Here is a 71496-nt window from a genome sequence, read left to right as displayed (position 1 = left end):
ATTTATGTAAACCACTCCATCAAAAAGAACTGCCAGAAAAGTGAATCAAAATGCTGTAAGTTGAAATGCTTTGCAGTGTTGCTCACTAAAGAAGCATCAGACCGCTTGAAACAGCCAAAACGAAGTAGATCAAGAGACCAACCCCCCTGGTGTTGTATGCAGAACCGCCGGTATTAGTTGGTGACTCTAAAGATTTGGGAGAAGAAGCGATTCCATTGTGACTGGGGGCTATATCTGATGCCTTCGTGGTCTCCGGAGCTGGAGCTGGAGCTGGTGCTAGAGACGGATCAACGCTGAAGATTGCTTCCGGCAGTAGGACGCGACCGATCTGGTAAACGGCAACTGGTGCAGTAGAGTAGACGCTGCTAGATATCTTTGGGCTTGACCAAGACGAGACGACATGAATGATCCCAGCAGCCTCGGTGACGTTGAGAGTGTACTGCCCGCCGGCAAACGTGGTGACGGGGTTCATGTTGCTGAGGTTCCTGAAATCCGAGAGCGAGTAGTACTTGGATAATGCATGGTACAGGAGAAGCGTCCTGAGTTGGTCATCGGTGAGGTTGGCCAGGTCTGAGCTTTTCAGCAGTGCGAATGCCGAGTCCTTGGGCACGAAGATGGTGATGCCTTGCTCCGAGTTGTTGGCTTGGTTTTGGAAGGTGTCGATGACGCGGGTTTGAAGAAGATAGTTGAGGAAGGTATGGTAAGGACCAGCGACCGAGAGGAGCTCCGTGAGGTTCACATGGTGTGGCGCAGGTGCTGGTGCAGGTGCTGGGGATGGAGGTAGGATCGGTGCCGGAGGTGTCTGAGCTATTGCAGGAGAAGAAATCATCAAGGCTACTAGCGTAGTAACAAAAGAGATCACTGTGAGCTCCATGATCTGTCCAAAACTGTTCTTCCCGCAATAAGACTTTCCTTGCCCCTGCAATCCGTAGAGCTGATCAAAGTAAGCTTCTCTATGAAAAGATTTCAAACATAAAGATCCCCAGGCATCAAAGAAACAAGTGAAAGGAAGAGAAATGTAATGATAAGCAATTCATGCACCACTGAAGCCAGAAAGAAGTCTGCTAGAATTAACATTAGCAGTAACTGAAATCTCCATTAAACATCAAAAGACGGTAAGGAGAGAGCATGGAGAACTCACCCAACTGTGAGCTTGAGGAGGCACACAACTCAAGGGATGAAGGAAGAGGAAGGCAGCATTTAAAAGGGTGGCAGTAGGTGGGATCACAGCAAATTGGAGAGGGTGAAAGAAGGACGTGAGTTGGCCATTCTTCTATTCTTTTTCTGAAGCTTCAGAGACAGCCCATCTCAGTTGAGAGTCGGAAGCTGACCCGACAACTAATCTCCCTCTTCTTCTTTCTATAAGCTTTCTCCACCTTGCACTCCACCCCAAGTCCTAACACCAACATCATTACTACGAGATGGGGCATTGTCTTAGAGTTTCTCACAAGTCTCACAAGTGGTCATGAGGAGCACAACTCTCTCCTGTATCACCTCTATACATGCTAGTTTGTGCAGAACAGCAAATTGTACAAACAATGATTTATATTGGTTGTAAATAAATGAAGCCAGCTTTGGATAGATATCCGTATCCACCATGTGAATCAGCAGGGAGAAGATGGACTCAAGACATGAGGACCAATCACTCCAATAGCACAACAATTAAGGGAAATTTTTCCTGATCCCCAAATCCTTTTTAATTTGCCTAACTACAAGAAGTGATGGGTTGGACTAAAGGTTTCACACAGGAGGAACCTAATTAGATCTAATATAGAGTCAAATGGTGGTGTCATTCTGTAGTTGCCAGGATGTGCCTGTGAGATTCCACAGACTTAGTCAATATGCATGGATGCGTCTTATATCCAGGTTGGTGTCAGTGAGGTGATTCCACCTTCATTGTTCTTAATAATGTCAATTTTGATCTAACCCAATGTTGGGAAGATAATCCACCTTGGAATGAAGTGTGATCGAAGTTATTGGGTGACTTGGATGAAGGAAAGTCTTTTGAGTTGGAAAACAATTTAATTGTTGGATATCTATTTAGACTAATTCTATAAATCATGCATCAGATAAATATGTCTTTCCGACATATTTAAAATTAGTTGACAAAATAAAAAAGATTTAAAATTTTAAAATATACATAATACCTAAATTACAGAATATTAAGTGTATTAATGAAAAAAATTCCTAAATTTCATGCTGAAAGGCATCTCCATTTGGCACATCAATCTTTCTTGATTGACTGACGCCACATGTCAAGTTTTAATTTACGGTAAAAAAACCATAACAATTATTCTTTGTTAGGCATAGATGCGTAGTTGACCTCTACTATGCTATAGTAACCAGAAGAAGAAAAATGGTTCCCCTCACTCATTCATTTTGGAAGACTGCTAGTTATCTAAATTGTATTATTAAGCGTAGTCTAATTCTAATAACACTTGCATTATGTGAGAGCTTTCATAACCTATCTCGTACATTGATAGAGAACCTTTAAGAGATCTGACACATTACACATGTTTTCCTTTCTCAATCTTATTATTTATTTTTACCCTTTTTTTTCTTCATATATTTCTTCTTTGTTATTGGTGCGATTGAAATAGTTCTCTAAGAGAATCCCCATCAGCGTGGCGTACCATACCAAAAGCTTCTCGATGACTGCATTTTGAAGAACAGGTCTCGTATCCTCGCTTTCAAGAGTGCACTCGAACCGCCGGCCAGGAAGCTGCCCCAATTTGACGAGCCCATTCGGCCGAAGAAAAGCAGCAGAGGCGAATCCCTAAAGAACCTGACGACCCCATTAATATTTCTTCTTTGTTATATTTATTCAAATTTATTATAACAAGTAATGATATTTAATACTTTATGAAACAAAGTAAGTGAACGATTAGGCAACCTCTCATCTTTAGTTTATGATGGATGTGATTCATGTCATCCATCCAGAGTTTTCCATTATAGAACAGATGCAATGTGAAAAATTCACAACAAAATGAGTGTAGGAGGTAACTGATAAACAGATGTGCATGAGAAGTAGTAATATGCGTGGGAGGAAAATATTACTTCATTAAGAGCAAACAAATATAGTACATAATTTGGGAGAATCGAAGGGGGAGAGGGGGAAAACTAGAATCCTTTACTGTTGCTGTTGGTTGAGAATGCACATGCTACGACTGCAAACTCCACTGTACTCAGTTTTGATACTGTTTGAATCAAGGTTAGATGGGTTTCCTACAATGATGTTCTGTTTGACATGGCAAACTGGATTCTAGCAATGAACTCGTCGATGGTCATCATTCCAAGTTCACCTCCAAACCTCGATCTGACAGTAACCATCTGAGTCTCGACTTCTTTTGGCCCAACAACTGCCATGAGAGGCACCTTCTGCTTTTCTGCATTTCGTATGAGCTTCGGTAAGCGCTCGCCGTAGCAAAGCTCAGCTCGGATGCCAATGGAATTTAGCTTTGATACCACCTCCGTGCAGTACTTGACCTGAATAATTCATAATGAAAGTTATGAGCTTAGATGTTTTCACAATAATGTATGTAATAACAGCACCTCAATAGCTACATAGCATAAAAAAGAACCATTTCCCTTGATACTGAGCTATTATTAGGACTGGTTGCAAAACTCATATCACTAGAAAACATGTTATACATGAACATGAAAAATCAAAGTCCTCTATTTGTTTTCATTAGATCCTTGGGTTATATTTCACAAGCAACACATTCTGACATTTAATTAGGTATACAGTACACACATAACAACATCCTGATTGAAGGCTAAATTAGAAATGTATGAGAAGCATATTAGCCGTTTAGCCATTATGTTAAGATTGATATCAATGAGTGCATTGAGATACAAAATGCCTTGATTGTTTCACATGGAAGAAACTGCATGCATGACTGTAAATGTAGCAGCCCCAACACCACACAATTTATTGATCATCAGTGTTCACCAGCTGAAACGCCAACATTGAGCTAGCATTTATTCTGTTTGCAGACATACTACTTTTATGAATATCAATATGCATCTTTTGACTCCAATAACGCTGAGGACTCGATGGAAAAATATCATGATATAAGTAAGTAGCTTCCTTTGTAGAAGTCTCAAATGTATATACAACATTTGTTGGCACTCCCATTAGATGAAAAACAGCAATAATCATACTATATGGTAAAGATGAAAGGAAATCTATTGCAAATGTGTGTGTGTGTGTGTGTGTGTGTACCAAAAGATCCATGAGCGAGTGTGTGTGTGTGTGTGTACCAAAAGATCCATGAGCGAGTGTGTGTGTGTGTGTGTACCAAAAGATCCATGAGCGAGTGTGTGTGTGTGAGCGTGCCAAAAGATCCATGAGCGAGAAATAGAGGAAGAGAAAGAAAGGGAGTGTCAAGAGAGCACCATCGATGTCAACACAAAGAAGAGGAAGATAGGAGGAAATTTTGAACAAGCATATTGTATTTCACATCTAATTTTGATATAGAAAAAGGAGTGTCAAGAGAGCACCATCGATGTCAACACAAAGAAGAGGGAGATGCATATTGTATTTCACATCTAATTTTGATATAAAAAAAGGAGTGTCAAGAGAGCACCATCGATGTCAACACAAAGAAGAGGGAGATAGGAGGAAATTTTGAACAAGCATATTGTATTTCACATCTAATTTTGATATAAAAGGCACCATTGATATCAACACAAAGGAGAGGGAGATATGAACAATGTACATAATTTTGATTAACATAGAACCATGTTGTATTGGGTTGGGTAGCCAGACACTTAAGCAAAATCAAGTTAGGTTTTACAGCCCAAGCCCAATGAAATCCAAAGCCTGCATACTGAGAGTTGACAACAATGTAGAAAAATAACTCCTTTAGGAAAATAAATATCAATCCATTTGGGATCAAAAGCTTAACAACAAAATCATGATAAATGGAGAAGCATACCTCAGTATCAGTCACAGGTAAAACACGAGCTTGGATTGGGGAAATCCACAGTGGAAAGTCACCAGCATAATGTTCTATAAGGACACCAAAAAATCTCTCCAAAGATCCAAGAACAGCTCTGTGGATCATAATAGGGCGTCTTTTCTCGGCATTTGAATCCACATAGGATATGTCAAACCGCTCAGGCAAGTTGAAATCAACCTAAAATAATGTCATACAATGGCCTAGTTAGCCTATATGCACATTCCAAAGCTCATTTTGAATGTCCAACCGAATAGAAGGAATGCTAAACAACTTGCCTGCACTGTTGAGCACTGCCATTTCCTTCCTAGTGCATCTTCAATTTTTAAATCAATTTTTGGACCATAGAAAGCACCACCACCTTCATCAATCAGGTATGCCCAACCTTTGTCATCTAAAGCATCTCTCAAGGCAGCAGTTGCTTTTTCCCATATATCATCAGTGCCCACAAATTTCTCTGGCCGCGTTGAAAGGTTCACCTCGTACTTCTTGAAACCAAATTGAAGCAGTATCTCCTCAGTCAGATCAAGGACACCCCTAATCTCATTTTTTATTTGATCATCCAAACAGAATATGTGTGCATCATCCTACATCATAGTGAAGCCAAACTCAAATCATCAGCATCTTGTGCATTGGTATACAATCATGAATGCTTGGAACTATACTCTCAAGTCTCAAGTAATATTAATGAAACTAAAACTATTTGTTTAACTTTGTTCGGAGTGATCCAAGAACCTTCAGAGAAAGTACAATCAAATATCATTAGGTGATTAATTGAATGTTAAGAACACAGTTTGGTAAGCATCATAATAACTTTCAGAGAGTAGACCTGTTGTATATTTTGTAAATTGAGATATCAGACTAAAGTGAATGCTACAATCTGAAACAATCCAATACTAATATCTCACCAGTAAAAGAGTTAGATTCTTTTACCAAATGTGAATTTATTCAACAATAGCTATAACTAGGAACACAGATAAACAATAATATTAAAATAACACTAACAGTAATGTTTTTCAACTTGATCATTGTAAAGCAAATCCCCATAAGCCATCTACCCATGATAAATAAAGATCATGAATTCATCCAAACCTCTTGAGTCAAGCACTGTGCCTCTTGAGTCAATGCCTCGCAATCATCCACACAACAATTTGTTTTTCAAATCATGAGTCTATTGATTGATGCGACAAAAATCACATCCATTCAACTTCATCTCAAATCTACTATGCGCATTTTACCACAAAGTAACATGTCATCACTGGATGTCTATAGATGACATCAACTATTGAACTCCTTCATTAACAAAGACTCATAATAATCCATCAAGCCAGGCATTATATCATCACTTCCCTAAGGAGTAATAGTTACTGGCATGCATAACATGTGCAATTGCATGATGGAGATATTATGCACATGCCAGATACATGCCTGGAGTTAAATTTGGAATTGCATCTCAGGATGTGACCATGCCCCGTGTTAGTCCCTCACCGACATGGATAACATAGGGACGCATGACTAGAACATGAAATCCATGCATCAAACTCCTAATTCTTACGTCAACCATGTTCATGGCTTTGCCAATTGACATCACTAATACATGAGATCCCAGTCATGCTATAATGGACATGCATTATCCTCGTATGTGTCAGATGAACCAAATGCTAGTAATTTTCTTCAAAAAAAAAAAAAGACAAGAATGACCAGAAAACCCTGGCTTAAACTGATCGATTGTAAAAGTGGAAAAGTGAAAACATGTGAAACACTGGAACATAACCAAGAATACACCAAAGAAGGAGTTGGCACGAAAACATAACAAACTGTGCCACTAGAAAACGTTAAACATGATTAATTGGCCAAGATGCTCTAGAGGCCATCATCCATTTGTACCTGGGTGAACCCTCTCACACGAAATAGTCCATGCAAGCTACCAGACAATTCATATCTGTATACAGTTCCCAACTCTGCCACTCTCATAGGAAGATCTCTATACGAATGCAGCTTCCTCTTGTATACCAATATGTGATAAGGACAATTCATTGGACGAAGCTGATAGAGTTCATCTTCTATATTCATCTGGTCATACATATTTTCCTTGTAAAAGTCCAAGTGACCACTGACTTTCCAAAGATCAGCCTTTGCAACATGGGGAGTGTAGAGTAAGTCATAACCATGTTGCAGATGAATTTTTTTCCACGAGTCTTCAATAATGTGCCTAACCGTTGCACCTTTTGGATGCCAAAATACCAATCCTCCACCTGCATCTTCCTGCAAAAGAATAGAAGGAAGATTAGAATATTCCTCGGGAATTGTAGTTCCAATATACAGGCTGAAAGTTTAGCATAGTATATACAAATTAATATAGAAATGCAAACTTGTTGTACATGCATGGAACATGTGAACAGCAGGCATTGATTGGTCTCAAAGAAACTATAGGGAAGAAGTAATCTCAATGTTAAAACACATATAAATATTTTTGAAACCCTGACAAGAAACCAGTAGAACTTTGTAAGATGAAAAAGTGCAAATGAAGTCTCACAAGTTTTCACATGTTATACTTCCATATATCCCTCTCATCTGATGGAAAGATAGAAGTTGTAGCATGATGACATAAACCAATTCTCAAAGAAGATCCTCAAAACATTTTTACTAAACAATTATGGTCAAGCTGATTATATGGTTGAGATAGTTGAAGTACCTGTATAGAGAATAGATCAAGATCCTGACCAAGACGCCTATGATCACGTCGCTTTGCCTCTTCCTTTAGATGAAGGTAAGCTTTTAGCTGTTCTTCGGTCTCCCATGCTGTTCCATATATCCTTTGCAACATGGGTTTATTTACATCACCTCTCCAATAGGCCCCAGCAACAGATTCAAGTTCAACAGCCTTCTTATCTATATGTCCAGTCGAATCCACATGGGGTCCAGCACAAAGATCCCACCATTCATTTCCTGTATGATAGAAAGATAGGTGAGCAGCAAGTTTTTTCAATAGATGCAGCAGGTTCACTATGTTTCATAAAACGGTTGACCAAGACACTAGAAGAAGAAGCAAACTTACCTATATGATAAATTGTAATAGGTTCTTCCTCTATACTTTCCAATATTTTTAACTTGTATGGTTCATTTACGGCCATAATTCGTGTTTGAGCCTCTTCCCTTGATACCTCTTCTCTTATTAAAGGCAGATTGCGGTTGATGATACGATCCTACAGATGATGCAAGAAATAAATTCTGTACCCTGAAACAATAAGCTAATGAATATTCTTGCAAAACTACAGCTATGTCATGACCTTAATTTAGAAAGCCATTCAAAGCTTTTGAAGATTAAGTCAGGCTTACCATTTCCTTCTTTATTCTCTTCAAATCCTTGTCCGTCAAAGGCTCCATATCAAAGTCATAATAAAAACCATTGTCTATCCATGGACCTATGGTCACTTTAGAGCCAGGGAACAATCTCTGAACAGCCATTGCCATGACATGTGCGCACTGCAAAAAGAGATACTAGCATCATGTAATGGCAATGCTGAATACAAGCAGCAATGTTCAGCATTTTGACCCTTTCTCATTTATAAATATACAGTAAATCTTTACAAATGTTTAATGAATAAGATACGAATATGAATTCCATGTCAACATTTCACTAGTTCTTTGTTTTATTTTCCTTCCTTTAGCAGCTTTGTGAAAACAAGGAAATTGACAAAGTTCATTATAACACAAAGAGAGCACTTAAGTCTGTAAAACGTAATTTTATTTATCAATGGCGATGGATATCAAAATTGATGATGTAGACACACTTCTTCGCACACACAAAATAAATAAATATATAAATATGCAAGATATTTCTTACTGCATTTTTGTATTGGATATTCATGGTTCATCGCATATCATCAATGCTTGATATCTTGTATATGTAAAAACAAATCGTTTGTACCATGCGTTATATGCTGACCGAGGTGCAGAAAGGTCATAAGCAGAATTTTTCTTTTTAATGAGCAAAGCATTTGAAAACAAATTTCATCTTTCTCAGTCACATACTTAAAGACACTGATCCATCTTTCTTTCTTTTTTTTTTTCTTCCCTGATTGGAACAGTCCAAGACTCTCATCCCTTCTTCCCAAAAATTCCATTACTTGCATAATTTTTCATCAAGAAAGCGAGAAAAGATCCAAGACATACAAAAGCCCAAAATACGTACCTAAATGCTTGCTATAGATCTTACCAACGACTGCAAAGCATCAAAATTTAAACGTTAATGGCATATATCTAAAGAAGAAGGATAGTTCGACAGTCAATATAACTAAAAAAATTATCCTTTTTTACCCTCAGTCTGAGAAAGGAAGCAAGAAGGGTTCAGTTAGGAGGAAGAGCAGTACCGTGTGGCGAATCCGGAGTAACTTCTCGGAGGATTCATTGGTGGGGAGAACGATCCTCTGTTCCCTCAAACTCTCCTCCTTGTCCTTGGCGCTTGTTCCCCCATTCTCGGCATCCAGCTTAGGCTTCCCCTCCACAGCACTGGGGGCAGGCGAGGAAGAGGCAGCGAACCTGCGGGGGTCTCGCGTCGGAGACCAGAAGGGGAGGGATGGGGCCCTCCGGGTGGCGGGAGGCGAGGGGAGGCGGCCGTTCAAGAGAGGACGAGGTAGGGTTTGAGGTCTGGGGAGGAGGAGCGACGAGGGTGAGGCTGCCGCCATGGCGTAGGCGAAGCTCATCTTCGCCTCCCCTCTTTCCGCTCCAACGACTTGGCTTGTGTGGACCGATCGTTTCTCTTTCTTTTGTTTCCTTTTAGATAAACTAAAAAAATGAGAGGTATTTTTTGTTCATCTTTAATTATTTTTAAATAATATAATATTATTTTATTTTTATTTTTTTAATTTTGGTTATTATTATTTTCCTCTGAACTCTCAATAGTTTACTTGTGGATGCTCGATGTCCACGAATGGCTAACGGATTGGAAAGTTTGCTCTCCTATCACATCTTAAGTCATTTAAAAATAAAAGGTGATTGGTCTTCCTTTTTTTTTTTTTTTTTTTCCCAGTAAAATCAACATGAGCAACAAGTTCTTTCAAAATTTATCACTATGTCTACGTATTTGGAATTGAAGTTTCGAGACAAAGTGTCGGTTAGTTGGTATGCAATGATATCTTAATCCCTCTTCCTCCGAGCATTTTCGTTTCCACCACCTTCACTTTATCCTCCTCCTGTGTCCCTCTTCCTCCGCTTTCACTTTATCCTCCTCCTGTGCCCTTCTTCCTCTTAATCCCTCTTCCTCCTCCTGTGCCTCCACCCATTGAGCTTTATGATATGGTGGTCTAATTCTCCATCACCTCCGTCTCTAGTCTCTCCTACCTTTTCTCATCACTTTCGTCCGCTATTATAGCCTCCGTTGTTTCCTCTTCCTCGATAAGCTAGTCGGAGAGAGTGAGCGGGTGCAGGAGGGCTACACGAACTAGCTCAATCATTCCTTCCGCTTGCTCTTCGTATTCGTGATGTTATGATTCCCTGAAGAGGTAACTTATAATATGGTACTTATCAGGATCGAAGAGAGTGTTGTTTATGGTGATGGGCAGCGTCGTGATAGCATGCACCCTAGAGCTAACGAGCGACGTATGATAGATCCAATTCATCGTACCTTTTAATAATTATATTATCGAATAGGAATAAGGTTGATATAACATGACAGTAAAATAAATTTGAGAGATTTATGTCGAGCGGGAAATTTCTAAAAAATCAGAAAAATCCATAAATTACAGCATAAAAGTTTGTTACTTCAGCAAATATAATCCTGTTTGTGAACTAGATCTCATTCGATGGAACATGCAGAACAATTTCTGCCTCCAAAAATTATTATCTAAATAGGAATAAAAAAACTTGTGACACCTAATCAAACTAAAACTGAATCAAGTGTTGATTGTACATTCTAGTGCACAATAATTTATTTATGAGTGTAATATCATGGAGTTTATCCAACACACTTTAAAATTTTAGGACGGAAGAAAATATGATATGAATAGTTATTCTACTGATATTTTAACATTTTTCTTAATTTATGGACTTTATAATTCAATTTGACATGTTTTCATCTTAAATTTACAATTGAATGTAACAGAGTTTATTTACTGAGTATAACACATAAAATTACATACATACTTTATTTAAACCATCATGATCGAAGGATAATATGATAGAAATAGTTACTCTATTAATTTTTTTTATTTTGTTATTTTTTTAGTCTAATTTGGTAGAAGATGAACATGTTTGATTCATTTAAGTTGGTTAGAACTTTTTCGGCATTTGCACCCCAAGTAAATTATAAAAAGAGGGGCACCCCTTAATAAGAACTTATTAGGATGGATTTACTTGATAAATTGGTCAATAAATAAATATAATCAAATACTTCTATTAATTTTTAATTAAATATTATATTATTTATTAGGTTCAATGATTAATCCATTAATTTGATATACCTAAATAACTAGTTCAAAATGTTGAGCTCATGTTAATGATATTATTATACTTCATCTCGATCGATACATCGACTCCAATATTTCTTAAATTCGGATTGTAGGACATATCATTTTAATTGTTTAGTTTTCGAACTAATCAAAGATACAAAATAGCTAAGCCTAAATCGATGGTAGGAGAGTCATCAAGATCTAATAAATCGATTTAGATCATCACTCACTTTGTAAGCTTCCTCACTCTAGAATTTGATATGTTTGTCAAAGGATAATATATCCTAAAATTCAATCGTAATATGGTACACGTAAGGTTTACTCTAATAATGTTTTGTTCTACATCATGACATCTTCTCTGCTCCTTTCCATGGGTAGACAATGAATTGCTCACCCTGATGAGTAGACGTGACATTAAGTTGGTGTACTAAGAACTTAGGTCTTATAAGTTATATTTAGGCCACAACGAGGGAAGCCCAAGACATAGCAGACCAAATCAGCCCATCAGCTTCTATTAAGAGAAGAAAGAAGAGAAAGGATAACCCTAATAACCCTCTTTTTATTTCTAGATGAGATCATCTTTATCTAGTCATCCTCTTATACAGTGATCATCTTATGAACACAGGAAGACAAACAGAAGAGAACTTGCAGCTTTTTTTATGATGTTTGATGGATTCAAGTGAATTGCTAGATGTGTGATTTCACGTACACAAAGAACACATCCAAACAAATCGATTCACTTATTTTTCCTCTTCTTGTCACCTTGTGCAGCTCTTCTTATCTTTCGTTTCAGCAGAAGAACATGCTGAAGCCTGACACCTTATTCATTGTCACGATCAGACTTTGAAAAGGAATTCTCTTTTTTTTTTTTTACTTTAGGTATCATGCAATTGACCTCACACCAGACTCCTCTCCTGCACCTTCCTGGTGCCAAAGGCCAGCAGTTCTGGTGAAGAAAGACGAGTCATTCAGAAAAGAAAAGAACTCTGGGTCACACACCATGTCCTTCTGCTCCAATGTCGTTATCAGATGAAATCAGACGATCGTTCTGATGGCTCAGTCACACAGCGTATCGTGTGATATGAACTGTGTCCAAATAGTGGTGGTCTTCTTCCAGCCAAGAAGCTGGATCTGCCTGCTAGTTCATGGACGCCACAGTACTGTGAGAGGTGAATCTTTTGCTTGTGCACTTTATGGTGATCGGATTGAGATGAGTGAGCTGTCATGGACCTCAAAAGGAATAAATGGCTATGAGCAGACGATGAGCTCGCTAGTATCCACTGGAGTTTAGTGGTCAAGCTCCCCAACACAGTATCACTTTTGGGTCATCTCTCACCTTCCACTGTGGTTGGGACTGTCGGGTACATCAGAAAGAGAGATGATGATGCTACGGTCGTGTCTCATGCACGCAGCTCTACCCATGCATTGTGAACTACCAAGTGATGGAATAGTGTTGTTGCTATCAGAGCAGCACAACATAATTTTTGAGAGACAAAGATGTCTACCAGTGTTTGATGATTCATTGAAGCTGGAAAGAGTAAAAACCTGAGCATGTAAGCAAGCCACTTTGGAGGCAGGTGGAAAAAGGCTGGGTCATCATAATTAATTTGTTTCTCCGAGGGTAAGAAGTTTATTTATATAGATATAGTGTTTACTATATAATTCTCATGCAATGTTATTACACCCTTATATAATATATATATATATATATATATATATATATATATATATATATATATCTACTTCAATCAATTTTTACAAGTGGTAAAATATCAAGAGAGTACAATAATATCTTTTCCTCACAAGTGCACAGTGAAAGAGAATATTACTTGCTTAAATCTCAGTCGGATCTACTTGCACAGAGATAATCCAATAATTTCATGAAGCCTTATATCATATATTTAGGATGTATGTGCACTGCAATTTTAGAATTATATAAAAAGGTGAATAGAATCAATATTTCTGTTGTTGGCCTTCGAGAGACCGAATAGTTCAGCCAATAGCTTGTGCAAAAGGATGAGATCTTCTTTGGGTGTGCACAGTACCACTGCAAGTATCGACATGAAAGTAGGATCTGTTAATATCCTACCCAATTCAACCATGGTATCAAATAGAGAGATATCAATATATATATATATATATATATATATATATATATATATATATATATATATATATATATATATATTAGATTTTAACATCTTCTTGAAATGCAAGCCGAATTATGTCTAACATGTGAAACAAATCCAAATATATGGTGCAAATCTGAGGAATAACTATTATTAATTAAATACAAACCTAAATAACAAGGAATGCATGTAAATTTCTGACTCAAGACCTACACACACTTGAATCTCATATTAATAACTGCCTATATTATAACATAATGATTTAGTTCCACATTAAAAGTGATTTAATCTTATAAGGGTCTGTTGGCGTATTATTTTAAATTTTAATTTGGTTTAACATCAAAAATAAATTAAAATTAAGATTGGCCTATAAAGACTTGATAATTTTTTTTAAATAAAAATATATTAAATGAGGTTTCGAATCATCAATAAGAGGATCTGGTAATATGTATTATTATTAATTTATATTTTAGTATCTTAAGTCAATAGTTCAGACTCAATGATATTAATGGATCGATGGTTCAGATTCACTCATTAATAAATCAATTATCCTATTCGATACTTAAAAATTAACATTAAACTATTATTATTAGCGTATGTAGGAATCAAATACTCATGATTTTTATTTTAAATCTAGTCAAAAAATGAATATTCCATAATTCGGCGAGATATCTAACCTATTAACTTGATAGGTTTGGGGGAGGATGTGATCCAAAATGTTTAAGCTCGTATTAATGACAGAACATTCATCAAACCTAAATCTTTTCACAATTCTAACGTGAGAATAAGCTAGGGATGTTGCAAAGAAAGCTTCAAACTAATAAGGTTCAAAAATATAAATAATTACAATAATTTTTAAATATTGAAAATAATTTTGCATCTACTAATAGTAAGATGATTTGCACACATTAAAAGAAGTCTCGATTTTTCTTTAAACCCCTCATGTTAGTTGATGCAAGCCACAACCATGAATTCAATATAAATTGGATCTTTTCCTAGTCAACTTTTGAAATTTATGATAGTCTAATTGAATTATTTATTATCATGGTAGCAAAACAAATTATGAGTCTGCTTCTTTGTATTTCAAGTATTGTTCAATTAATATCTGTGCAATGTTTTTTCTAAATAATTTGCATATGAGTTTAGTTTTAGTGTCAAGTATAATCCAACTCACATGTTAAATTAAACACTTTCTTGATAGCTTAATATTTTTGGATTAATAATCATCCAAACGAATTCTTTTTGTTACCTCAAATAGATGAGCAAACCATCCAAATTCTTTTGCAGCCACAGGAACTGCAACCCTTAAGCTGATGGAGAGCAAATCACAAGTACTTTCTTCATCAGGGAAACCAAAGGGAGACGCACACCTCAGGGGTGTGGGCCTGCAGCCAAAATAAAGCCTAGAAAAATGGATAGCTGATGGCAAAAGCAAAGCAAGGATTGGAAGCTTGCTACTATTCTTTCCCCTATGAAAGCAAGAAGGGATGGAATTGTCGATCCATGCACTTCAACTTTTTTTCTTTTTTTTGCTACTTCAACCGATGTTATTAATTTTGCTCCCAGCAAACATTGTTGTTGTTTGATGAAAAAGTGTACGTCAATAATGTGGTCCGAAGTTGATGAGATGATATGGGTGGGGGAAGGAATCTACCTGGCTGCAGACACATTCCTTTCCACAGACCCACATCTCCATCTCTTTCTATGATGTGCATGAGCCTCTGTCCGCTCCGTTGTTCCTGATAGCTCATGATGCATCCAGCCATGGCAGCTTGGTTCCCCATCCTCTAACAGCAGCACCTGTGACTTGACCCTGAGTTTTGTCTTTGGGCCAGGAGGACTGTGTCCGATGTGTAGAGGATGATCCAGAAATCTGGCTTCTGTCATGGAGCACACAAGCTTTGTCAGTTGTGCAGATCCAGCTGAATGCCATGGATTTTAACTGACGAAGAGAGGAGGATTGTTTTGACGGATCTCTGAGAAGGACACCAATTTCTATGATAAGATATGTATGTATGTATACATACCCATATATAACTTGTACAGAAAGAACCAAAAGTATTTTGATTCTTCAGTTAATCAAACACTAACCTCTTCAGTACTGCCCCTCCTGCCAAAATCATTTGGACAAGAATGAATCACACTCGATCTTTGATCTAATATGCAATCATCTAAGATAGTAGATACTTGCCATGCAATGGATAATAGTATACAAACAAATAGTAGATAATGTTGTGTCGTTTAAACAGACATCAATCATTGTCCCTTCCAATATAACTCATTCCATTTTATATTTCTTGGCTACGACTGCTTTTATCTAATGCTAATCAAGTACTTTATGAGAATGAACCTGAACACATGGCTCAAGCTTGATTGCTCAGCTTTTCAACATATGTATGTATGTGATATTACCCTGGAAAAAAGCCTTCTCTCTTCTCTAGCTCTCACAGTAGAAGACACCAACATAAAGTGTCAGCATTGAATCTTTGACGTATGGCGCAGTGCCCACTTGGTTGTATCAGAAGAAGTATTTGGCTGCTCATACAACACAGGGTACTGTCACTGGAAGAGCCAAATCTGGACTCAACTCTCCAAATCTGGAATATGTTCTCGGAAATAGAGAGAAAGAGAGAGAGAGAGAGAGAGAGAGAGAGGAGTAGGCCATGTCTATGAGTTACAAGGTCGTCAGGTCTGGCTGGCTTTTCTTCACACACATATATGCGTACATTTGTTTGAGCAAATAATTCATTGCCTTTGTGATACCTATAGTACATTGATCTGTAATATTCTCTTTGTTGTGCACCGAGGACGACTCTGAGTTTTTTGAGAAGAAATCACATTCTAAATTGGACAGTTGGGATCAGATCAATAAAGTTTGAGAGAGAGCTGAGACGACAAGGAGGACTCCTCAGAACTGTGGTTCACATAAAGCCATACTACAACATTCCATGTCGTCCGTCTCCTCACCTTGCTGGGCCATCTGGAGATCACATAATGACAGTATCTTCCATGATGGTGCATCTTCAACAACAATGCTTTGAATCTTAGAGATGCCTATGAAGCTTTCTTAAGTGTGATTTTAACCTTTAAATAAGGATTTTTTTTAACAAAAAAGGATTGAATCGGCAAGTTCGGCTAATTAGACCTATATATCTTTATTTCTAAGAACAAAAGCAGTATATTTATCCTTATAAATTTTAATATAATTGATATGATCATTATTTTTTATCAAGACCCCATCTACCATATCAATAAAACAGTAAAAGAAAATATTTACTCGTTCGGTCATTTAATATTTCATAACTCGCAATGGTTACAACAACTACGACGACAACGACAACAACAATAATAATAAATAAATCATTCTTTATAGTCATTTTTCATTGTGGACCTTTTAAGCTCTCGAGCTTATTACGGGTTGATATATATTGTCGACGATACCATTGAATTGGGACACAATCTAGGGATGATATCCCTCTTGCATGAGAATGTATTCAAGTGATTTAATATTGTTAGGAATCGTTACTTCGGTACATCTTACAATATTAAACATTTAGATTCTGCAATTGATCAACCTTTTTTTTCTTTGTCACAAAGATACCTAATTATGTAGTAAATGTATACTTGAGCTATTTGATACACTCATTTAGATAGATTTGTTCAACATTTCAAACACCAATCTTAATAAATATAACATTTAATATGTCTAATTTATAGAAAAGTCATGTGACCAAGGATGTTCCATAATAAATCATGCTCAAACATAAGCCTTTGGTGCATTACTTCTTGATTCGTAAGTTTCTGTATTATGAAGACTTTTTAAAAACATGTAAATGCATATCGGAAGACAAGATTGAGAATTAACAAAAAAAAAATGTAAACTTAAAGTAGTGAATATAATATTTATATAGTTTGACACTCCTTATTTACCTTTAGAAAGAAAATTTTAAATTCTTTATCATATGTGATAGTATATATAATGGATTTTTTTTTTCTTAAGCTAACTCAAAGTTTAAATCAAAAGCCTGTTGAACACCACCTAATATAAATCTTGAGTTAAAGTGTTTTTCTTATGTCCACTTTTACATAAAGGGCAATTTTTAAAAAAAATATTAGAATATTTTTCAATTGGTACCCCTCATTTTATTTTTTTTAAATAGTATTATTAATTAAAAAAATAAAAAAAAATGCCCCTAAAAATTTTTCCACCAAATTTTTTTGCTCCTTTTTCTAGTTTTAAATTATTATATTATTTTTATTTGACTCATTTATAATATTTTTTCAATAGCATTTACAGTGCTTCTATTACGATACTGAAAACACTGTAAGTGATATCATATTGGTTTTGTTTGGTTGTCATTATTCATAGAGTATTGCAATATCATATGTTTAAACTGGTAATTGGTTTAGTTGAGGTTTAAGAGTTCATTTAGATAATTTATGATATAGGTTTTACAGTGTCTTTATTGTGATGGACGAAATACTGTAATAAGCTATTTTTTAATTTCGATTTAAGTTATATGTTCTCAGGATGATTGTATGGGAAAATATCTTTTTTTGAATTTTTTTTCGGATGGTACCCCTCTTCTTATAATTCCCAAATAGTCACCCCTATTTCAAAAATCTCAAAAATACCCCCCAAAATCTATCACGTTTTTTCTTTTGTCTAAATCCAAAAACAAATTTTGCCAACTGTTCAAGGTGTTTTTATTTTGAAAACACTGTATAGTATTTTTATTTCAAAAAAACTATGACATCAATATTTAGTTCAAAAACACCGTACAATGTTTTTGTTTTAAAAACATTATAAAACTTTAACACTAGTTTATAGTATTTTTGTTTTAAAATTACTATAAAAACACTATAACACTAGTTCAAAAATATTATCTAGTATTTTTGTTTTAAAAATAATGTATAATATTTTTAAAGCAAAAATACTATATAATGTTTTTAAACATTATATAATGTTTTGTGGTTAAAAACTAATCGACAAAATATTGTAAATAGTTGGGGAGAATTTTTTTAAAATTTTGGAAGAAAAAAATAGTAACTTTTTGAATAGACATTTTTGGAATATTATATTGGAAAACCACATATAACATCACATGCATAATAAATAATAAAAAATAAAAAATAAAAATTAATTTTTTAAATAATCTTATTTAATTGTCATGCAAAGATGAAGAGCGAAAAACTTAAAACGATAAAATCACATAATTACATCAAGTGGTTGATACATTCTCACATAGGGGGGAGATCATATATCTCCAAATCTACAAATCTCAGTCCATGATGAAGGAGCTATTACAAACTCCTCTCTAGTAGTGATTCACGTAGTGGATGTGGTGACGACGCATCTCCTCGTGAAGCACGTTCTTTCTTCTCATTTGCGCACCACCACACCATGATAACCAAGGAGGGATTGGTGCCTCTTTCTATTCTCTCACATTAGAGAGGGGGTAGTCGGCTCGAGAAAGAGGTAGGGAGGAGATAAAGGAGGTGGCAACACCAAGGGTCTAGCCCAGGACTTTTTAAGCCCTAAGTCCTACATATAGAGAGCTCTCTTAACTTACCCTAATAGATCCTTCCTTTAACTTATGGTTTAATGGATATTGGATCCCCATCCAATAATCATCAGAAGCTCTATTGGGTCTCTCCCAAAGATCCATTAAAACATAGGCTTATCAGATATCTTATATCCGATCATTTATTCGTCGTGTTGTCCATTATATGTGTGTGACCCTCTAGGTCTAATACCGAGCTGGTCCTGAGTTGCACATGTTAGAACTCTTTCTGACTTAATGAATTATTATCCTTATAATAATTCACTCAACTCATCGACTATGTACTAAGCTACTACGTCATAATCCTTAGACCGTACACAGGGATCTAATCCATTGGATATGTCTGCCCTTAGTTATCGTGTATCAATAGTCCATCATCCATCTAATATTCCAAAGATCGTATACTGGGTATGGTGTTGTCAAGCCCGTTTGAAATCTATTCGAGTCTCACTCTAATTAGATTCTCCTAGAGAATTTATTCTCTCTAAATTCGAATCTCATACTTATCGGATTCATCACGATTTAATCGACCTTGGCTAGAGATTTACCTAAGTGAGAGCATATGAGATATTTCTCTTATGATACCGAGAGTAGATGATCCTTTATCGATACCCAATTGTCTTTGTAAGATTGGCTACCACTCTCGATGACTAGTTGTGTTATATTTAGAACTTCTATATCCATAAATCCGATATCAAAAATTGAAGTACTCAAATAAGACATCCTCAGTGTTTCAAGTATAAGGACCAGATATACAACTAAGACTATGAAATCATTGTCTCACTATAAGGTATCATTAACCAACCTGTATTCTATAAGCAGATCATTCAATGAACTCATTCTCCAATGAACACTTGCGCTATATCCTTAGTATCTCAACATAGGCAGCTATGAGACCAGTTGCCTCAATCATATAGACGAATATATAGCACACCGGTCTGTCTGGTTATCTTGATGTCCATCTCAAGTAACCTATGACCGGAAACATTTAGCGATCTGTATTTATAGACACATTAGTCTTATTATCATGATCTCATTATGATCCAATTCTCATTACACAAATCCATTAATATCACAATATATATTTATCACATAATATAAAATAAAAAAAATATAATAATAATAATAAGTAAAAAGATTGTACAACATGTGTTATCTTACGAGACACTTGTAACTAACACATTAGATATAGGAGATGACTATTTGGGAATTATAAAAAGGGAGTACAATGTGGAAAAAAAACTCTAAAAGAGTTTTTTTTTTTTAGACAATTACCATTATTCTTATACTATTATAAATACATATTTGAATTATAATATGATATATCAAATATTTATTATTTTATTTGACTCATTTATAGTGTATTTGTTGTGGTGACCAAAATATTATAACATTTTTGAGGGACGGTTTGAGCATTTTTCAAATTAAGGCAATGTTTGAGAACAACAAAAGGGGTACCAATAAAAAAATGTAAATATTTTATAAGAAATATTTTTCAAACTAAGCGTCTTCCAATTAACTTAGCCTTTAGGTAACTTAAGAATCTAAAATTACTTGCCAATCATTATACATATAACTAGTCATTCGCATCATCTTAGTTAATTTAAAAAAAAACAGATAAATATAATCCAAAATGATAAGAAGGCAGCATGTAACTAATTGGTCTTGATATATCTCTAGAAGTAAAAGAAACTCTTCTCTATTACAATCCTACTCTTAGAATAAAAGAGGGAAGAAATTGATTGTATCAGTGATAGAGTATCAGCTAACTGCGGTAGTTCATAGTATCACTATATTTGATGCATTTAATACAATGATCATAAGAAATATATGAAGTCAGTGAATCATTTTTCTTTTGGAAATTTAATTACTTGTAGAAAAAAAAAGTGTCGAAATAATTCAGCTCCAAAATCGAGCAAAAAACATAAGAACGGCAATAAGTTCCCTTCTATCTTCATCATTCATCCTCAACAATTCTGTTGATCATCCTTTCGAGTATCTTCAGATCCAGAAGATGTATCATTGAAGTTAGTACTCTCAGCCATTGCCTCTTCTGCTCTCACTTATTACATGTAATTCCAATTCAAGTTGTAATTATCTCGCATATAAACTTCAACGAAAGTTGTATTAGATGCAATGGATCGATTTGCCTAACTTGTAGTAATCCCCATGACAACGAAGTGATAGACTCATGGAAGTATCATCTTTGTCTCCCTCCCTCTCTCTCTCTCTCTCTCTCTCTCACTCACTCACGTACACACAGAAAGCCTTTTTTTTCTCTAGTTCACCATCCATAACCTAAAGATCAGGATCATGTCCGAGGTCTTGTCATTCTCATAAATTAGTTCCGCCTTATAATTCCCATTGCTTTGCAATTATAAGGAAGCGTTTGTACGCTCCACATGCATTCAATCGTCTGTACGTGGTGATCACATCTTTAGGTATGGTATGAGGCCAAGATCACATCTTGATTTGGTCCCAAGAAAAGGCGATGTTGATTGAGATAAGTCGAGATATCTGGTCAAGTCCAAGTCATGAGGTGAATGAAAACAACAAGCAAAACATGTGGCCGTGGTAGACAGCAATGTAATGTCTCAGATTAGCCTCACACACTCCTCAAAAGTCTTCTTCTCTTCTTTGTGTTGGTTTGTATGGTTGTTTACATTATGGCACCATTGGTTTATTGAATATTCTTTGTCTTCAATTAGCCCATGCATCTCTCCTATCCATCTCTTTCCTTCCTTCCTTCCTTTTCTCTCTTTTTCTCTCTACTTTCCCTTCTCTTGTAGTTCTTTTCTCTCTCTCTCTCTCTCTCTCTCTCTCTCTCTGCGCCCTTCTTTCTGCCTATAATAGGAAACCCTTGCAAAGACTCAACAGCGGCCTCTCCTCTCTTCTTCCTCCTCTCCTACCATGGCAGATTCCTACACTAAGTTCTTTAAACTCTACAACCACTGCCCTTTCCTTTCCGATCCATCTTCCACACCGACTGCCACTCAATCCTACAGCTTCAGCCCACACTGTTACTCCAACTCATTCCCTAGGCAGCTCCCATCGTCTCCTCTTAAGGAAGCCCTCCCTCTCCTCAGCCTCTGCGCCACGAGGCACCAAGAGGAGGAGGAGGAGGAGGAGGAGGAGGAGGGCACCTCGTGCGATGCCTCCATTGGAGGGGGGAAGAAGAAAGCTGTGCGTGTCGATGATGAAGCTGCAGATGAAGTGGACGCTGTGACTGTGGCTCTTCACATAGGCCTGCCGAGCCCTGGTGCAGTTGATCTGACACCGTCAAGGTTCGCCTCCACCTCGGAAGATAACAGAGAAAAGGAATCAGAAGAAGTTGACGATGTCGTTACCTTAGGCTACGCTTCCGGTAATCATCCCCTGGGGAGGCTCAACAAAGGCCAGTACTGGATTCCCACACCTTCCCAGATCCTAATTGGACCGACCCAGTTCTCTTGCCCCGTCTGCTACAAGACTTTTAATAGATACAATAACATGCAGGTAATCCGTTTCTTCCCCTTTTTCTTGGGCTCCTTCACATGTCTGTTGCTTCTCATCTCAAGCCTTCAAGATGATCAATGTCTTGAAAGGTGTTGTTCTGCATGGTAAAGGTCTGGGGGAGCTATGTAGCACTTGTCTCATCTACTACTGCAGGCCACTGAGACGGATCCTGGGATTCATCCCAGGATCCCTTTTTATGTGATTGGACTTGACATAACGCTATGTTCCTCATACCTTGGTGGCTTTTGGAGCTGATGTATGTACATGAAGAAGCATCGGTATTCGTGCGAATTCTGATGGACCTCTTTCTCTCGAAAAAAGTAGTGAAATTTCTGAAAAGATTTGGCCTCTTCTCAGGGTGCCTCAGATGATCCGTGAAGCAACTCAGGTTCTTCAGCTCGCCCAGTCCCAGTAACTCGAGTACTCCATATGAAGCCTCCCACCTCCCTCTCTCTCTCTCTCTCTCTCTCTCTCTCTCTGTGAAACTCTGGAATTTCTTGTGATCCCTTACTTCTCACGATTTCGAGGGGAACCTTCTCCCAGAGTTTTTTGACTAACAGACCAACTCGCAAGATTTCAGATCTTACAGCAGACCAGAAAGAGAGATGCAGTCTCGTATCAGTATTACTCTTGAATAGAATCTTTATGTCATGAAAGATAATTCTTCCTTGATGCATCAAAGGCTACATTGTATCAAGCATATCTCGAGTATTAGTTACAAATGGCTTCGTTTTCTTATTCCTTGTCATTCTGGACATGATAACCTATTCTTTCCAAGGAGGATGTGACGAACAATTCTTGAGAACATCTGGAGATCTAATGGTTTTGATCTAACTCTTGCTCCATTGTGTTGTGACAATATGTAGATGCACATGTGGGGGCATGGATCGCAGTATAGGAAGGGACCAGAGTCGCTGCGAGGCATCCAACCGACGGCAATGCTGAGGCTCCCATGCTACTGCTGCGCGCCTGGTTGCAGGAACAATATAGACCATCCAAGATCAAAGCCATTGAAGGACTTCAGGACCCTCCAGGCTCACTACAAAAGGAAGCATGGCATCAAACCCTTCATGTGCCGGAAGTGCGGCAAGGCCTTCGCGGTGAAAGGCGACTGGAGAACCCATGAGAAGAACTGTGGTAAACTATGGTACTGCATCTGTGGCTCCGACTTCAAGCACAAGAGATCGCTGAAGGACCACATCAAATCCTTTGGACAAGGGCATGCTGCTTATGGCATCAACTGGTTCGAGAATGAAGACGATCCATCATCAGAGATCGAACATGATTGCCATCAACCAAAAGAGCTAGAGAAGTTGACATGTTAATGAAGCTCGCTCGTGATGCTTTTTCATATCTTCTTTACTTGGTTCGTGATGTCCTAATATTTGATATGGTAATGAAGTCGATAAGAGTCTCGAGTTGCTACAATTTGAGGTACCTATGAACTATCTCATTTCTTTTCCTTGTTCTCACTAGCATGTATGTATGTATGTATGTATGTATGTCCATCTGCTTTGCTTTTATTTCTTGTTCTGATTTAGCTTTCAGTCTTTTCCTGGTCACCCTCTTCTTGCCCTAAAACTCAATGCTCGAGGGAAACAAAGCAATCTGCTCAGGTGTTGAAACCTTTCTGTTCCCGTCAAACACTGTAGATTCTGTTCATTTACCAATGTTTACCGCTCCATTATCTGTTCACCGTTCCTTCGGATTCTACAGTGTAAGCCCATCGTCAGTAGTAAATGCTCTCTTTATCTTATGGATGTTCGTTTCTTCTTCTTCATGCGTTCTGTTAATATGACTCGAGCATACATATGCACAAGAGTCTATTGTTCTCTTAAGATCCTTATGGATGTCTCTATCGCAATGCTCCACGTATAGTTGCCCTGGAGAGGTACAAGAGAAACTCCCATGCTTATTTACTTTCTATCAAGACTGTCAAATGCAAGTACACACCAAATGTGAGTGAGATTTAGAAGTTAAATCTTGTTGATAGATGAACTTCCAATTAATTCATATTATTTACCTCATCTATATGTCATCATGTCACGACTCAATCAAAGTTGAGGAAAACACTGACGTAAACAGATGTTGCCTTGTTGGAGAACATACATTAGTCTTTGACACAGACATGGTGAGTGCCTAAGTGTCACCCATTTTGGCAATAATTGACGTGCCAAAACAGTCCTATTTTTTTTGGGTGTATTTGTATGACATGGGGATGCCTTAATATTATTAGTCATGTCACTACCAATTCATGAATTTAAGGTAGACAACCCTTGTTGTTGACCCTTGGCGTCGGTGATCTTTGCCGAAGTGATAGATCAATCCGATTTAGTTCGAGATTTAGTTCGTTATAATTTGTGACAGTCACATGTCAAGCATTATAGATGAATATTTCCCCTCTCACGTATAGCACATTGATTTCACCTTTCTTTTCTTCCTCAAGTTGTAGATTCCTTTCTCTCCATCTCGACCTTTCAGAAAACACTACTCGCTTCCTTCCCTACTCTTCCTGCGTCAGGAAATGACATAAGCTTCGATAATTCCGCCTGGAATCCGGAGACATTTCATGGATGTTTCAACCCACCTTACTACTTTATCTTTCATGTCATGCCTCCCAAAGCATAAGGCTCAGTTATCTGGAACCGATTCAGCTTTTGGAGTGCATGTATGAGGATGCATTTTTTCCTTGGTATAGTGAGTGGATCTTTTAGAATGGTTAGCCTATCCACCTGCCTAATCACCTCAGGAGAGGAAGAAGGGAAGACGATGCAGTAGTGTGGTACGACAGTCGTACCACAGATATGGAATCACGGCCAGTGCTTTGTTGGTCACTGCGTTGGATGACTGATGGATATCTCTGTTGCAGTCTTGCAGGTATAAATAAATAAATATATATATATATATATATATATATATATATTACATGCAAAAGAGATAGAGAGAGAGAGAGAGAGCAGTGAACCCGAGGCGTACTTCGAGAAGTCATATCAAGCCACAACGAGTCCATCGCCAGCGAGTACTACACTGTAGATGGAACTGAGCCCACAACGTTGAGGTGGGCGCCACGCTTCCCTCGACTTGATCCTTACGCTTCATCCACCAGTCCTTTTCAATGGCCTGTCATAAAATTATTCTCTGCACCCCAATTTGGTCATCTTCTGAAGCCACTAATATGAAATGGATATATATACATATGCGACGCCATGATTACATGAATTGCGCATGCAAAAGGAGTGACAAGATGATAAGTCGTCTTGCACAACTAATATGAAACTAATTAGGTTGAGGTATTACGATAACTTTTTCTAGTCATAGTTAACGTATCTAGGTGTTCTCCTTGGGGAGACTTAATTAGGAAGTCGATCCAACAATGAAAGAGAGAGAGAGAGAGAGAGAGAGAGAGAGAGAGAGGGAAGGCAAATGGAAACAGTTGACAAGATGGACTGGGACATGGGGAGCTACGAGAGGACTGGCCACAGGAGACATGAGAATTTATTCTCTCGCCCTGTCTAGTAGTTGAGGTATTAAAACCCCAAGAGCTTTTGCCATCCCTCTCTGCGACAGGATCTCCATGGCTTGTTCATGCTACTGAAATCTACTGTGCTTAGCCTTGACAAGAAGACACTGGACACCGTCAGAAAGAACATATTTATTCCTTTTCCTGTTCACTTGCAGCAAGTGGAATTACGAGAGGACGACGAGGGACTCGAATGAAGCATGCTGCCAATTTTTCTCTCAGGCATCTATTGTCTTACTTGAATAGCTCATGATATAATCCATTTAAGGGAAACGAGAGAAAGAGGAGAGCTGAGTAGATATTGTATCATTTACTTATGGCTCAGGCATTATATGTTGGGTTTTTTTTTTTTCTTCATATTTTCAGCGAGAAGAGAGGAGAATAATAAAAGGAATTATGAGTACTTCTACTTTATAATATTTTGAATTGATCCAAAAATATTTTTTATATTAGCTAAAAGATAGAGTATAAGTTTTTTAAGTAATAAAAAAATTAACATATCCGAATAAACCTTCTCAACATCATCTATTTATTTTAATCTAAATTTTTATTTTTTATTTTATTTAATTCTAACTATTTGAATTAATCGGCCCCTTAATTCAAAATAGTTCTCACTTGAAGTTGTCTTCGAAAAAAAAAAAAAAAAATCACCAAAGCTTTTGTAATAAGCTCATCTTTCTCTAATGGTGTTGCAAATTCCTGGTACTTCTCTCAAACTCTAAAGCAGCATATCAAACAATTTTGCTTAGAAAAATTCTAGTAAATCTCACGAAAAATAAGATAGACTAACAAAAATTTACTGCAATAACAAGTCTACTATTGCAATGATGAAGAATCATATTCCATAGGCATACAAAACACATCGAATTTTGACATCAACTTATCGATATCTTTACAAAATCCTTAGCAATTTTTTTTTATTTTTTTAAAGATAATTTCAAGTTACAACTATTTTGAATTAAGAGAGTATGATCAAGTTAATTCAAATAGTTAGGAATATAAAAAATAAAAGTTTAAAATTTAGATTAAAATAAATAAATGATAATGAAAAGATTTATTGAGATATGATAGATTTTTTTCAATGTTTAAAAAAATTTATACTCTACCTTTTAGCTAATATAAATAGGTGCTCTCGTTTCAATCCAGAGCACTATAGATTGTAGGTACTCCTAGTTTCTTATATTATTCTCTTCCTCTTCTCCTTCAAATTCGGTAGAAAAGTCAAAAAGTGTGATATAAGAGTAAAGTTTAAATTAGATCAACATTACATCGATTAAAAAAGAATAAAAGACTAATAGATCCTGAGAAGATGACTAAGTAATTCATAATCAACTTTTTCATAATATTTAAATGTAATAATTATTAATTTTGGATCGTTAAGATAAAAAACTTTATTTATTTTATAAGGATTATGAAATTTGGTAGAAGATGATTTTATTCAGTATGATTTATAGGATCCTAATGTTACTGAAGATCAAATGAATAAGAAAGTATAAAAAGATGCCAGAGCCCTCTACCTGCTATAATAAGCAATAAATGAGTCCTTATTTTTTTGAATCATGATGGTAACAACATCAACAGAAGTTTAAAAAATATTAAAAAGTGTGATTTAAGGTACAAACAGAGTAAAAATTTTAAAGCTTCAAATTCTTTGGCATGAATTTAGAACTCTTATCATGAAAGATTTTGTATTTATCACTGATTTTTTCTCAAAAATCTCTTATATTGTGAATTATATGAGATCTTATGTTAAAAACCTAAAAGATCAAATTGTAGTTGAAAATATTTTATGAATTTTATTTCTAAATTTTGATAAAATTTCTACTACTATAGAAGAAGTTAAAGATACAATTACATTATCTATTGATGAATTAAGAGGCTCACTTTTAGTTCATCAACAAAAAAGTGAATAGATCTTTATAAGAAACTTCAAAACATACTCTTCAGATGAAGATAGATCAAAAGGACTAAAATAAAAATTCAGAAACCTGATCTTAAAGAAAAAATCAAAATGACAAAGATCGTGGCAAATCAAATGAAAGTCAAAGGAACTCTAATCAAAATGATAAAGATCGTGGTAAATGAAATGAGAGTCAAAGGAACTCTAATGAAGGTAACAAACAAATCCGTTAATATTTTTGTTTTTTGAGGATGCAATAATCATATGATAAAAGATAAAAGTTTATTTCAAACACTTAATGATTCAATCAGATCTATAGTGTATATAGGAAATAATAATAAAATTCAAGTAGAAAGAAAATAAACAATTACTGTAAATACTAAATTTTATATTAAAATTATTAATGATGTAAAGTTTATTCTTGGTTTAAAATAAAATCTCATTAGTATAGGATAACTGATGAGAAAAATATATTCTACTATTTTATAATAAAAAAATATTTGATTTATGATAAAAAAAATAATAACTATAAGAATGATAAAATAATAAATTATTTGTCTTATTATTTTTGAACTTCTCTTTGCATGCATTCGCTACTGCTGATGAATCGGCTTTATGGCATAAAAAAACAAAGTCATTTGAATTAGGATGGAATAAAATTATTAAATCAAAAAACATAATAGTTAGTTTGTTTAAGATTAAAAATAAAGATATTGTCAGTGAATCTTGTAATTTTGAAAAACAGCACAAAAATTCTTGATACTTATTTTGCATATCATAAATATATGCCTCTACAGCTTTTTTCTTGTCTTGAGTTTCCTCCATTACTCTATCTCGAAGAGCCATTTGCTTCAGCAAGATGAGGATTGATCGTACGAAGAAGGTGAAGATGAAACTACTGAAAAGAAAGTCAAGAAAACTGATGTGCGCGGAGGAGTTACAAAACGCTGTGGAGAAAGAGTTTGAAATGGCTTTTGAAGATAACAGTGATGGAGGAAATCAAAGACAAGAAAATTCTGTGGAGGCATACGTTAGTGACATGCGAAACAAGTTGTACGATAAGTTTAGGAATTTGTGACACCATCAGAGAATAGAATGATGAACTTATTACAAATTCCTAGTACTTATCGTACAGCTTGTTTCGCATGTCACAAACGTATGCCTCCACATTTATCGATTTTTCTTGTTTTTGATTTCCTCCATCACTCTATCTTAAAGAAACCATTTTAAATTCTTTCTTCATAGTCTTTTTAAATCACTAATCAAAATATTTAAACAGAAATTGATAATAATATATTCATCATATCTTATAAGGTAATCTTAGTCTTATTCATTTTTGATATGGGATTAATTAAAATGTTATAATTCTTTTTCACTTAAGAGTTTAATATTCTCGTTAAAGTCTAACATAATTTAAATCATGATACATGTCAGGGATAACCTAAAGGTGACTTCACCTTATAATGAGCCTTTGATTTCATCGTCATGATTGAACCAATCCAATCTACAATAGGCTGATCGCTTTCCAGGTTAGCTATGGAGAGAGAACCTTTCGGCAATCGACAATTCGTGTTAGATTTACTAGGGAACACACTGAGCAGTGCTGAGAGGAAGAACTTCGAGGGAACAGGTGATCAATGTGTGATGTAAGATCGAGTTCTCTCATCCCATGATGCAACTTTTTGACATAATATACAACATTGTAAACTACATAGATTACATACCTGAACAAGTAGACTTCTCTTACATACCTTCTCCCGTTCTTCTTCCTGTTCATCAATGTTCGTACAGGTAAAAGGGTAAGCAAGGAGAGAGAGAGAGCGCAGTAGCGGCCACATGATCAATGATTGGTTTCCACCTCACGCGACTGTTCCTCTTGCAGGGTGGCCACATGAGTTCGAGAGCCGATCGATCGCTGTCGTCCGATTTCACGTGCTCTCCCACTATATGGTCTTGATTTGTCAGGCTGTGATTCCGTGTGTGCCAGAGAAAACGGTCCCTCGCGGCCCACCGGGCCGATCCGACGGCTGAGATTGACGCACCACGACTCGTCCGACAGGGTGAAAGCGATGTGAAGGGTGGTTTCGCGGCCACGAGGTGTTGCATTCTTTACCACTGCAAAGTTAGACATCATGAAACAGTCCGTGAAGCTTTGGTTCGCCAGAAACATAAGCTTCGATCGGTTCTCCTGATCACAAGTTTGTTGTTTGAAGTTCCAACTTCCAAAGTTCTTCAGTAGAGTGATGGGTTCTTCTTGCCCATCTCCGACTGCTGCATCTCACTATGTCTGCATGTTGGTAGGGAGTTCTTTCTCTTTCTTTGTGCCATGATGCATTCAAGTTTGGCGTAAATGAAAGAAGCGATCTTCCCTTCCCAATAAAGTAGACAGAATTTAGTGCTCCTTTGCCCTTTTGCTCCATAAATGACTTTTGATCTCTTTTTCACTTTAGATGATAGGAACTTTGTCCTACTCCCATCAAGATTCAGTATGCTCTCCATAAAAGACTGCAAGGGTTGTTGGAGCTCACAGGACACTGAACGATTCAATCACATAATAAAGGCTGTTATTATTTCCTAGGAGTAGCAAGAAGAGGAGCAGACAACTTTCAAGTTGATTGAACTTTACGTGAAAGCTATAACTAAACTGTAGTACTTGGGAGTCACTGCTTTACCATACCTGAAGCTAAGCTGTGAAGGAAGACACCAATGAATATGGCCATATGCGAAGCAGACGAGAGTTAAATGCTCCATATGCAGGCCGCATGTGCCATGGGAGTGCGAGGTCGATGTAGCACAACACACGAAGGAAGCTGGAAGGCACAGTCCGACTATGGAAGACGTAGTAATTTCCAAAGGCCTTATCCTTGTTTTAAGTGATGTTTACAAACTTAATCGTCGTAGCAATTTAATGGACGAATTACCTGAGAAAGCCGCTATATTTGGCCTTCTTTTATTTTCTTCTCGAGAAATACCCCATTTTCATTTTTTCCCCCAGAAAATTCTTTTACTTTTTAATTTTACCTTAAAAAAGGTGAGATATTTTTTTCTGCTTTTTTCAACATTTTTATCTTCTTTCTTGGATCGGTGGTTCAGTTTTGAGTTTGGTTTAATACATTATAAATCACTATAGATAAATACGAATCAGCCCCAAAATTTTTGAATAGATAAATTTAAAAATTATTAGAGAGATAAATTCGAGAAAGAAAAGTCAAATTATAACATAGATATTTTAGAAAATATTAAAAAATTTAAATACATTTCAACATAAATTTAGATATTTATATTTTAAAAATATTTTAATTAAGTACCATATATATATATATATATAATTCTTCTAAAAACATTTTTATATTTATATATGCTTAAATATTATTTTAAAAAATTGGGTACTATGATTAAATATTTTTATGCCTTCCGTAATATATTTATTTCTAATTTTTAACAGGATTTTAATTTTATTTTTAATTAGTAATCTGATTCAATTTAATTCATTGGACCGGTCTCTAATATATTAAACCCAACCAAGAAAGAAACCTATCTAAAGAGATATGAGGGAAAATATAAATAAAAATAGAAACTCTGTACGAGAAAAATAAAAGCAGAAAAAAAATCCAATGGTTTTTTTCAAGAATTCACCCGGTTTAATTTAAGTGTCTCATAATTAAATTCTATGCTGATGAAGGTACATAAATATATTTAGGTGGTACAAAGAGTGAGCAGTTGTGGGTCAAAGAATGATCAACTTAACTTCAAATGCTAGTATGGATACATATGTTGCCAGATACCTATAGCAGGAAGATTAGATTTTGTGGATCTTGCATCTCTTTTCTGCTACATAGTTGGTCATTTCATCAAGCAGTGAATGCAGTGCTGGGAATTTGCTTCAAACTGTGAATCACTTTGACTTTGTGTTCAATTGACTGGCAGTTGCAATTGCTGGTTTGACCTCCACTTGAAGTCTAATCCGAACAGTAAAAAAACACTAGTCAAATCCACATTTCCTGCTGCACTGGAAGTAGACATTGCCTCTGCATGTCTTCTTCTGATACTGAAACTTACATGATACAAACTATAAGCAAAAGGAATACTACCTCAAGTGCTTATTCCATCACTTCCAGGAGCATGGCAGGGTCATGAGACCTCATTTTTTTTCGCTTCACTACATTTTACATAGAATTTCTTACCAGGAAATGAGAGCCTGATTGAATCCAGATGGAGATTTGTGGATCATTTCTGTGTTTCACCAACAAGTAATTTGCTTGATCAAAACAAATCTGAAGGTTCTGAAAGTCTAAGAATGCAGGAGGAAAAAACTTGCAGTTCAAGCTATATACATGTTAACACTCGATGAAGCTTTAATTTCATTTTCAATCTTCCAATCTCGAAATATTAATCTGAATCGTGATGTGTAATAAATGTTTATCATCTATATTTGATACTCAAGTGGAGTTTGGTACGCAACTCGGCAAAAAAACACCAAAATCTGCTATGCACAAAGCATTTTCTGAGACGAGCATGTGGAATTGGAAACCAGATGGTTCTCTGCACATAATAAACTAGCAGAAAAGAATTGGCAAATGCTATCAATATGCAGCTAAATTGACCCAAGCTAGATCTTCTGGTTTGACATCGTGTGTGTCAGCATTCTGATCTGGGCCAACATGTGTCAACCAGCATGGCAATCCTTAATTTGAAATATATGTATACATATTTCTTGGGCCAGATCGGCAAGGTTTTGCATAAACTCATCACTTGCTAACTGAAACACAATCACTTCTTACACCCAAGTTCCCTACTTGTATCAAAATGACATTTCTATGACTTTGCATCATCAAGGAATCAACTAATATTACAAGTGTTTTGGATTTTAATGTGACATTTAGAAGTAAAAAATTAAAAAGGATTATTGACATGCAATAGAATGAACGGCATTTGTATGTTTATTTTGAGTTTATTTGTAACTTTGAAACCTTTAATCGACTACAAGATAAGAGTTCCACGTTCTATGAGATCACATGGACAAGCATCGTTCTCCTACATTGTGTAAACTGTCCATAGATATACCCTCAAATTAAGTAAACTCCAAAATCTTCCAATAAAAATCAGTCACCAATTTAGATTGCATATTCTTGGACCTCAAAGATTGCTCTCACAATTATTTGTGCCGATACTAGAACTCAATCCATTTTAATTGATTTCAAAGAGTTCTTGAACAATATGAAATTAAGACGAAGGATTCATTTAGGTTTCCACCTATTTTGTAATCTCTAGGACAGGGAAAAAATTCAGACAGTAGTTCATTTGTTCTTGCAGGTTGATAAATGGTCAGATCAACCAGCAACAAAAGCTGTCAGACTGGGTTATTGTTTAAGTTTGGTTGCTATGGTCCAAACTTGATGGAGCAGTTTCACATGAATTGTATCCTCACTTGAGCTTTAGCTTATCAATCTTGATTGTTTTTAGTTGTTCATATGTCCAGTCCACCACTCTGCTTTTATAACAATCCTTCTCAGGATAGTTGATGGCCACTCATGAAACATTTCATGTCATTCTTGCTTTATTTACATACCACTTCAAATCCTTGTGTGTGAATAAAACTTTGCTAAATGGCTGGTTGAAGATTAGCTTAATTCTGCAATATGTTCTCTAAAACTTTTCATCCATAGTTCTGTAGATATGCTGCTGCTGCACATTAAGAGGTTACAAGTAACAAAGATGATGATGCTTTACTGTGTCTTGAGAATCCCAATCTTTCAAGAGATAAATTTCTGAGAAAAACATCACCAAGCATACTAGATTGAACACAATGTGCTTTTTTGTGCATATTAAAGTACATAACTATACAGTGCTTCCCAAAAAGACTATTTCAATTCACATTCTAGTTCTCACGATGAACAAGAAGCAGAACAGTACAGAGACGAAACGAAGGAACCATAAGAGAGCAGTGGGGGAATACCGCACTCTTGAGTAGCATTGGAGTATCATATATTTGGGGATGGAAAGAAGCTACGAAGAAGATGGATCGACAGTCTTGAAGGAGTCGTGAAGGTGACGGAGCATGTCCTGGTCGCGGCTCCAGTCGAGATTGGGCGCGGTGACGAAGTGGGCGTACAGCTTGTTGCGGGCGCAAGTGACGGATATCAGGCTGTGGGAGCCTGCCCCCTCGATCTCGTAGGCGTAGTACAGCTGCCCATCGTCGTCCTTGCGCTCCTGGGAGCGTACCTCGTCGGCGGTGGCGATCTGGTCCTGCAGGCCCACGTCGGAGAGGGCGAGGTTGGAGAGGACGGCGTCGACGGGAGCCAACGCCCGGAAACCGGAGAGGAAGGTGAGGTACTCGCGCTCGGAGCGCTTCTTGGGATTGTAGAACTCGCTGTCGGTGCCGTTGGTGCCCTTCTCGACCTTGGACACCAGCCGCTCCTTCCACCCCTCGGGGACCTCGTACGTGTACTCCGCGGTGGCCTTCTTGTCCGCGTTCCCGCCGTATCCGCCGTAGTTGGCCGCGCTGGCGGCGGTGCCGTAGTAAAGGTTGAACATCGGGTCAGCGAAGGACGGGGCCGGGGCGGCGGAGAGTAGGATGGCGGCGGCGGCGGCCGCCGCAAGAGTGGTGGAGAGGGGCTTGTGGTGGGGCTTGAGGAAGGGTTTCGGAGGCGGCTTGGCGACTGCCACGGCGGCGGAGGATGCGATGGACGAGAGGGCGGAAGTGGAGGGGAGAGCCGAGGCCATTTGCGGACAGAGCGTTGTTTGTGGTGGAAGATGGGGGTGTGTTGATGTCGGGTTAACCTTATCCACCAATCATATTACCTATCTAAAAATCTCGGTCGGATTCGGATCTGGATTCCGGATCCGGATCAGAACGTCCATCGGAGGCTCGGAGTCCATTACAGATTCTCGATCAAATCCAAATGATGCAATCATTTCCCATAATCTTCCAATATAAAGTATAACCTGTCATGTTCTCGTATGTCAAATTTAGCCTTTCCTATTAATAGAAGGATTCGGTCAAGGAAACGTTCCCCCGAACTCCCTACTTTTCATGCACATGCAAGCACGTAAGCCCTGCACGCCCTAAATAAGCGCCAACGCCTCAGAAGGAGCATGACCACAAGCCCGTCCTATAAATCTCCCCCCACCCTTCCCTTCTCTCCTCAGGCCTGCAAAGGAGAAGGAGATATCCTCAGTCATCTTTCTCCATCTCAGCTTCACAACTCAGCAGGCGGTTCTCCGGCCAGAGACTCTTGCCGTCGACCGTCAACCATGGAGATGAGGAAGATCGCCTGCGCCATTTTCGTCGCTGCCGCCACGGCGACCACCGCCCTCGCTGCAGAGGCACCTGCCCCTGGCCCCGCCAGCGACTCCTTCGCCATCGTGCCCGCTCTCGGCGCCGTTCTTGGGGCTTCCGTCGTCTCCTTCTTCGCTTACTACTTGTAGAAGCCTCACAAAGGAGAAAGAAAGAAGACGACCCCTATGTTGACTGTATTGATTCTTTCTTTCTTCGTTCATGGAATTCGTCTGATGTGTTGATTGCCATGCATTGAATAAAATACCACTTTATTAAATCCTTGCCTTGAAGAATTGCTGAGGTGATTGGATGATGATGATGATAAAATCTATCAGATCTCACTGATTAGGTCAATGGAGATACAAAGAACAAGAACGAAATAAATTCCGAGCAAAAAAACAATACGATCATCACTAGCATCTGTAACAAAAAACCTGCAACAAAGCCCTACAAAACATCACATTTAACTGCAGGAAAGGCGAGGATGGAACTCAAGTTACTAGTTGGGATCATTGGAAGCGAAGCAGAGGCATTGATTGGAGATTCGTGGAGTGATACGTAGAATTGAAGAACCTAATTCTTCATATTAGATCATCAATTTAAATTCCTATGAATATATCTAGATTATTAAATCATATCATTAGAAAAATGTTAGGATCGACTCATATATTTTCAAGACGTAAATAAGAATGAATGACTTTCAAGCTTTGCGAATAAAATCTCGATTCTCCAAAATTATTTTTATTATCCACGTATAATCTTGTAGATTCTTCTTTATGATATAGAAGATAGACGAGATAGATATTGATATATTCTATCACTTAATAAATTTTAAAAATATTTTTTTTATAATATTATAATTTTTATAAATTAAACTTTTATAAAACATATAATTATATGTAGATTCTTAAGTGAATTAACACTGCATAAGCAAATTGAGTTTACAATTCCTCTTTTATTTTGATGAAAGGGGCCAACCTTAAGAAGAGCTCTCATTCCAACTTCTTTTGGCTGATTTGGAAATCAGGACTTGCTTCTCTAACATCAGACAAACCAATCCGCTGTTATATCTTAAATACTTGGATGAAAACCCCCTTTCACTGAATCTTAAGAATACCATGAGAATTGTCAAGTTCTCATCAAATGGAACAAACTGATGCCTAATGGATTATCCTTTTAATACTAATGGTTCTTGCCAAGACACTTCACTTCCTCAAGGATAGCAATGGAGTCTGTTTAGCTGCTGGCTGCAGCTTCTGTGACAAAGTCAACTGCTCTACCTTCTACTCTGAAGCTAAAGGCATTCTAGTGGGATTAAAGGTTGCTCCTCAATTGGGTATATAACATTAGACACATGGAAATCGATGCAAACCTTTTGATTGAGTCCCTCAATAGTTACCAGCACAACATATATTTTTATTTATTTAGAATTTTTCTTTTTTTGAAGTATAATGTGTGAGATCAACCAATCTACTTATTGGTTGCCTCAGTAGAGCATAGAGGAAGGTTAACTAAGTAAAGTTGGACTTGCATGGATAGAAAGACTTCATCGAGCTCTTAGTTTTTGATGCGCAAGACTTATTCTGCACTCGTTCAAGTAATAGTTATTTTTTGTTAATAGCTGAAATTATCTAAGATTTACAAAGAAGAAAACATAATAGTGGATCGAACAATAGACAAAACAGGATCTTTGTTTTGTAGAGGGATCAACATGCAAAGACCAAGTAAAGAACTTTGCTAGGCCAAAAAAATAAAAAATAAAAAGAAAAATCACACTCACAAGTTATTATAATCTTTATTAGGAACAAATACCTTTCAAACTTCTCTAAAGACTAGTGATTAAGATTAAATAATATCAATTAACATATATACAAGGTCCCAAAGATTATTCATGAAACACATACATAAATATCTCTAATATACTAAGAAAAATAATTTACGGTGAATACTAACTATTGGTTGATGAATTTTTTTAATTTCTTTTATTATTCTAGCGATGGACTTAAATCTATGTTAATCGAGTGATGATTTTTTTTAAAATTTCTTTCATTTTCTATACTAAGAAAATAACATATATTAGTGTCATAATTTATCGTTAATCTATGTTATTGACTTAAGCCGATCATTGTGATGATAACCGAATACTAGTGTTTTCCTCACATAAATGTATCATGTCTTGAGTATCATCAATAAAACTAATGTCAAGAGTGTCATCAATATTACGTATTAAAAAAACAACAATTAGAGTCTCAAACTAAAGTAACAAAAGTGTTTCATCCAACAATTTGAAATACTTATCTTGATCAGTCTTTCTTTTTCTTCTTCCATGACACACACACACAACTGTATCCTGCTGAGGGAGGAGTTGAATATTTCTAAATCCATGAAATAAGATAAGTACAATCAATCCACTTTCACTAAAAAAAAAGCCGTAATTGCAAATTACTGATGGCAACATTTATAAATCCGATATCTGACCCCCAAAATTTCGGGCATGAATCCTTGCATTGGATCCAATAAGTTCACTATCGGATTCGGGTTCTGCGCCCGACTCCACATCATCCTCAACCGCAACCAGCATGCTTGGTTCGGCTTCGCACGCGTGCTTCCTATTCTTTGTTGACGGTCATCACAGGTGGGCTGTCGACTAAAAAAGTATGGCGAGTCAAATTACCCGCAAGCGGAAGCCCAATGGAGAAAGGGTAAAGTAGCAGACGACGCGATTCCCCCCTTTCCCCGATCCCTATATACCAGATCTTTCCCTGCGCCTTCGCGTGGTCGTCCCCGCCATCGATCCTCCTCCACCAGCATCTTCGCCTTGCCGGATTCGTAAGCTTCCCCTTCTCTTGCGCTCTCGTGGGCGCGGGGGTCGCGTCGTCTCTTTCGGCGAATCAATCAGCAGCTCCTTGAAGCAGAATCGGAGCGGGGAGGTCCCGTCGTCGCTGCGGCAGAAGAATGGTGTGTTTTCTTTATCCACCTCAACCCAATCCACGTGTTCAATCGTTTCACCACCCGCTACATTCCCGCTCGTGTGCAAACCTAATGCTTCTTCGCAATCCATTTGATTATTTGTGGATCCTGGCGGTTCTTTTCGTTATTCCTAGGTTTTTTGTTGATTCTATTGCTTGTCGATTTAAGGTACTTGTGTGGATTACGAAGGTAGTTCCTTTTTGTTCTTTGATTCTCTTTTGTGTACGATCTAATGATCTAACGAGAATCATGGAGCTGAAATTGTCGGTCACTCCCTGTACATTCCAATTTTAATTGTAAACATATTCGTATGTATTTATCCTCTCTTTTGCACGTGCTGCTCTTGTTCTTCCCTTGATATGCGATATGCTCCTATGTCTTCATTTGTTTGTGATGCATCTGTGATTAGTAGCAACGATCAAATGCGAACTATCTTCCTTCCATTTAGACTTGATTGCTTGATCAGAATCATTTTGCCCTTTTGTCGTGAATTTCTTGAATTATTAAAGTCTTTATACCACCCTCATTTGTAAGTTCTCTGAGCTTTATCCTGTGGTGTTTGCCATCTTTCTGATACCTGGACTGCTGAAGTTCGTTGATCATATTCTTCTTTCTCCTTGTATGTTGCACTAATTTGGACAATCAACTTACTGTTTTTAAAGCAAATGTGGTATTGGCATTCTCATGGTTGCATATGATGTTTTTTGAATTCTGTCGAACAATGTAAACGTATTCTATATATGCATCACATGTTGGGAATGTGGATTTAATGAGCATGTATATTTTTGGACTACTCCATCCAGTCGTATACGAATCATTATGTTAATCATTCATTAGTTTGCGATGACTTTATAAGTAATTGTTCCCGTATCTGCAACTTTATGTATTAATCAGTGCACATCAGCTTCATTTGATTAAATGTTATTTCTGATATCTGTTTTCTTTTTCAAAGTTCTGACGAAGAAAGAGGAAGGTGAACCAAAGTCTGGAATTCAACCATAGGTAAGTTATTTTCCTGTGTTTAATATCTTGTTTTTTGAGTTATAAATCACATCTAGATATTTTTGTTGTTAAAGCTCATTTCACACTTTAACATTGATGCTGGTGTTTATCTGTTCCATATTGCTTTTCATGTCCAATGCAGAACATTCTCTCTAAAGCAAAAGCAAAAGCAATCTTTGTCCTAATTATATGATATTTAAAGCTAATACTAATGCTTAGATAACAATATAATAATGCATTTGGTGGTAGTTTAGAGATGACTGTGGGTTATATATTAGATAGCAAGTTAAAAAACTGACTCAGGGTTATAATGCTTTTTCATTGTCTTCTTTCTGCCTGCCCCCTCTTGGTCCTCCATGTCTCCAAAATTTGTCAGTTATTTATCCATCCTCGCAGCCTTCCTGTAAGTCATCTACAGTGAATTCAATCAGTATCTCCTACTCAAGAACAGCGCCTTTCATTTCCTTCTCTTTCTCATCCATCGTAGGCTTCACCTTTTTTTCTCCTTTGATTCAGGAATCTGATCCTCAATCTCCCTCTTCAGTTTATCTCAGCCTTCAGCAACATGGCTGGATGAGCTTCCTTGTCATCATTGTGCTCAGATTGCTGTCTTCTATTTTTCTTCTACTTGCTGTAGGTATCAGACACAGGGCTTTCTTAATATAAGATTTTGATTTCTTTTTCTGATAATTCTTGACATTATGGTTATCCACAAATGGATTTTTTCTTTGATGTTGGGTCCGAGTGGCCCTCCTTATCAATCTTTTTGTTCTTGTGTATTGCTCTTGGTGTGCAGTAGTTGATCCATACTTAGTGGTGTTGCTCAACCTGCTGTGCAACTGTTCTCACTGAGCTCAAATTGTTGTTGTTACTGGTTTTGGATGTCTTCTTCTAAAATTTTTACTAAGTTTTTGGAGTCTGACATCTGTGGCTGCTGTGGTAGTCTGTAGTTCCTACCATGTGGTTGAAACCATAAGTGAATTTTCCAAGAATCCATGTCATCTGCAATTAAAGTGATGTCCAGGGAACATTTTCATTGCATATAGTCTGTGGTCAATTCTAATATACTGTGCCCAAGTTGATTGCCAGTTATCAAGTGGCTGCAAAATTATGCATTTAACACTTTTAGGTTGTTGAAAGCAAATCATATTTTAGGTAGTCTATCTAACATCAATAAACAATGAACTTTCATCTAAAAGTTTAAAATCGAGCAGGAGTGATAATTTTTTTGCCAGTTTTTTCTGCTTGTCTTCCGTATGTGAATTGGTTAAACTCTGCAAAGGTGATTTATATAGGGTTGGATTTCCCCATTAAAATTGGTCATAAAGGTTTCCTTTCATCTGGTTGTTGTATTTAACTCAAACCAAATAGGTTTTCATTTGACTTTAGGTTTTTGTTTGGGAACCTTATTTAGAGCTTAATTCAATTTCAAGATGAAGGCTGTAAGTTTCGTGCAACTAATTATCCTAGGAGCTTCTAATTCTGTTGCTTGTTTGCTTGAGCATATTATCTTTTACAAATAATAAAATATGCCATGTCTTATTTAGAGCTGGCTTCATGTTGTTTCATCCAAGATGCTCTGGTCACTGATTTTTAGTGACTGAGACTAGAGAAACCTTTCTATCCTGGTAGAAGAATGAAAAGTCTGAGATTTAGCATTATTTTAGATAATGATGTTTCTTTGCTATTGCTATAAAAAATAACAAAAATTGGTCATCTTTTGTTGTTTCTCTCACATCATGTGTCACGCAAGTTTGTGCATAGGGTTGTCAGAATGATTGGATTATGAGATCTCAGCTTCTCTCCTTATATTCCATCCTGTAGCTTTCTGGCCTGACATGTCTCATGCCACCTATAGGTTCATAAAGCACCACTAAAAAAGAGCCATTGGGTGACTTGGAAGCCATAATGATACTAATCCAAAGTGGGTTTGTGAGGGTTCTCTCAAGTCTAACCTAAGTCTGAGAGGATGAACTGTTGTTAATGGACATCTACGCTAGATGACAAGGCCCTTCTTATTCCCAGAGTTGATGAGACTAGCTTAGCTAACAAAGGATTGCTGATAGCATTAAAATTCCCTCAAACACACCATATCATGCAAAAAAGCTAGGACAACTTAAAGAGCTTAAACGAAAGCTCCTGCTCATTAAAGTAGCAACTAGCATAGTGAAACAGTGGAATCCAAGGAGAATAGTTGCTGTTTAAGTTTGGTATGTTAGGAGACTGATATAGTTCAAGTGACTCTGATACCAATATGATGTAGGACCATAACGTAGATGGGCAAACAACATGTTCTTTTGCTATGATTTACTAGGTGTGGGAAAAAAGAAGGGAAGGTGTTAAAGAAGATAAAAGAAAAAAAATTGATATATACCCGACCCCAATTTGGAGATTTACTCCGAGAAATCATGGCCTCATACTTCTTCTTGTCTCGCCTATGGGAAAAGTACCCGAATTGGTCCGTCTTAAGCAATCATTCTTGGGGATATAGCATGTATATGGGAACACTTTTGAAATATGCATCGAGGGCTCAATACACATTTCAAATGTGAATTGATATTTGGTATTTTTTTTACAAATCGCATTTGGCCTGGATACTGCATTGCAAATGCTCAAATGCTAATGTTACCTTAGGGTAGCATTAACATTTTAGCATTTGCGTGATGCTAATGAAGTTTTTAAAAAATTTTAAAATAGCCTATGACATTCTCTAGAATCATAAGATTGTCCATACTCCCTATATAATACAAACCCTAATGATTTATGTCTTCTCTTAGGTGAATTTTTATTTATTTAATTTTAATGGTTATTTTACATTCATTTATATGATTATATTATTTATTTATTATATATATGGACATATAAAATTTTTGTAAGATTGCATAAATTCATTTATTTACTTATTAATTGAAATAAAAAAGTCTCACTCTTGCATAAATATTAAAAATATTATAAGGGTAAATTTGTCACATAATATTCAATGAACCTTTGAAATATAATTTTACGAAGTAACGCTTATGTCAATGAACATTTAAAATGCAGTTTTTGTCTATTGTTTACCAAACACTCGAAGCATTCCACAACTATACATTCACTCAAATCCCTTTCTTCAAATGTATGTTAAAAATGTAAATGTATTACCAAGCATACCTGTAGCCTTATATCACTTACAAATGTTAGGGGGGAAAACTTTTTATTTATTTATTCTATGAAACTGTTTATTATAACCTCTTTCCCTCCTTTTGTAGAGTCCATTACAAGAAGAAATTTGGGAGCTGCAGAAGTAAGGAATGAGTACAGTGAAGAAAATTACATCAAATAAATCAATCCATATTACTTATTTCTTCCTTTCCTTATTTGGGAAATATATGTTTATCAGAATTATTTTTGAAAAATAATCTTCATTGTTGGTGTGATATTTGATTAACAAACTTCCTTCTTCGTATATTCTTCAGTGATGATAAAACTTCCTTGTGTGGATGGAATTTTTAATCACCTTGAAATTTTCAATTAAACCTAATATATATTGTTCAAATTTCCAATCAAGCTTAATATTTCTCCTCTTTTTCTTTTTGTTTGGCATCCTTTTATTTTTATATTTGGAGAATCTTGATAACTAATATAGGGTCATAGAAGACATTGTCATATGGCATCATATACCATTTGCAAAAGATCACCTAAACTAATATAACTTATTAAGAAAATCAAAATGGACCAGCATGATCACTTGCTAAGAGATGGAAGTAAAGTACCATGCTCACTTCCTCCCGGGAAAAAAATTGCTCCCTGAAATTCTTCTTGCTGCAGAGCTCACGAATCATGAAGGTGCTATATCACGGAATATGTTTCTATTTGTAACTTTGTTACAATTATACAACAACTATTAAGGACAATTTGGTATTTACTTTTTGATCCAAGGATCAACCACAATCGTATTTTTTAGTGTATCTGCTTGGAGACACAAATTGAGGGTTGGGATGAAGTGCAGGGTCAAGTGTCACACTAGGTCATTTAATTCTAGAGGAAAAAATAACATAGATGTTGACACTTTAACCATGTAATGTCAAAAATCCGAAATGGGCAAATCCAGTATTTGAGGTTCCTATTTTTGAGAGGGTACAGAGACAGTCAACTTATGCAATTCTACTTATATTTTTGAGACTCAAATACTATTCTCCCTTGACACAAAGCAGTAATCTTACCATTGTACCAAGGCCCACACTTTACCCTATTTATTTATTTATTTTATTTTTAAAATTTTAGAAAATTTGAGATTGTTCGAGAATAAGTTAGATGGGAGTAATTTCTTAGTTTGATTAGTTGCTTTATAGGATATAAGTTTCACTGAACATATTTGGGTTTATCTGAGTACAAGATTGCAAAGCACCTCAGACTAGGGAATAAATACTCACCTCAAGCAAAGGGTCTAACCATAAGTTACTATTTTGATTATAAATTCTTGATATTTTGCCTCCATTTTTATGTGGATACTGACACGACAAATATGGGACTTGGCATATGACTTATTCATGTTTATCATTAGGTCATCCTTACCCACCTATGGTTGACCCACCATTAATAATCTTCTAGCTTTTCAATAATTCATTCAATGTAACAATTAGCTTGGTAACTATAAATACTGTCATTAGTCAATTTATAGATGAATTCTAGTTTCTTACCTTTTATCATTTAGATCTCCTAAAGCTTGATCAAAATGTTTGTAAAAATCTCTTTCATTTTTTTTATTTGTGCTGCCACAATGTTTTGTAAAATGAATATTTAGAGGACAAGGACAAAAAAATGATATTGTCCTAATTTGAGTCATCTCAAATTCTCAAACTTACTAATAGATTTGTCACGTACAATTTTCTTTTCACAACACTGCCAATGTTGGTCCCAAGTCTGGATGAAAAAGGTGGAGGGTTGCATTAGGTCATTGACAACCAGCGTAAAACTATGTCATATCTCATGAACATTGATATTAATTGATTTCAGTATAGAGCTAGGTTGTCACTCGGAAGTGATGCAAGACTCCTTCATCACCTAGATGTCCTGAATTACAAACAGTGGGCTAGGAGGTTGCCCGGATGTGGTGCTAAGTAGATAAGGGTTTTCTCATTGTTTTGGATGAATGAGATTAGTCCAAGATCAGAGGGTTAGGTTGATAACTTGAAATATAAGAACACTTTCAGGGAAGAAATTAGAATTGGTAGACACTATGATCAGAAGAAAAATAAATATTATTTGTTTACAAGAGACCAAGTGGGTCGGGGAAAAATCTATAGAGATTGATAGTATTGGATTTAAAATTTGGTATATTGGAAAAAGGTAAACATAGAAATGATGTAGGAATTGTTGTTGATAAGAATCTTAAAAACATTGTTGAAGATGTACAAAGATGTGGAGACAGAATTATAGTTCTAAAACTTATATAAGGACAAGATGTTTTGAATGTCATTAGTGCTTATGCCTCTCAAGTCGGATTGGATAATTAAACCAAAAAGAATCTTAGAAAAGCTTAGATTATATCAATTATGGAATGCATATAACTGAAAAACTTATAATTGAAGGAGATTTGAATGGTCATATAGGGAAAAAATATGGTGAATATAAAAGGGTGCATAAGGACTTTGTTTATGGGGAGAGAAATGAATATGATGGTATGATTTTGGATTTTCTAACTTTGTATGATCGTATAATTGTAAATACTCACTTTAAGAAGAGAGATGAACATTTAATTACTTATAAGAGTGGTCACAAGTGTAGTCAAATAGACTTTCTTCTAATTAGAACGGTAGATAAAGTTATTTGTAAGAAATGTAAAATTATACCTGGCGAAAGTTTGATGAATCAACATAAGTTAATATAGGTTAATGGTATTAGCTATTTATTGTAGAAAATGGAAGAAGAAAAAGATAGCAAACAAATTTACTAGGATTAGATGGTCGAATTTTAAAGATAATAATGTAAACACTTTTAATAATATGATGGAAAGGGAGATGACTTGGAATTTAGATGGGGATAATATTAATATTATTTGGACTATGATGACTAATAAGATTAGGAGCTTAACAAAGGAGATCCTTGGGAAAACTAAAGGTAACAGTTTAATCTTAAAAAAGAGTTGGTGGTGGTGCGAGGAAGTTCAAAAAGCAATTTTTACTAAAAGATCATATTTTAAATATTGAAAAAATTATAAAAATAAGAAAAAAATAAAAGATATAAAAAATCTAAAAAATAAGCTAAAAAGCGGTTTGTATGACAAGATACAAAGTTTATGATAATTTTTATAATACATTAGGTACTAAAGATAGTGAAAAAGATATGTATCGAATTGCTAAAGATAGGAAAAAAAATGTAAGGATTTAGGTAATATTAGATGTATTAAAGACGAAGATCAAAGAATACTTGTTAATGATAATGAGATCAAAGAAAGATGAAAAAAATTGTTTTTATAAATTATTTAATGAATATTTCACACATGACTTAAATTTAATGATAAATATTAGTGATAGATTTAATAATCATAGATTTATTCATAAAATTAGAGCTAATAAAGTAAAAGATGCATCAAAGAAGATGAAAATAGCTAAGAGCGTGGGGCCTGACGGTATCCCTATTTAAGTTTGAAAAAGTTTAGGGGACAAGGGAGTAACTTGGTTAACTATCTTATTTAACAAAATCATGAGATTCAAAAGGATGCTTGATGAGTGAAAAAAGTTTTTTAGTCTCAATTTACAAAACTAAGGGTGACATACAAAATTATTCAAATTATAGAATTAAAATCATGAGCTATATTATGAAACATTAGGAAAGAGTTATTGAAAGTAGAATAAGACTTGAAATAAAAATCTCTAAAAATCAACTTGGTTTTATGCTTGGAAGGTAACCATTGAAGCTATTTATTTATTAAGACAATTAATGGAAATGTATAGGGAGAAAAAAGAAAGATTTGCATATGGTTTCTATTGACGTAGAGAAAGTCTATGATAGGGTTTTTAGAGATTTATTATGGTGAGTCTTAGAAAAGAAAGGTGCATCCACTAATTATATTGATGTTATGTATAATAATGTAGTCTTTAGTGTTAGAACTATAAAGAGTGTATCTAGTGAGTTTTCTATTAGCATAGGATTACATCAAGGATCTACATTAAGTCCCTACCTTTTCATATTGATAATAAATGAACTTACTAGTCACTTACATGATAGAACTCCTTAGTGTATATTATTTGATGATGATATTATCTTAGTTGTTAAGAGCCTAAGTGGAATTAATCATAGACTTGAGTTATGGAGGTAAGCCTTAGAAACTAAAGGTTTTAGATTAAGTAAGACTAAAACTAAATATATAAGGTAATTTTAGTGATTCTAGAAATAGACATAAGAATATAGTTATGTTGGATGGACAAAAAGTTTTTTTAAAGTAAAAGCTTTAGGCATCTTAGATCAATTATTTAATAAGATGGAAAGATCGATAAAGATATTATTCATAGAGTAAAAATAGGATGGTTAAAATGGTGAGGAGTGACAAGAGTCTTGTGTGATTATCTAATACCTTTGAGATTAAAAGAAAAAAATTATAAGATAGTTGTGAGTCTAATAATGCTTCATGGATTTGAGTGTTGGACAGTTAAGAAACAACATATACATAAGGTTTGTGTTGTCGAGAATGTTGAGATGAATGTGTGGAGTTATTAAGAAAGATAGAAAAAAATATTTTTATTCATGAACAACTAGATATCGCTTTAATAGAGGATAAGATGAAAAAAAATTATTTAAGATGGTATGTGCATGTGTTTAGGAGACATCTAGATGTGGTAGTCAGAAGAGATGAAATGATTAATGTTAGTGATACAAGAAAAGATAATGGAAGACATAAAAGACCTTAATAGAAACTATAAAAAATGTTTAAGTACTCTGAACTTAACTAAGCATCTGACTTTTTACAAGTTTCAATGGTGGCAAAAGATCCATGTAACTGACCCCAAATAGTTGAAGCTTATGGTTTTGTTGTTGTTATTATATATGATTTTCTTTTCACGATAATAGATAGATTTTGGTTTGTACTTACTAATGCATGTTGTTAAGCCCGTAGCACAGTTTGGTAGCTTTCTTATTTTACACATTAAGTATATCCATATTGTAACTGTATAAAACTGAACTGCTAAGTGCGACAGGTTACAAAGAGGGGGATATTGATGTTTTAACTTGATCACAAGTTGTACATGGTTTGTTAGGTTTATTTTTTTCCTTTAATTGTCTTAAGAATGATTTTGAGTGTTCAGAATTCTGGAGAGTTTTGGATATGCCACAGCTTGTCAACATGCTATCAACATGCGGTTTCTTGTTCTTCTGAGGTTGTGCTGATGTACAAGTACAACTTTGGCATATCTTTTGGTTTGAGCTAACAGGGACAGACCAGATGCTATATAGTACCACATTGAGCAAGCTGTATAATAGTGGCAGGTCATTAACGCAGAGCATGCCAGAAAATTTAAATATTTGATCTCGTGAAACTTTATTTTATTATTTATTGGCATACAATAAGCATATGCATTAGATCAATTTAATGTGATTTTTGGTGTTATTTGTTGCATTTATTTGCTTGCAACAGTGCTTCACTAGGTTGATTTTTGCATGAGGAACATATCCAATACTACTAATCAAATGTATATTCAAGTACTTCTTTGTTTGTATGATACCCTGAAATTAGATGTTCACATCTAGTTTGACAGGAAAATACAGTTTCTGTTGCATATTCAATTCTGTTGTGAAGTATACAAATAATTTTGCTTTTGTGTAGGTACAATGGAGATATTTTTGCTGAAGGTACTGCTGGATAGCATCGCACAGTTCAGTCTTGTATCTTCTAACAACAATGTGAAACCTGAGCTGGTTCAAAGATACTGTCAAAAAATTGATCAGATCATTGAGCAATTTGAACCGGTGTGCAATGAAATTGCTGCTTCTAAGATAACTTTGGATGAGCAGCTAGTCAAGGTGTTGAAAGAACTAGATTCTGCAGTAAATGAAGCCAGAGAACTTGTCCTGAGCTGGTTCCCAATGACGAGCAAAATTTATTTTGTGAGCAAAATTTATTTTGTAAGTTGATGACATTGTTTTGTAAAACCAATTAGATTGTTTCGTTAGTAGCCAAGTTATAGGAATGCATAATATTTCATGCCTTTTCGTTTACCATTTTTTTTCCAAGGATGTGCATGTTTCATTTAGTTTTCATGTTCTGCTTTTTGTAACTGAGCATACATGAAAGTTTTCTCTTTGATTATTCACAAGAATGGTCTGTATAGAAACTTTATGAAGTTTCAGATGTAAACGTAATGGCCTAGATTTTTATGGCTGCACTGGATTTTTAAAATTCAGACAACTGTCAAGACTAATAGTGCCTCTTTATTATTGATGTATACACAATCTACACATTGATAAGCTGCAAATGATTAGTACTTTCGGTTTTTTATATCTTATTCTTCACTTCTTTGTCTTTTATCTGTACACTTAAACCAGAAGAGGCTATTCGATAGAAGGAAAAGGAAAGACGAAAGGAACCACATATGTCTGTAATTACTTAGCTGTCTTATACAAGGGAAATATAATGCTTTGTGGTTCTAGATGTTCTTTTACTGTACTTATGCTCTTTATTTACAGCAGCTATGTATATATGATACTTTTTATGTGATTACCTCTTTTTAGTTTACAGCAGCTATGTGCATCTGATACTTTTTATCTGATATTTTGTATAAATCCACGAAATTCATTACCTCTGGCTTCCAACTCTTTTGAGTCTTATTTATGTTACATCTTTCAAAATTTGTGAACAAGGAGTGCACCTTTCTTGTTGTGACCTACTGTAGTGTCCAACATGCTCACAAATAACTTGTAACTGGAAACTGAATTGCTCTGTGCAGGTTTTGCAAATAGAAACAACTGTAACGAAGATTTATTCATCTACTCTTGAAGTTTGTCAATTGGTTGAATCTCTGCTTCTGACTCCAGTAGCTAGTACTGCTCTAAAAAGCATTGAGGTAATGAAACAAATGAATACAAAATCATTTTTCAAATGCCTTTATCAAAAGTGTCTTAATCCCCCTAGATTATATTCCATGCTCTTTTGCTTGGATTTATTTGGAAAACTTGTCTTATCACTCTATACAGGGTTTTCAGCACATGGATGAGGAACCGATATCTGTTGTCATTGAAAAGGCCATAAGAGATCAAACAGAAAAGGATATTCCTAGACCAGAGCATTTGGATATGATTTCAAACTTTCTGAGCTTGTCATCTAATCAAGAGTTGCTGATGGAGGCTGTTGCACTTGAGAAGCTTAAATTGAAAATTGGCTGCAATGTTACTCAGGCAGAACTGGAGAACATTGATCGTATTATTGCCCTCATCACTTATATGCACGATTGCCTTGTTAAATCAAAGCAGTTGGAGAGCATCAATGGTGTGTCTATTCCTGCTGATTTTTGCTGCCCACTTTCTCTAGAACTGATGTCTGACCCAGTCATTGTGGCTTCCGGTCAAACATATGAGCGGGCTTTCATCCGAAAATGGCTTGATCAAGGTTTCAATGTTTGCCCTAGAACCCGTCAAACACTTGGGCACACCAACTTGATTCCAAATTACACTGTTAAGGCTTTAATTGCCAACTGGTGTGAGTCAAATAACATTAAGCTTCCTGATCCAATGAAGTCCATTAGTTTGAATCTTCCTTCATCATTTCTCAAGCCCACAAATGCAAGTGCTACTGATTTAATTGTCTCTCATACTGGTGATGCTACAAGGGTTGACCGTCCAAGATCTCCAGAACCTTATGTAGAAGTGACAACTTCCAAAAGGGATGCACATTCCTCTAATGGCTTCCCCCATGAGACTCCCCATGAGACATATCTGCACGATAAGTCTGTATCTCCTCATCATCGTTCATCCTCTGGTTCATCACCTTTGCAACTTGCAAATGGATCACAGGCAAATACTTCAAGAATATCACTTGTAACTACTGAAGGCAACAAGGAATCTAGCATGGAACAGATGCATGTAAGTTCTGGCAGCCAAACTGTCAACCAACCAAAACAGTATTCAGAGCCTGGGCAATTTCCAGGTCATAACCGGACCGACTCTGCTTCTGAGGCTGTTTCAAATAATGATCATATTGAAGGACCTGGGGATGCTAACATGGCCTCACAGGTTTCAAGTGATCTAACACATTACAGCAGTGATACCTCAGGGGAACTTGCACAGGATGCTCAAGCATCCTCTGCTTCCCAAAGAGAACCTGACTTCCCACCAAGGTTGGTCGATGCTCGTGCTAGAAGTCAAAGTATGTTTCGGCGCCCATCTGTCCCTCGTATCATTTCTTCTCAATCCATGGATTCCAGGCCTGACCTATCAGGTGTTGAAACCCAAGTTCGTAAACTGATTGAGGATTTGAAAAGTGATTCTGGAGACGTGCAGAGAACTGCCACAGAAGAGCTACGTCTTCTTGCTAAGCACAGCATGGAAAATAGGATTGTGATTGCAAACTGTGGAGCTATAAGCTTGTTGGTTGGCCTTCTTCGTTCAACAGACACCAAGACTCAAGAGCATGCTGTAACAGCCCTGCTAAACTTGTCACTCAATGACAACAATAAGATTGCCATTGGAAATGCAGATTCCATTGATCCTCTTATTCATGTGCTTGAGACAGGCAACCCTGAAGCAAAAGAGAATTCAGCTGCAACATTATATAGCCTTTCAGTAATTGAGGAAAACAAGGTTCGAATTGGACGGTCTCGTGCTATTGGACCTTTGGTAGAATTATTAGCAAATGGGACTCCTCGAGGAAAGAAGGATGCTGCAACAGCATTATTTAATTTGTCAATATTTCATGAGAACAAATTACGAATTGTGCAGGCTGGGGCTGTGAGACATTTAGTAGAGCTGATGGACCCAGCAGCTGGTATGGTTGATAAGGCTGTGGCTGTTTTATCAAACCTTGCAACTATTCCAGAAGGGAGAACTGCGATTGGTCAAGCTGGTGGCATTCCAGTACTTGTGGAGGTTGTTGAATTGGGGTCTGCACGAGGAAAAGAAAATGCTGCTGCTGCTTTGCTTCATCTGTGTACCAATAGTGGTAGATTTTGTAGTCTAGTTCTTCAAGAAGGTGCTGTGCCCCCATTGGTGGCATTATCACAGTCTGGCACGCCGCGAGCTAAAGAGAAGGTATTATCAATTCCATTCTACTTCTTTGGCTCTACAATCATGTCAGTGTTAGGCCTCTCTTGTTTTACCAATCACAAAGTTTTGTTGGTTTTGTTAGGCCTATCTTATCAAATATACTCTTCTAGGGATTGCCATTTATGGCTACAGGGGCATGCCTGTGGCCATGCTTGTCAGCACATGATTGTGCCCCTTGTACATGGCTTACCCTCTGGTAGCCAATGAACCGGCCTTGAACTACCCAAAAAGGAGTGGTCCTTGTCCCGATTCTTGGCCGAATCAGAAATACCATGCAGTACATACTGGTCCATGTAAAATTTAAACCTATGGTTAGAACAATCTTTCTTGGATCAATAAGCAATTATAAATTATTCATGCTTAGGTTCAGGGCCAGCACAGCACCTTCCAGTGCTGTGCATTCCTATATATGTCAGTTACAGCTTTTATGCTGGACTAGTACAGTTATCTGTCACTTACATTGTACATCCATGTACAATGCAATATAAGTCTGCATGGCTGAGCACAAGTGGCCTTTAACTGGTTTCATCCCAGAAACTTTCTTCATAACAGTTTTCTACAGCCCGCACCTAATGATACCTTCACCGAAGAGAAATAAAGATTTGCAAACTGGAAATCTAAGTAAACCAACTATTAAGAAGAGATGTTTGTGTTTTATCTTGATCCTTTACTATTTTTTTTCTCAATTTAAGAATTTAAGCAATATCCATAGAGTTTAGCATAGATAAGCCAGAGACAATTAAACTGTTTCTATTTCAAAATATAGAAAAATTGGTAAAAAAACTGAAGATTGTTAAATTATTTGTAAACTATCTTCCTTCTCCAAAAGCTACTCATTAAGAGGAACCTATTTAGAACACAATTGGGCCATCTTTTGGATAATTAAAATTTTGCCTAAAGGCACTTCTAATATTAAACATTTAATTTGCATGATTACATTGGAGTGACAAACTTATATTATTGTGACACATCAATAGAATGTCATCCCTGTGACCAAAAGAAAATGAATTTGAAGTTATCGCTAAAAGAAGGAAAAAGAATTTGGAAAAGGTGAACAGAAAGAGATGTAAGAATCATGGGCACTGGCAAGAATTCCTGTGACTATTAAAACCATAAATGGAACTTCTCGACAATAAAATCCTGGTGAGTAGAGATAGGAATTCCTAGGAATTATGTGTCAGTCCAATTCATTATTAGAAGATTAGCTTAAAATAACAAAATCGTGTTTTCTAATGTGTCCTTGTTTTGCATAGAAAAGATTAAAGAACTAGTATTGGATTGAAATAGGTTGATTTGAACTTATGTGATTAAACTGTCAATATTGACAACTAGAGTATTGTAACCTAAATTGCATGTTTTTGTTTGTTAAGGATGATACATGGATAATAGATTGATGCAATATATAGGATGAGGGGGGGGAGAGATGATGATGATGTTTAACTGAAGTTTAAATAATCATGTTTTAAACATTTGAATTAGACATGAATATTGAGATATGCAGCATAATTCGAAATCCTGATTCAGTATCAATATTAGTCGTTAGTCCATCAGATTGGTGTGATACCATTACCATTGAACCATGTGTCTATGCAGTTCGATGATGTTGATATCCATTGGTATCAGTTTCAAACCCCTAAAGCCTCAATTAAATTTTATATTTATTTTTTATTGTCTCAATTATAAAATCAAAATATATTTTAAGACACAAGGATTTAAATCTTGGTCCAATACTGAGGTTAGATCGGTATGATAGTGGTATATAATGTGGTATGCCAACTTATACCTTCCACTAGAAAAAATAATAATAAATACATCACAGTTAATAAATGGAATTGACCTATCTGATCTGGTGTTGCTGCTATCTACTAGTGCTTGTAGGAAAGCTGTGGCCATGAGAAACTCCTGTTTAGTTCGATCTTAACTAGTATTTCGTTCATCTTCTCAAAGTTAACAATTGTCTTCCTCATGTTCTATATTTTCTCCCATAAACTAATTTGATGGATGATCTAGTGTCATGTTTGTCATCTTGGGTAACATGAGCAAGATATTTCTTCTCTGTCCATGCTTCGTTTACATATTGGAAACATAACATCATAGATGCAATAATGTCCATTTCACTGTTAAAATATCAGATTTCACAAAAGCAAATTACATAGAAAAAAGTCTTGTCATCCTCTTCAAATTGTTGACCATTGATGGAATATGATAAGTCAACTGATTGTAATGAGTGACATTTCCCTTTGTCACACTATAGGAATGATTTAGATTGACTTAAATGGAAAATTCTCATCATCCTTCTTAAGTTATTGCTTATTAATGACATCTAGCGGGTCAATTGATTGTAAAGATCTGTATTTCTCCTTTGCATGCTATAGGGATGACTGAGATTGACTCGTTGTGTCATAACCCATGGAGGACTGATTCCCTATAGCTTGGTCACATCCTAACATCTGGCTGTGGTCTTCGTACTGAGCATCCTTGTCTAATCAGTCATCCTTAATCTGTTCCGAAATGAACTGAGATGGACGAGATGAATTCCTTGCCTTGTCAAGGAGTGGATCATCATATTTCTTAGTGGCGCTTCAAAATCATCTTGATAAAAGTCAGTGTCCAATGAATCCTGATCTGATGCATCAACAGACTTGTGAAAGATATCTATTATAACATACTAGGAAATTTGATACTGAACCTGATTAGTCTGGATCAGCAGCCATACATAAGGGTTAACTCCATATAAGTCCGCTGCTTCTTGAAGGTCTTTATCCATGCGATGATTTCCCTTGACCTCGTCATCGTGATACCTCCCTATTGTGTCATGGTTTGGTAGGTTATATCCAAAATCATGTTTCTGAATAGTGGATGCTATGAATTTGTAACATGTGTCCAAGTTGCATTAGGAAGTGATTAGGTATAATTTTACTTGCTTTGTGATTATCGTGTTATATCCCTCTTGTTCTCTTGCTTATAACATATGTCAATTTTGATTTATTAGCCATTCTAACAGAAAAATGCATAGGGTCAATATTAGCAATATTATGCGCATGCCTTCTGCCAAAAGAGCTTGAGAAAATTTTAATTCCCTTACTTGGGATTGAGATGAAGCTGACTGCTTCTTACTAGAACTTCTTCCTGAGAACCCTGTGATGCGTCCTTGTGGATCTATGCCCTTGTTCTTCCTGAGTAAGAAGCTGAGTGCTTCTTACTAGCACTCCTTGAGCAGATTCATTTTTGCTCCCTCGACCCTTGTACTCATCGTTGATGGGTTGTTTTAGATGCTCATCTATGAAGATCCTTCTGGACCTGTTGTTCTTGCCTTGAGGTTTTCTTGGCATCTACCTCTGTCATGAAAGCGAGTCTGATTTTGGCAAACCTTTGTGCATTTGGTGATGCCGGAAAATTAATTGATCAAATGCTACCTCAAGCTTGTTCTTCTTCTACCATGACCAACATAGTCGTAATGGATACACTATTAATAATGGTTATGTTCTATGGTATATCTGTATTATACTGTTTTAGTGTCATTTCCGTATTAACATTAAGAAACAAAATTTGGTACACAGTTAAAAGAAATGTATACTTGATTAGTAAAAAGCACACATCTATTTTATATTTTCTTGGATTTAAGTCAGATCCTCATGGATCTCAACCTACTCGCTGTTTTAGCCTTTTAGTTCTTTTTAATATTGAGTTGGACCAGACCACCAGAAAAGGGGACGGTCTGTGTTCCAGTTCACACCCAGACCGATATGGACGGCCAGTTCCATACCAGTTCGGGCAATAAGGAAGTCCTTTGTTTATATTTATGCGGATTTTGACTAGATTTGCAAGGATCTAGGTCAGATGTAGATGGATGTTGGATGGATGGATGCAAATCTAACGTGGATATACATGAAACTTGGTCGGATTGACATGGATCTTGGTTAGTCTCTGTGGAATTAGCTTAGATCTTCACGGATCTAGGTAGGATATAGGTTGGATCTATGTTGGTCTTGAACGGATCTATGCTGATCTTTGCTGGATGTATGCAGAACTTGACTGGTTCATGCCTTTCTAGCCTATATCTACATTGGATCCACAAGGATCTATGTCGATCTTTGGCAGATTCATGCCAGTATTGGGTAAATATACATCAGTCTTGGCCTCATGAGAATCTATGCTGATCTTGAGCGGATTCTGCTAATATTGGGAAGGCCAAAACCATGTTGATCCAGCTCAGTTTTTTGTGGAACTAGGCAAAGTACACGGAGATCCCTGTCAATTGAACAATGCATACTTAACAGGGAACTAGACCCAAATTTACTTGATTTGTAGAAAAGTCAAGCTTCACCTCATGAAATTTGGCCCGTGGCAAGATAGAAAGACTCTGAATCCAACTTATTCAACAATGGTGATGCAAAAATGAAGCAATTTGGAGAAAAGGTCAAGAAAAAATGAAGAGGAAACGAACTGCTAGTGAAGAAAAAAGAAGAGTAAAAGAGGAATCTTGCGAGAAGAGTTTTTTGATGTGAAGAGTGCCAGCACTAAATCGGATGCTTACCATCTAATACAACTTAGTGCACCAATGATAAATAGTATGCCTGGTACGGTAAATTTACCAAGTGGCATTCCTTGCTATGATCTTGAATTGGATAAAATCACCAATCTGCATGCTGATTTGTAGTCAAAGCAGTGTGATCCAATGGAATTCATGTTGAATATTGGAAACATAAATAATTGATAATGTCTTAAATATGTTAAGAGAATTACTGGTGAGGTTTATTATTATAGATCTAGTGTGTTATCAAGAGCGTTAGACACTTGGAGTTGATGATAATGTGTATGATTGTCGCATTGTAACACAAGATAAAAGGAGCACAGAGATTAAAGCACATTCTGCGTGCTTATGTGAAATCTGATTGAATAGGTGGTGGTGAGTTGATTGAAATGACAAGGACATATCCAATAGTGACCTACCTGAAGAGTTTTTGATGGGGAGATGATGGGTCAACTTTGATAAAGAGGATGTGCAAAATTTTGTTATGAATGTACAGACAGTCTCCTAAACAACCAAATGGCTTGCATGTATGTGTGGCTCTAAGATCAGTTCATCATTATCAAACACAATAGAATTGCTAAAAAGTTTATGATAGATTCCAACTTTGAGCTAATCTTGGTTGATATCAGGATGTTGTGTGCAGCTTATTCCAATTGCATTCTGATAGGTTGCTTCAATTCGTTCTTATATTTCTTAACTGTGGGCCACTAATGTGATACAGGGTTGGTGTTATTCTGAAAACGATCTATCGTATGCTTACTATAATTCACTTGTACATGTTTCAGCATGCAGCAACAAGATTGTTCTAGGAGAAATTGTTGTACTAAAACAAATGGTACAGATTGCCAGATTGCAACTTAACCGTGCTAGAATTTTGTCTGATCATATATGTTAATGTTAGATTAGTATTTGTCCAGTCTATTTCTTTACCTGTCATCAGAATACACATTTGCTATGGTTCTTAAACAACGGCGAATCTTTAGAACAGGAGATTTAAATATTACATCCCTTTGAATTGATGATTCAAAATTTATTATTTAACAGATGATGTGATCTTTACATGATTTCTCTTTTGTTTTATTTTCGCCTCTCTTTCAGGCTCAGGCGCTTTTAAGCTATTTCCGGAACCAACGGCATGGAAATGCTGGTAGGAGATGATCTTCAGCCAGCTTCAGGTTTCTCATTTTTATGTAATTAAGAGTTTGGTTCTCTTAGATACTTTTTTAAGTTTGATGCATCGGCTGTAACTATGCAACTGTCAAGTTTCCACGCATTTTAATGCATAAGAGATTTATTGTGGTGTTGTACAAAACAGACTAATGTTGTACAGTATTCATTGCTATCAGTTGATTCTTTTCTCGTTGTGATGTTGTAGCGGATGTCCTGCTCCTGTAAAAGATACAGTCTCTCTTTTTTGGTACCACGCAGACTTCCATCTCTACAGAAACTCATTTTAATAGCCTATGAGCTCTCTCAAGTAATTTGTCAAAGTGGTTTCCCAATTTATTCTTCTTTTTTGATGATATTAACATGCAAATGCCTTTCAGTGAAGTATCATTTTTAATTGTGCAAAAAATACGCTGCTTTTTTTGTAGTCGAGGAAACAAAGGCTTTTTTTGTAGCCAGGAACAGAGTATATATAGTGCAGGAAAGAGTTGAAGGTAAGTGAGAAGTTGGCATTCTTTTTATATATACATACTTACATATTGTTCTCTGAAGATAACATCGTAACATCTAAACATAAGAGGAAAGGAGCTCAGAATTGTTTGTGTCGATTACATTTGATTTCCATCAAATTCATTTTTCTCAACCGCCAGAAAGTGGCAAAGGATTGGCATTCGACGGTATGAAGATTGGATTGCATCAATATAATTAGCTGCATGGATCTTGATGTCACTCGAACATTGTCAAGGACTTCAATGATCGAATGAATTTCTAGAATTATCCTGAATATTTGGAGTGTTAGAACGTACTTTTGAAAACCGGAGTTGTTGACCTTCGATGATGCTTATCATCATCGGAAGGATTTGGTGGTGTTAGTATCTAATTGATGTTTCTTTAATGAATTCTTTGCTGAATAGGTCGAACCTAAAGAAAATATCTGGATCATGTCGTATGATTGTTGCATTTTGTCTTGTTGTAACTTGTGCATGTATTCTTTACCTCTCCCTATTCTGTAATCGGGCAGCACATTCAAGGAGATGGCACCCGAGGCAATTAAGGAGACCAGAAAGTTCGCACGCAAAGCAATGGGTACAGCGTGCATACACGAGTCCGAGTGAGGATTGGGACGAAAATAATAGAATATAAGAATAATTACCGAAGAAGTTTTATTGAAAAAATAAAAAAAAAATGCTTCGATGCATTAATATGTTTCCACTCTTATTTAATAGAATAGAGAGATTTCCTCGTATAATTGGAGAAATCTTATATTTTATTATCGAGAAAAAAAATAAAAGATAAGAACAATTACTGAAGAAGCTTTATTGAAGAAATAAAAAATACTTCAATACATTTAACATGTTTTCTATCATATTTATACAGATTAGAAGAAAAGATTTTTCTTAACAAAATAGATAGATTTCCTTATATAGTTGGGGAAATCTTATCTTCTATCATGTCCCTGTAAGATGGTGCTCCTGATAAGGATATCAATCTTGGATCGATGCAAAGAATGATTTACAAGCGAGAGACTTCGTGAGGAGGGCAAAAGCATATCGCTGCTATTGTTGCGTCGTTTCCTTCGTTCTCCTTAAGTTCACTCTTTCGTTCTCTTAAGTCCACCAATTATTGGTGGAGCCTCTTAGGAATATGACTGCAGCGGCGTTGGTAACTAGTCGAAGACAAGGGCGAAGTTTCGCTTTTCTCAACAACATTGGTCGTTGAGGAAATGAGAGAATGAAGAAAAGCACAATTACTAAAAAAACTTTATTGAAAAAATGAAGAAGTTTTATTGAAGAAATAAAAAATACTTCAATACATTAACATGTTTCTCTCCTATTTATACAAATTAGGAGAAAGAAGAGCTCTACGAGATAAGGGTAGGAAGAAGAATGTGAGGAGGAAAAGAGAAGGATGCGATGAGTGAAGACGAGTGGCAATTGTGCAGGAGGTGATGGGCGAAGAAGTCGTCGTGACTATTAGGAGTCATCAAAAACCTTAACGAAAAGAATATATTCATCAACAGTTGTTGTACTGATAAGTATCGATCACACCGTACAGAACCAACCGATTTAGGATCGGAAACTCTCACCTTCAAGGATTCGGAGGACGTTTAGTTAAAGCTAGTCTCGTATACTCTCTGTAATCGATATAGTTCAAGGCCTCTCGTCCTTACGGCACCTTCAGCAAGTGCTGAATTAAGGCCAGATTTTGAGACAAAGAACCCCTCCCTCCTATTCTGCTGCTGCTGCAAGCCAGCAAGCTATTACTTGTGTTACAGGAAGCTCCATTTTAGAAGAGAAGGCCCCGCAGGGAGCGTTCTTTTAAGTGCCCAACTCAAACTGGCGGACCGACGACGGGCATTGCGAGAGGAAAACCTGCAAATGCAGTCCTGTGCTTTGCCATCCATATCCATAAATTAAGTACAATACTGTGCAGCTCCGGAAGACAGATATGAGATCGGATGACTCTTTTCTTTTTGTTTCTGTGACTGGTGGACTCTATAATTGTTCATATTGCATGGCAATTATTCATGGCCACCGACTCCGACACTCTCAGCACACTCTCCGGTTCCTCCCACATGGCTCACAAGGAGCACCACTGCACCCTCCGATCTCGTGTGGCTCAAGTCTAGAAAGGGTTGATGAGAGAGAGAGAGAGAAAGAGAGGGAACGGAAGTCATGTTCATGTCGCCTTATCTCATCTAAAACTTCTTCATTTCCGTGACAATTATTGAGTCCACGTTCGAAAGCTATCAAGCCTTTTCCATGATGGGGACGACTGCCCACCGCGTATCTTGACACCTAATCATCCCTAAAGACACTACGGTTCTATTGGAACCGAACTAGAATACTCGATTTCTAACAGTTGAATCTATCCCTTTCAATAGTTTCATGAATGACTAATTCATAAAAATCTAAATGATAATTCCGATCCAAAATCGAAACCCAATTCTTGAACCAAAACCATCGAGTAACCTTAAATTTAACAGATAGAAACGTGGGTTCGGGGATACAAATTAAAAGTCGTGACGACTTTCAACACGACTTCAACCACGACACGGTTGGAACTAGGGAGACGGCCGACTCCCTTGCAATGCAGTCAGAGGTGTGACGGAGTGAAGTCGTGACATGACGCAATTATGGGTACTTGGTCGCGGTCCTTTTCTTTGTTCTCTGTCCTCGGCGATTCTTATCGTTACCAGCCTTCTCTTGAGCCGTCTGTCCTTGTCATCGACGTATGCTCTGGCGCTGTCTCATCAACTCGATGAAGATGTCATGATTGCTCATCTCTCCGAACTGCGCCGGTTCCGTAAGTGCTTTGTTAGACGTACAGGATATTACGTGACGTCTATAACAAGATGAGTACAAGCTACGGAAACACTAACGAGTGTAGTAAACATGTGTAATAATAATAATAATAAGAATAATGTTTGCTGATATCATATCTAATTCAAATATGGAATCGAACTGAGAATTGCATGTGTTAATATTATTTTTTATCATCCGATGAATCAAGTTCAGTGTAGATTCATTCAATTGCAAGGTAGACCCATAATACTAACGTGAGAAATCGTTCGAAGCATCGAGCGTCGTGTATTGCAATTCATGATACGGACTAAATCTTCATGTCAGATTGACCGTAAAATGGCAATACGAGCAGACGTATGAAATTTCTCATGATCTCATGTCCATGTCCAATTTAGAGAAACTGAACGACATAATAAATGGCATCATCTCATGCAGCTATCAAACTCAATCATATAGTTAAATATACTCGTAAGTAGCAGTATGTAATGTAAGAAACCCATAATACGACTTTTGCACTCGTAAGGGCCATAACATTCATTACCCACAGTGAACCATAGAAGTTGTCCAGTCTTCTCGGTTCTACACGTTTATAAACCGGTGTTCAAGTTTAACGTGCTTGAACTCGGTGTAATAGTAACACTTTAAAGAATTCATCTCTCACTAGTCGTCACACGCACACATACGCAAACACACGAGTTGGTACGCCCTCACCGGGATTGGATTTCAATGCTCGGTTCACTTGCAAACCGGCAGCGGCCCCCCGCAGAGGCAGTCGTTGTTGGTGAAGGAGGCGGCCTCGAGGTGGTCGAAGGGGGAGCCGGCCGGGATGGGGCCGCAGAGGTGGTTGTGGCTGAGATCCAAGTGCCCCACGTACGCCGCCGTCACCAGCGTCTTCGGCACGCTGCCCCTTAGCCGGTTGTGCGACAGGTCCAGCGCCGTGTAGTACGACCGGGAGCCGAACACGTCCGGGATCTCCCCCTCGATGCCGTTTCGGCTCAGGTTCAGGATGCCGAGCCCCCGGCTTCTGAGCAGCGCCGCTGGGATCTGCCCGGTGAGCCGGTTCGAGTCGAGGTAGAGCGAGGCAAGCACCGGCATGGACCCCAGGGTCGCTGGGATCTGCCCGGAGATGCGGTTCTCAGCGAGGTCGAGGTCGGCGAGCCGGGTCATGTAGCCCACGGAAGCGGGGATGGTTCCGGAGATGCGGTTGCGGCCGAGGAGGGCGCGGCTGAGCATGCGCAGGTTTCCAAAATCGTGCGGGATGGGGCCGGAGATCTGGTTGTTGCTGAGGTCGAGGTGCATGAGTGAGGATAGGGCGGGGAGGGAGGCGGGGATGTGGCCGGAGATCTGGTTGTCGGCGACGTTGAGTACTGCGAGGCGGGAGAGGCGGCCGATGTCAGCGGGGATTGTGCCGGTGAGCCGGTTGCCGACGAGGTCGAGGATGCGGAGGAAGGGAAGGGAGGTGAGGCACGGAGGAATGGGCCCGGAAATGTGCTTCCAGTCGGCAAGGATGAGGGTGGCCAGACGGTCCAGGCGGCAGACCTCCGGCGAGATGCGGCCGGACATGAGGCCACCGGAGCGGCCTGAGCCGGCGAGGATGGGGTCTTCCGACTCTCCGCGCAGGGAGATGTCAGCTACGCGCCCGGTCGTGGGGTCGCAGCTCACGCCGTACCACCGGGAGCAGCACGCGTCGCCCGTCCACGACGAGAAGATACCCAGGTACGGCTCCGAAAGCGCCGACTTAAAAGCCAGGAGAGCCGCCCGATCCGAAGCCGAGCACCCGAAAGCGCCGTCGGTCGACGTGGCCGCGACGGCCAGGACGAGGACGACGGCCACGGTAGAGAGGAAACATGGAGGAGCCATACTGACTCTTAGCCGAAGCGATGATGAGTCTCTGCTAACTTTTTCCTTGTGACCGGGTTTATATGCGATTTCGGACGATTGTGTCCTCATCAAGATGGTCATATTACGATAGAAATTAACATGATTTCGGTGAAATTAAATGACTTAAAGAGGAGTATATGAGGAAGTACGGGCAGGGAGCAGGCGGGAACCGGAGGCACGTGCTTCGTTTCATATTAGCTTGTCGTTATCCGACGCGGCAGACGAATCCAGCGGACTGTTGCTCTAAAGATAGGACAAGAAGAAAAAAACTTTGAAGAACGTGTTATACTTTACCGCGATGCTACCCGCCTTGTAGTTCGGATAGAAAATGCCTCGACGCGGGTCCGCTCTTGGTAGAAAAAGGGTAGGAAAAAATTGTTGCTTGTCCACGAAAGGAAAGGGTCAATGGCTTTCTCACTTTATTTCTCACCAAAAAAGGCAAACGAAGACTCGGGTGGTAACCGGGAGCTGGCAGGACCTAACGGAATAAATGTTGGTGATCGTGGTTGTGACGCAGCCCTCTGATGTTAATCCAACGTTCCGCAGAGTGTAGTTGTGTGTCCTATTTGTTACGACCTCATGACTGAGGCAGCAAACCTCGTGAAACACCCAAGTCTGACAGGAGTGATGGGTTCAAATAATGTTTGTTGCATGTGTTGTGACGTCAGTCCTTTTTTTGCTTTACAGCCTCTCAGAGTCACCGAGGAAGTAATGGGATCGTTTGGAGGAGAGTCTCATGCTTCAAGCTTCAAGCCATCGATATCTCGCTGCACCATCAAATCATGTAATGAGAAGATTTAGACCACCGCGTTGTCATCATCAACATAATGGAATCCGCACCTAAACAACATAATGGAAGGTTGGATGGATGAATCTGACGACGGCAACACGAGACAAACTTGACTCGCTTAAATCCAGGCGGTTCACTGAAGCCCGACTTCAGGTCGGTGGGACCCGCGTCACATGCCTCTGCGGAGTATGTGTCTGTCCGCCGAAGTAGGTTCCTTGTACGTGGAAAAAAATAACTGCTGCGACGCATTTATATGTTAACCGGAGGAAGGGCCCAGCGACTCTGTCGAACCGCAAGAGAGGTACAGCCGAGGGTGAATGGTTAAGTGGTTGAAAAATGGAGTGCCCAACAGAACAGACAAAAACCAGCATGTGCGATCACGTGCTCTGTGATTCTCGAGGAAACACGAGTCCTAATCCGAGCGGCGGAACCGTGAAGCAATCTCCGACGCGAGAACCGAAGCAACCTATTGATGTTGATAAAGTAGAGATATAACGTGGGCCGCCACAGGACGTAACGTGTGGAACGCACTGTAAGAACATATATATATATATATATATATATATATGAGCATTTGGTCCAGTGGAACACAGAGAAAGAGAGACGAACAGAGGCTCTCTGCAAGACGGCACATAGATGAAAAGTTTTGGAGCAGCTTTCTCCAGACCACCAAATGATTCAACGGTGACATGACTCTGACGTGTGTATCATAACCAGGAGGTTAAACATTATTTTCTCGACCAAGTAGTGAGAGAGAGAGAGAGATCAATTGCTAGCGAGAATGGAATCAATCTTATCTCCGATATGGGCTTCGTAGTCCTCAAGGCGTCCAGCAACAGCTTCATTCTCCCAACGAATAAGCGTGGGCACACCCATGAGCTTGAACCTAGGGTCTACCCTCCATGGATGGCTAGGATTTCTCCACGTAGGTCTATCTCCAACATATGCTCTCAAAAGTACAAGATTGATATTTGATGCTTCCAGCTTTTCATATATGATGGGCTCTGCTACATTGCAATCTACAAATAGAATAGCATTTAACTCGCTTAGTAAATAAAAAGCTTGCCGAATCTGACGGGCATAATAATAATAATAATAATAATAAAAGTTAATACTATTTCAAGCCCTGAACAATAAGACGTCATACAATTATCAACCTTCACAGAACTAAAAAGCCACCTAGAGATAAGCCTGTCACACTCCTGCTTTTTTTCCTAAATCATTAGACATGGTCTAAGAGATATAGTTGACCATGAAGAAGCAAGAATGTTTCACCTCAAGTACAAGAGAAGAAACAAATAACTTCAGTCCCCCATTCATTGTGCTGATGGCACAAAGATGAGGACCATAAAGGCACCTACTACATTAAACGCAACATATAGTGAGTCAGAGAGGGATGATAAGGTACGAGAGAGGAGTGTCTTCTAATGAGATGAGGAACTCAAAGACCATAGGGATAGTTTGGCAAAAACATCCCAAGCAATTTCAAAATTTTAAATGTGAGGACAATAATGGCATTCTTAGGCCCCATACAGAACTCAAATTCTGAATCAAAATGATTGCGATCAAAAGTGATGCTTTCAAAGTTGAAATTATTGATACTTTACCCTCGGGCACAGAGCCTCCACTCTCCTTTATTCTTCTTCCCAATGTCTATCTTCCGACACATAGGCAGAGCTTTTTGATTGTTCTGCCAAAGCATGCCATAGAATATGCTACATTGCATAAAGAAAGGGGCTACTGACTTATTTTATGCATTAAACAAGACCGATTGGATCAACTCCTTTTGTGCTTGTCCCTAGGATTTTCCTAAAGCTACAAGAGACAAAAGATATTATGGATTTTGCCTGGAATCTTGTTTGCAAATCGTATCTGATCATGCATCAATTATCTAAATAGCTTTCAAATCTACAAAATAAGCACACAAAAAAAACATTAGTTTCTTATGATCGCTTATATCCATAGCATTGAGAAGATATATCAAATAGTTGCTTAGTGTAGATAAGATTAAACACAGCATCTAGCTCCTCATCCTAAAATTCAAAGGATTCAAGCATACACCTCACTCTAGGAAGAATGCATTCTTGGAAAAGTTGAAAAAAAGCCACCCAATCATATCTCTAAATATGCAAATGCAAGAAAATCCAAACATAAACAGGGATAAAGATGTAAACCTACAAAGGCTACATCAAGATTACTCATTAACACAAATGTCACAAACGCATGGATGCATATGCACAAGTGCACACAAGGACACACACGTAAGCGCACATGCACACACACACATATTGCAACACACAAAATTTACAGGATGTTGGCTTACATAGAATCAGTGTTTCTCTTAACCAATTATTTGCTTTACAGGTCTAAACATAAGAAATTTTGGAATATATTTCCTTAAGTCTCATGAGATAGTTAAAAGGAACTAAGATATCTTGTCCAATATGATAGCAAATTCTTGCAGTGAGCACTCAGGTCTAATGATTCATGAGAAAAAGAATCATTTTTTTTATTTTTTTCATCCCAATTTTTGCTAGACTGTGCTGATTTCTAGCTAAAGCAAGTTAGAAGAAAGAAAAACTCAATATAGGTTGCTCAATTTCAGATGTCCTATCCGACATTTTAAACTCTGAGATTACCTATAAGTTCAGATTGAAAATTTCATATTGGGAAAAAATAAATTATCAATATCAGGTCACATAGATTGGGACTGTGGCGATCAGGATCAATGCAAATATAAAAAATGGGCAGTCACTGAAGTTGGCAAGAACTGGACCATGGTTGCTGACACTACTTGAGATTCACTGAGTTTTCCAAGACTATATGGAATTGCAAGTAGAGGAGTGGCATGCAAGCATGCTCTGTTATATTTATGTCCAAGAGTATCATGACTAAGTCCCGAAAGTTAGATGATAGATAAAAATAATTTTACAAGTGAAAAAAGAAAGAATACATGAAATGCATACATTACTTTGTTAAAAGAAGAGAAATGGGAAAGAAACCAGAATTTCTGAGCTATTTAGTCCTGAAACAACCTTTAGTATGTTTCAATGAAGAAGGCAATGATAGTAACTTCACCTATCATAATCTACACATATGAACTGCTAAAACAACACTAGCGGAGCCTTTCTTTAACTAGCATATCTTAGGCAATGGCCCTTTAATCAGTCATAGACAGAGTCCACATTAATCAAAATAACAATAACAAACAACAGGCAAAGATCAACCAGTAGAAATAAATCCAAATGATAACCTTAAAAAATGAAAAGAGAGTCACTAAAAAGTAAAAACAAGGGTGTCCATAAACTCAATGAACCCACTTTAATTACGGCTACAAGGAATCGAGAGAGAACAATGGAACTGATTCCATTGATGGAAAGGCATCGAATTAAAAATCAAAACAAAGATTAATGAAAAAAGCCAGCTAAGAGCTTAACATGAAGTGCTTGGATGAACCAGGAATTTGCTTTGACGTTTATTGTTTCTTGTTTGTTCTTACGTAACGAATATAGGATGTAGGATCGGAACATGCTCCTATAGATTCAAATACTTGGGAACTATTTTTCACTGTGGGATTACATGGAACATGTTCTTACGTAACGAATATTTTCTCTCCAAGTTGGCAAATAGGCCATCAATATGAGATCACTATGCACAGCCTTCATCCAAGTACTGGATCGAACAACAGAGTAAGAAGAACTAATAGATATCAAAGACAAAAACCCGAAGGGTTTTACGTCGTAGTGGGTCGTTCTCAAGCAGAAAGAGAGAGGAGAAAGAAGAAAGTGCAACAGATCTGATCTAAGAGAGGAAGAGCGGAAAGGGCAAGCGGAACAATGTACCAGGGCACCAGCTGCGATTGGTAGAGGGATCCTTGTCGGCCAAGAACAGAAGAAACTTGAGTTGACCTGGTTCCGATGGGGAGCCTTCCGTCGTCTCCGACTTGGTGAATCCCTCGAAAACCTGGTCGAAGTTGGAGAGATCGGCGTCAAAGGTCTTGAGAGGCATCCCTTCCTTCCTTCCCCCACTTAGAAACCCTGCCTTGCTCAGTTAGGATCGGAGAGATAGGGGCGCATGGGGCATCACCAATTGGCCGGCCCTTCTTAAATTTGGAACGGACGGCTGATATTTGATGAAAGCAACCTGCAAAACTCGTGAGGAATACGAATCAGGATAGCCAAACTATCGATCTGCTCAACATGAGAGCACGTGGCGGCGTACGTGCATCCTATCATTAATTAGCATGTTACTTGTGAGCGGGGAGAGAATACTGCAAACATCATCAAAGGAAATTTTACAAATTAATAATTAAATATTCTGATAATAATTAAAATATTTATAAAGGAATTAAACCCTAATTTTCAAGGTTTACTTCTTTCACATGATATCATTAATCATTAATTAAGCATTGTAGATGATCAATCTAGACTCTTCTGCAACCACCATCAGAAAAATTAGCTTAGATGATATTTAGCTTATTGTAAGTCATTTCTGTATTGGATAACCCATTTCTTTCATACATTCTCTCCTTATGTTGTCTTCCTCTTGTGTCCTATTTTAATTTAATAACTTTAGCTTTTATATATAATTATCTTTTGATTTTATTTATACACACCTAAAAATGTCAATAGCTTGAGATCAAACATTAATCGAATATACATAATTATATTTTAATAGATCAACTATCAAGGTGGAAGAGAAGCCAAACAATATATTACTTAAGAGGACAACATCTGAAAAATGAATCCGATCAAGTCATCTTCATCACATTGAGTTATTAACCATTTCCGATACTAACACTATACGCACAAGAATTCATTCAAAAATACTTGCAATTACCACTTGCAACATTTGGTCATGTCTGCAAATGATAATTGTCTGCAAAACACGTATTACCACTATGATCAACAACAAAAGCACAACTGAAGAACAAGGACTATCCCTGCTAAAACACCAAGGGCCGCCCCCTATCACGGAGGACGTGGTTACAAGATGCCGAGTACCTCATACAAGAAATCAATCAGCAGTAGACCTCTTCTCGGTAGTGTAGGGGAAGCACTCCTTTCCATTGTCAACTCTTGCTGTCCGGCCTCCAATATCCAACACAGCAGAAGTGAATGCAAGAGCTGATCCTGCAGAGATCGCTGTTGGAATGCTCCTACCTGTACATTGAATGAGGCATAGATCAACATAAGGAAAAATAAGGTAATCTGAATGACCCAACAAGAAAAGCATGATGTCATAGCATAGAGATATGCAGAATTGACGAATTTACTCCATAGAAGATCCTTACAGACAGATACTATAAATTAGCTAGAATACTATTCCTGCCCGAACAAGGGAAATAGTATCAGTAACCACAATTGCAAGTCAGCAGAACAGAAAGCAAAATCATGGCATCTTTGTTTCAACCAAGCAACATAACTCAGGTGGAAGATAGAAACTTGCATATAATTATATCTTTCCACTTACAGAATAGTGATTAACATTGATGAAAACTTAGTAAACTAGTTAAGTAGTTAACACATATATGTCTACATTTTGGACTAGCTTTAGCCAGAAATTCAATCTCAAGAATTTTCATAAACAAGTTTGGTACTTACAGCATTACTATGTGAAGAAACTTCATTTATGATTTCCAAGACACATACATCAACAACAACAACAAAGTCATAAGTCTCAACTATTTTGGATTGGATACATGGATATTTTACCATCATTAAGATATGTAAAAGGTCATATGTATAGTTAAGTTTAGAATATCTAAATCTTTATTTATAGTTTCTATTAAAGTCTTTTTAGGTCTTTCTCTCTCTCCTTGTACAATTAAGATTAATCATTTCAACTCTTCTACCTATCACCTCTGTAAGTCTCCTAAGCACATATTTATACCATCTTAAACAATTTCTCTTTTATCTTATCCTGTATCAAAGCGATACCTAATTATTTATGAATAAAATTTGTATTCCTATCTTTCCTAGTAACTCTACAGATCCATCTCAACATTCTTATTTCAACAACACAAACTTTTTATATATGTCTTTAAGAACTCTTTCATAAGCTTTCTCTAAGTCAATAAAGATCATATGCAAATCTTTCTTTTTCTCCCTATATTTTCATTAATTATCTTAATCAATAAATAGATTTTATGGTTGATTTCCTAAGACACATATGGAGTAAAAATGGAATGCCAACGATATGCCTTGGAATGATAAATGACCTTCCAAAACCAATTGGTGTGTACATTGAATGTTAAGTTCATCACACATTTGACCTTAGTTGGTATTCTTGATTGAATGAGCAGGTATGCCTTAATATATTGCCAAAACTAGAATAAAATGTAAGAGTTGATAATCAAGGGATCCCAAGCATTGGCATTGCTTTGTAGTTTTAAACAAGGGAGGCATATACAATGAAAAAGAAACTATCCACAATAAAAACTATAACTATATATTAGTAAACCTGGAGCAAAGTCTTATTTATATACTATATATCATATGATTATAAAATTTGAATAAAATATACTATGTATTATATAGCACCTATTATAATATTATATTATTAAATATTAAATAGGAAAAGTAAAGCTTCTTACTTATCTCTTCATCAGTTTTTAGTTTTGTGGAGACTCATTAAATCTACTTTGATGAGCTTGAAACCACCTACAACTGTGATGGCAACCTAAGGCATTGTGTGAATGTCATGAAAAAGAAGTTTGTCAACAAATGTAATGGCAACTGCGAAGCAATGTTTTTAAAAGGTGCTGGGGCAAGACAAGACGAGATCCGAGCGCCTCGTAACACCTTGAGGCGAGGCGTTTCAATGAAACGCTACTTGGGTGAGCACTTGAGTATAGGTGCCAGGCCAATCGGGTGTGCACCTGAGCCAAATTGATGATGGTCAGCCTGGGTTCGAGCCTAGGCGAGTAAGTTGGTTTAATTGAACTGTGACCCAGTGAAAGAAACCAACAAAGCAAAGTCACTACTCGTTCGCTACCTTCATATGCTTTATCCGTCATCGGTTTCCACCTTCCACCCCTTTCATTGGTTACTTCTCCTCCTTTCTTTCTTATTTTATAGCCTACCTTTACATTACTCACACAAGTAAAGCATTAGAAGGGTAGTGACAAATGGAGTTACATCAAAATGTCAAGGTTTTATTCCAAAAATAAAGAAAAGAAGAAAATAAAAGGGAGCTACCATGTCTTTTATTTGTCTTTTTAAAACTTAAACTACGAATTTTAACCTCAATCACTTAAATGATTTGAAGAAAAGGGAGCATTTGAACAGCCATGCAGCTTACTTGGCTGGTATAAAAAGAACCAGATCCAGTATAGTTTCCATGTTTATTCATCTTTATAAAAGAGCTACCATGATAGCATTTTTATGGCCTATGTCCCTTACCTCTTCTAGTAAATACACACACATTATATATAAGTAAAAGCTTACAAGAACTGTTAGGTAGGTGTAATTACAAGAGATGTAATTTGGTACTTTATATGATTCCAATTTGATGTATCATTATCATATTTAATTATTAATCAATAGTACTATATACTTTTAAATTTTAATATTCGAGAGTGTCTCGCTTCACTCTTTCGAGCATTTTGGGATCTTGGCATCTAGTGCTTTTAAAAACACTGCAGCGAAGGCTAAAGGTTACCGGCAAAGGAATGCTCCTCTCTTCCATAAGCCATAAGACCTCCTCTTCCATTTCTCCCCATCTACTTCACACTCCTCTTCTCCACAAATGGCCAGATCTGACATTCCTGCCTCCTTAGATCTTACTCCTCTCAGATCTGTTAACCCTCCTTCGATTCCCTCTCTCTTTTCTATTTTCCTTAGGTTTACTTCCTTACCTTCTTTCCTTCTTTTCTTCTTTTTGTTTCAACTCTTTTGGTCAGAATCAGCCATTTCCGAGTGCCACTATCTGTTGGCAAGATTCTGTGCTGATAATGGCTCAAAGCTAAAAATCGACCAGCTGACTGATTTTCAACAAATGCAAGGTAATTTTTGGCACAGAGACAATTCCAATCCTTTTTGGGCTGCTTCCACCCAATTTCTCTGGCTCCTTGATATATCGGGAACGATCAAATTGGTTTTGGCCAGACTTGATCAAATTTGGCTGATTAGTACTGGAATTAATCAAGTTTGAAAAAAGTATCATCTTAGCTCAAGTTTCCGTAGGTTTGAGATGTGGAAGGATATGTGCAAAGACATATCACACTGTGATGTGTGCCACAAGGTCAAGTTGCTTCCTTTGATACACCTTTCAAAATTTTTTCATTCATGTGATTTAGTTTATACAAATTCTCCT

The 71496-nt window shown here is 37.1% G+C and overlaps 8 protein-coding genes across 10 annotated transcripts in view; 2 read left to right on the top strand and 6 right to left on the bottom strand.

The window, feature by feature from the left end:
- LOC135672272 (fasciclin-like arabinogalactan protein 7) overlaps window positions 1–1284 on the bottom strand; it is a 1441-nt gene extending 157 nt beyond the window's left edge. Inside the window, exons 1-2 of the mRNA XM_065180732.1 lie at window positions 1142–1284; window positions 1–919 (exon numbers count right to left, since the gene is read on the bottom strand). The exon at window positions 1–919 is cut by the window's left edge and continues 157 nt beyond it. Of these exons, the coding sequence (XP_065036804.1) occupies window positions 86–874 (789 nt within the window). The 5' untranslated portion in view covers window positions 875–919; window positions 1142–1284 and the 3' untranslated portion in view covers window positions 1–85. The remainder of the gene's footprint in view (window positions 920–1141) is intronic.
- Window positions 1285–3036: 1752 nt separating this feature from the next.
- Window positions 3037–9717, bottom strand: LOC103980340 (threonine--tRNA ligase, chloroplastic/mitochondrial 2). Its single transcript, XM_009396717.3, has 8 exons — window positions 9335–9717; window positions 8301–8447; window positions 8020–8167; window positions 7657–7910; window positions 6849–7226; window positions 5240–5548; window positions 4941–5141; window positions 3037–3486 (listed from the first exon to the last, which is right to left on the bottom strand). Exons 1-8 carry the CDS (start codon window positions 9665–9667, stop codon window positions 3226–3228), a joined length of 2031 nt encoding a protein of 676 aa, XP_009394992.2. The 5' UTR covers window positions 9668–9717; the 3' UTR covers window positions 3037–3225.
- A 12174-nt stretch (window positions 9718–21891) lies between these two features.
- Window positions 21892–24038, top strand: LOC103980530 (zinc finger protein WIP2-like). Its single transcript, XM_009396966.3, has 2 exons — window positions 21892–22598; window positions 23465–24038. The coding sequence occupies exons 1-2, from the start codon at window positions 22014–22016 to the stop codon at window positions 23921–23923; spliced, it is 1044 nt and encodes a 347-aa protein (XP_009395241.2). The 5' UTR covers window positions 21892–22013; the 3' UTR covers window positions 23924–24038.
- Window positions 24039–33815: 9777 nt separating this feature from the next.
- Window positions 33816–34789, bottom strand: LOC103980342 (thylakoid lumenal 19 kDa protein, chloroplastic). The gene has a single exon (XM_009396718.3). It carries the CDS (start codon window positions 34739–34741, stop codon window positions 34025–34027), a length of 717 nt encoding a protein of 238 aa, XP_009394993.2. The 5' UTR covers window positions 34742–34789; the 3' UTR covers window positions 33816–34024.
- A 3171-nt stretch (window positions 34790–37960) lies between these two features.
- LOC135640660 (U-box domain-containing protein 4-like) lies at window positions 37961–57416 on the top strand. Of its 3 annotated transcripts, XM_065155346.1 has the most exons (7): window positions 37961–38255; window positions 39220–39269; window positions 42518–42552; window positions 48073–48371; window positions 49193–49309; window positions 49440–51488; window positions 57136–57416. In XM_065155346.1, exons 4-7 carry the CDS (start codon window positions 48078–48080, stop codon window positions 57193–57195), a joined length of 2520 nt encoding a protein of 839 aa, XP_065011418.1. In that variant the 5' UTR covers window positions 37961–38255; window positions 39220–39269; window positions 42518–42552; window positions 48073–48077; the 3' UTR covers window positions 57196–57416. The 3 variants fall into 3 exon arrangements, with proteins under 3 accessions (XP_065011418.1, XP_065011423.1, XP_065011413.1); XM_065155351.1 differs by lacking the exon at window positions 42518–42552 and having other exon boundaries at window positions 48073–48353; XM_065155341.1 differs by lacking the exon at window positions 42518–42552.
- Window positions 57417–60992: 3576 nt separating this feature from the next.
- Window positions 60993–62407, bottom strand: LOC135640654 (DNA damage-repair/toleration protein DRT100-like). The gene has a single exon (XM_065155332.1). It carries the CDS (start codon window positions 62367–62369, stop codon window positions 61245–61247), a length of 1125 nt encoding a protein of 374 aa, XP_065011404.1. The 5' UTR covers window positions 62370–62407; the 3' UTR covers window positions 60993–61244.
- Window positions 62408–63813: 1406 nt separating this feature from the next.
- Window positions 63814–67283, bottom strand: LOC135640645 (thioredoxin-like protein Clot). The gene is made up of 2 exons (XM_065155324.1): window positions 67023–67283; window positions 63814–64199 (listed from the first exon to the last, which is right to left on the bottom strand). The coding sequence occupies exons 1-2, from the start codon at window positions 67186–67188 to the stop codon at window positions 63946–63948; spliced, it is 420 nt and encodes a 139-aa protein (XP_065011396.1). The 5' UTR covers window positions 67189–67283; the 3' UTR covers window positions 63814–63945.
- Window positions 67284–67914: 631 nt separating this feature from the next.
- Window positions 67915–71496, bottom strand: part of LOC103980531 (outer envelope pore protein 16-3, chloroplastic/mitochondrial) — a 6036-nt gene continuing 2454 nt past the window's right edge. Inside the window, 1 exon segment of the mRNA XM_065155313.1 lies at window positions 67915–68342. Coding sequence (XP_065011385.1) covers window positions 68197–68342 — 146 coding nt within the window. The 3' untranslated portion in view covers window positions 67915–68196.

This window comes from Musa acuminata, chromosome BXJ1-4, assembly GCF_036884655.1.
Source record: "Musa acuminata AAA Group cultivar baxijiao chromosome BXJ1-4, Cavendish_Baxijiao_AAA, whole genome shotgun sequence".
Lineage (NCBI taxonomy): Eukaryota > Viridiplantae > Streptophyta > Magnoliopsida > Zingiberales > Musaceae > Musa > Musa acuminata.
Note: the sequence above shows the minus strand (reverse complement) of the source record. Positions and strands in the feature narration are given on the sequence as shown.

Excerpts from the sequence above, each read along its gene's own strand:
- LOC103980340 (XM_009396717.3), bottom strand. The coding sequence starts at position 9,667 with ATGAGCTTCGCCTACGCCATGGCGGCAGCCTCACCCTCGTCGCTCCTC. Across the intron at positions 8,448-9,334 it reads TACTCCGGATTCGCCACACG|TGCGCACATGTCATGGCAAT; the intron begins GTACTGCTCTTC and ends CTCTTTTTGCAG. Across the intron at positions 7,227-7,656 it reads TTGATCTATTCTCTATACAG|GAAGATGCAGGTGGAGGATT; the intron begins GTACTTCAACTA and ends ATTCTTTTGCAG.
- LOC103980530 (XM_009396966.3), top strand. The coding sequence starts at position 22,014 with ATGGCAGATTCCTACACTAAGTTCTTTAAACTCTACAACCACTGCCCT. Across the intron at positions 22,599-23,464 it reads ATAGATACAATAACATGCAG|ATGCACATGTGGGGGCATGG; the intron begins GTAATCCGTTTC and ends GACAATATGTAG.
- LOC103980342 (XM_009396718.3), bottom strand. The coding sequence starts at position 34,741 with ATGGCCTCGGCTCTCCCCTCCACTTCCGCCCTCTCGTCCATCGCATCC.
- LOC135640660 (XM_065155341.1), top strand. The coding sequence starts at position 48,078 with ATGGAGATATTTTTGCTGAAGGTACTGCTGGATAGCATCGCACAGTTC. Across the intron at positions 49,310-49,439 it reads CTGCTCTAAAAAGCATTGAG|GGTTTTCAGCACATGGATGA; the intron begins GTAATGAAACAA and ends CACTCTATACAG. Across the intron at positions 51,489-57,135 it reads CGCCGCGAGCTAAAGAGAAG|GCTCAGGCGCTTTTAAGCTA; the intron begins GTATTATCAATT and ends CCTCTCTTTCAG.
- LOC135640654 (XM_065155332.1), bottom strand. The coding sequence starts at position 62,369 with ATGGCTCCTCCATGTTTCCTCTCTACCGTGGCCGTCGTCCTCGTCCTG.
- LOC135640645 (XM_065155324.1), bottom strand. The coding sequence starts at position 67,188 with ATGCCTCTCAAGACCTTTGACGCCGATCTCTCCAACTTCGACCAGGTT. Across the intron at positions 64,200-67,022 it reads CAATCGCAGCTGGTGCCCTG|ATTGCAATGTAGCAGAGCCC; the intron begins GTACATTGTTCC and ends TTCTATTTGTAG.